This window comes from Papaver somniferum, chromosome 9 (genome assembly GCF_003573695.1).
Source record: "Papaver somniferum cultivar HN1 chromosome 9, ASM357369v1, whole genome shotgun sequence".
Lineage (NCBI taxonomy): Eukaryota > Viridiplantae > Streptophyta > Magnoliopsida > Ranunculales > Papaveraceae > Papaver > Papaver somniferum.
Window position 1 is genome coordinate 37,998,438 of NC_039366.1, and position 72,089 is coordinate 38,070,526.

A 72,089-nucleotide genomic window follows, 5' to 3' on the forward strand; every position below is an offset into this window, starting at 1 on the left:
GAAAGCTTGCAGTTATACCCTAGTTAAGTTCGGAAGCTAGCCAGCTATGAATTTTACATTCATACTGGATTTAACATCTTCGTCATGAAGCAATTTCTCACTAAAGCAGAGAGATGATAGGTAGCTAGTGAGAAACATAGTACGTACCATGGTTATTCAGGAGAGTTTGGCAAACAAAAAGTGAGAGCATGCGCTAATAACCATACAGTAAACAAGTAACTATGCTTCAAAAATAAAATAAATAAACAAGTAAGTAACTAATGGATCACGAGGGATATGCGGATATGCGAAAAAAACATGAAAAGCTAGCCCCTCCGCTCATGGGCCATGGAACTTCGGCTGCATACGTAGTTTCTCATAGAGGAACCTGCAGTTTTGCTGTTAGGGTTTCCTTTTGAAAACTTTTTTATGTCCATAAATATTATGGACCGTGAAACCAGCCATAGAATCTGATCTTATTAGCAAACTTATGCTAAAACTAGCTAGGTTTACATTTTCGCAAACCTATTAAGAATGCAAGCTTCCTTCTTCATCAAGCATCTTTGTATTTCTCATAAACTCGTAGAGAAAATAAGGATTTTGATCGATCAAGAAGATGGTGAGATTCATAGCTCCAGATATTCCTCATGCCGTGATTCTTCGAATATTGATCAAACTACATGTGAAATCCCTGGTCAAGTTCAGTTGCGTCAGTAAGTTTTGGCTCAATTTCGTCACCAATGATCAAGGATTCAACAAATCACACTTTCTGGAATCTCAAAAAAGCCCGGTACTCATCTTAACTTCCAAAAACTCTGAACAGGATGACATGAACAACTTGTATTATTTGGAAAAGGTACATGGGAATAGTCTTAAAAAGATAACAACACTTAAAAAGATTAGGCATATAGAAGGGTACTGTAATGGTTTAGTTTTTTCTTGGGACAGGGAACTAGTTGATTTTCATCATTGGTCTTGTTTTGTATTTGAGATTTGCAACCTTAGTAGGTTTGAGAAGATAAGCGTTCTCTCTGCTTTCCAATGTAAAGGCCGCCATGAGATGACTACTCCAAGTCCAAGAATCTGTGGATTCCAATGTGAAGGCTGGCATACGATGGTTACCCCAAAAATATGCGGATTTCGATTTGGATATGACTATATATGCAACGAATATAAGGTGTTGTGTACCATTTCATACACTAATATTAATTTTGAAGATCAAAATTTTGAAAATCATTATGAGTATTTTATATATACAATGGGTAGTACTAAACCTGCGTGGAGGGAGATCAAACATCCGTGGCTAGAGCAATATCCAGCAAGTTACTACCAGTGGTGTAATTCTGACTTCAATCTACCTATATTTTGTAGTGGAACTCTATTTTGGAAGATGGGAAAAGAGAAACAAGAGGAAGAGGAAGATGAACAAGAAGAAGAAAATGATGATGAGGAACAAGAGGAAGAGGAGGAACTAGATGAAGAAGATGTTAATTATGGTGACTTGCTATCATTTGACTTCCATGATGACCAGTTTCAAGTAATTAAACTTCCGGATGATGATGAATTTGCTAAGGAATACAATAAGGGTAATTTCTATCAGTTGGAGTACAAGGGGTGTTTTTGTTTTGCAAGTACGAATAAATTTGATAGTTGGAGCGGTGACGTTGAGCTACACATACTGAAAGACAAAATTAAGCAAGTTTGGATTAAGGAGAGGAAACTATTTCATTTGATATTCCAACAGAGGAATTTGCGATCCTGCTCCTCCTTGTAATTACAAGTACATGACTTTTGGGTGTAACACGAAAGGTAATAGCAGCACTCTTATTATATGCTCGTCTGACCAGATTTTCTTGTACTGGAGACGAGATAGTTGTACTATCCATTTATACAATGTGCACTCTGAAGAACTGACGGAAATAAAACATCCTAGTGAAGGTGATACACATTACTTGGATTATTAAATTTCCAATCACGTAGAGAACTCTCTTTCTTTGAAGGCAATGGCCAAGAGAAGCATAAAAGAAGCAGCAGACCGTTACAGCGAAAGACCAACAAGTACTCCTGCATTGTTCTTTTGTCCTGTAGAGCAATTCCTCTTAAGCAGAGATGATAGGTAGCTGGTGAGATTTATATTCAGTCATGAGTTCTAAATTTCATGTTTGATTAATGTCGGATGATTTTGTTATTTTTGTTAATCGGGAACTTGTGGACTTGATTCACGACGGATGATCTTGACTCGAGTTTTCTTAAGTTGATTGTCAGATTTGTCATTATAGGTTCCTTGCTAGGTATATTTTTGGTGACATTACCTTATTTGTTCTGTGTAACGTACATGATTGGCTATTTTTTACCATTATATATCTTGATTTTAGCGTCTGTTTTAGATGGAGAGGGTTTACAAGACCTGTGTGAATAAAAGTGGCGTAGTTCTGCAAGGCCAATTGGCTAAGAGTACTAAACCCAGGCAAAAATATCCAAGTAGTTGCAGAGAAAAAAGAGAGAATGCAACGTACCTCCAAAATCTAAGAACATTGGTAGGTAAACCTCGCCTGTGAAGTAAATCATCGCACCTAAGATCCAACTAATTGGACGAGAACGCAGCATACAACTCTTGGAGTCCTCCAGAAGTATCGACTCCACTTCCCTCCACACAGGTCATGCTAAACTTCCCTCCATACAGGTCATGCTAAACAGCAAGTACAAAAATGGAAGTGCTAAAGTCGTCGGAAGTGAAACCAATGGAAACTTTGCTGGCCCTATTGATTTTTGGTTAGTTTTCCTTTAACATTGTTGTTAAGACGACTGCTATCACAAGTGCACGATGAGCATATATACCTTTATGCTGTCGGATATATTTAATAGATGTGAACTCTATGGCATGCGCACAATGTTGTTATGCACTAGGGTGCCTGCTATCACGCGAGTCTTACCCTTAATTCAAAATCACAAAAACCCTAACCCTAGAAACTTATTCTTGTTCGTATAAAGCGTTAGGGTTATTGGAGCAACCCCAACATCAACAACATTATGGAGAAGCTTCCCACCGATATCGTAGAGAACATATTTTGTCGATTACCAATTGAGATAGTTTTACAAGCCAAACGGGTATGCAAAATATGGAGGATTCTCCTCCGTCGTAAGACTGATAAGGTAGGTTTGCTTGTCGCAGCTTACTATAAATCACCAAACGACGAAAAGGATAAAAAGAGAAAAAAGTACAAACTTTATCACAGTGATCATATTCGTGGTAAGATGAACAACAACTACACTTACGATGCATTAGATAACATGCACAGTGGCAAAGATATTCTGGAGCACTATAGAATTGCAATGGTTTGGTTTGTTTCGGATCTCTGCAGTATCTTGGAGAACCTTTCATAATTTGCAATCCCCTCACTGGAGGAGTCGTTTATGCTCCTAAACTTGATACGTCTATAGAGCCAGTTAGGCATACAATTGTAGCGTCTATAGAGCCAGTTAGGCATACGTCTATCCCCTCACTGGAGGAGTCGTTTAACCAGAACTTGGACTCGTAGTTTATACGAGGAGCACCACTTGTTTGTACATGAAGATTATACAATTGTAGCGTTTGATTTGGAAGATGAAAAGTTCCAGTTTATTCCGTTGTCACGTTTTGAAGATGCTAGATACAACCATCTTCCCAATCTGGTGATACGGAATAATCTGTATGGCTTCTCTTAAATATAGCCCGTACTTTTATTAACCATAATCCATATTAATTATAACCCACAAAAAATTGTTCATCTATTAACGATAGCCCATTTCATAACCCATGGCATTTTGACCGAGTTTATAGGAATTTTATTTAGTTAGACTCGACCGATTCAATAAATCTCGCCTTCCACAAACACCTTGCAAGCTATTTCAACAGATTTCGTTTCCCTAAACACTCTTTCATTCACCAGTAGATCTCGTGGTGTTTTTCTCCTCTTTTTTCCATTCAAGTATACAAATCTGGTATCCACTCTTCATAAATCATGAATTTAGTGTATGGCTACTCTTCTTCTTCTTTTTCTTCTTCCTCTTCCAACAACTCTGCAGCCGAGAAAGGATGTTCAAAACCGGCGCTTTTATTTATTTCAACCCGTGTTGCATTTCGGTTTTCTTTCTCATATTTTTCTTAATTTTGTAAGTATATCTTTGTCCTCCTAGTCTACAGAACTAAAACCAATGTTTGGAAGAGCACAAAAGCAAAGAGTTTCCCGTTTTTTAGTGCCTTGAAATTGAATTGCGTAATGCTTGTTGGTATAAGTATCTTTTCAAAGTGATTGGTTTCTTCAGCCTTTGAGTTTAGTAGTTGATCAATCGACGGAGGTGCTAACTACTGTTGTTGTTGTTCAATATTAATAGGAAGTGTTGTTCCAAAGTCTAATACGAACTGCTGTTCCAAAGTCTGTCTCTGTCTGGCCATTAATGTTTTACCTTCGTACATAATGTAATAAGAGTTTGGAAACTCCTATCCCATCTCAGAACAAAATCAAACAAGAGGCTAAAATTTTCAAATTGTTTCACCGAGTTACTGAATATCTTAACTCACTGTGGCTTAGTGATTCAGATACCTCAGTTTATGGGCTATGGTTAACAATTAGAAAGGTCAAAGTCAAAATTATTGTCAAACGATATTGACCAAAGTCAAATCGGATATGGTTAATAGAAGCAAGGGCTATATTTAAGAGAAACCAATCTGCATGTCGAGTATACATTTTATGATAAATATTATTGCACGGATATTTGGGCATACGTGAGAAAAATTACCAACACCACTAATGGTTGTTATATGAAAGTAAACTACAAACAGTAATTCGCATTGGAAAATGTACACTACAAGAAACATATTATATTGCAGCACCCAATGATTATGGCATGAACTCCTACTAGTGTCGCGATAACCTATGTAGCAACAAGTCTATTGTTGCACCCAATCTTTATTGTTGCAGTAAGAGATTATATTTTTTTGCCACAGTCTTTTCATATTATTGCTACAGTTGCGTGGCAAAAATTTCATTTTGCAGCTTTAAATTATAGCTTTTAGTTGCAGCTGAAAAGTGTTGTACCAAAAAATTTGTTTTCGCAACACCTATATTGAAGGTGTGGCAATATATGGTGTAGCAATAGCTAGATTTTCTTGTAATGGTACATGGGAATAGTCTTAGAAAGATAACAAGACTTAAAAAGATTAGGCATTTAGAAGGATATTGTAATGGTTTAGTTTTTTCTTGGAATAGGGAACTAGTTGATTTTCATCATTGGTCTTGTTTTGTGTTTGAGATTTGCAACGTTTGTAGGTTTGAGAAGATATGCGTTCTCTTTGCTTTCCAATGTAAAGGCCGGTATGACTACTCCAAAGATCTGCGGATTCCGAGGATTTCGATTTGGATATGACTGGTTGAGCAGTGAATATAAGGTGTTGTGTAATGTTAATTTTGAAGATCATTACGAGTATTTTATATATATACTGGGTAGTACTAAACCTGCATGGAGAGAGACCAAACATCCGTGGTAATATATATATGCTAAGTTCTATAATTAGAGATGAATTATCTTTCTATGAATAAAACTCTTACCCTCTACCCTTAATTCAATCAAAAACACAAAAACTCAAACCCAATGTAGGTGTAAATAGATACAGGTGGAGCAATCCTAGGTAGTGCGGCATCGACAGTGGATGAAGCGTGAAGCACCAAATCATTCTACCTGGCCTAGGCGCGAGAAAAGAGACACCAAAGGAACCCGTGTAGACAATACATGTAAAGGTCGGAGGTGACAGAAGAGACAACCATCGAATACAAGAGCAATAAATGCATTGACGAAGTAGTTGAGAAGATAAGGAGAATCTGGTCAAAGTAAGATTCGGGTAAGAATACCAAGGGCGACATCGTCTATGCTCACTGACTGATCGATATCGGATGAATGGATGTCGGGAGAAGATATCACCAGGCCTAGCCCTACATCTCGGAAAAAACATCGCCTGCTATCCGAGAAGGTCATCAAGGAAGATACGCCGCGACTTACACTGTTACTTGGATGTATCATCACTTGTAGATATAAATAGATATCCATGTAGAGAGCTAAAGGTCAAGTAATCAGTAAGGGTGGAGAGAATATCATGAGCTTGAGAGAGTGAAGAGAGTGCTTGTTAGTGAGATACACACTTTGTAACCTTGAATCGAATAATAAGATCATCCTTTTACCCCCGTGGACGTAGAGAATCATATCGAACCACGTATATCTTGTGTTCTTGTACATTTCTTACTTGTTTACTTCATTAGGTGTGTGTTTGTGATTCTTTGGATGTAGTTGTAGGATTTTCCACATCTACACTGGGTAGTACTAAACCTGCATGGAGAGACCAAACATCCGTGGTTATATATATACGCTAAGTTCTATAATTAGAGATGAATTATCTTTCTATGAATAAAACTCTTACCCTCTACCCTTAATTCAATCAAAAACACAAAAACTCAATCCCTAGAACTTATTATTTTAAATACAAGCATTAGGTTATCGAAATTATGGAGATCGCGACACCGACAACCAACATTGTGGAGAAGCTTCAAACAGATTTCGTAGAGAATATACTTCATCGACTACCAATCGAGACAGCTTTACAAGCCAACCTGGTATGCAAAAGATGGAGATATCTCCTCCGTAGCAACACTGATAAGGTAGGTTTGCTTTACGTTGCTTACTCACCAAACTGTCAAAAGGATATTAAATACAATCTTTTTTATGGTGATCAGTATGATCATATTCGTGGGAAGATGAACTGCAACTACACTTACCATGCATTTGATAACATGGTCAATGGAAAAAGATCTATTCTGGAATACGGATACATTGATGGCATGCTTGGGTCATGCAATGGTTTGGTTTGTTTCCAAAGATCTCTGTATCCCGGAGAAGATTTCATAATTTGCAATCCTGTCTTGAGAGAAGTTGTTTATGCTCCTAAAACTAAATGGTCATCTGTTATAAGCGGGTCTGGTTATTGTCATTCAACGAACGAGTACAAGATTATCAGAATGTGTTTCCAAGAAGAGGCAAGGAATGGGTACCAGGTTGAAGTTTATACTGTTGGTATTGATCAGTAGAGAAGCAAAGAATCCATTCATATTTCCCCAGTGCATTCGGTAGGTTTTTACGCGAATGGAGCTCTTCATTGGGTGCACTGTTATGATAACCAGCAGAACGAAGATTGTACAATCGTAACCTTCGATTTGGAGGATGAAAAGTTCCGGTTTATCCCATTGCCACCTCTTAAAGATGTTAACCACAACCATCTCCCCAAGTTGCTAGCAGGGATTAATCTTTATTTCGCGTATACATTTTATGATAAATATCATTGCACGGAGATATGGGCATATAAGAGAAAAACTACTAACACCACTGATGGTTGTTATGTAAACTACAACGACAAGAATTCGTGGCAGTGGCACTGGATCAAGGAGTTCAGTATAGAATAGGAAGAAGGATGCTGGGAAAATATGCAGTACTTTGTGCCCTTGGCACTTACAAGGAACAATGAATTAATATTGCGTTATGAGAGCAATGCACTCTATAGTTATGACTTGAAAACTTCGACTTTGAACAAACTTTTCGATGTCTCTGAAATGGGCTACAACGCGATAAACATAATTCCTCATGCAAATAGTATCGTCTCAATATGAAAGATCTTGAAGAGGTTAAGGATCGTCCTTCAAAAATCATGGAGGGCGTGGAAATTATAACTAAGGCGTGTGCTCTTTCTTTAAGAAATAAATCTTTTCTTTTCACATGGTATAGCAATTATAGAAATACTGTGTTTTTCTTACTTTTCAATTTGGATTGAATATATATTGAACGATTATCGTAATATTGCTATATGCCTAAGTTCGTAATGCAATTAATTATTATTTTCTTGTTTGTTGCTAGTGTTCAGGATTGCAGTATGAACATATTCGTGGTAGTATGAAATACTACTACACTTACGATGCTCTTGATATAAGATCGACCATCACAGATCTATTCAGCCTGTAGACGTAAATAATCCACAAGTCCAGGTGGAGCAATCCTAGGTAGTGAAGCCTCGATAGCAGATGGACCGCGAAGCACCAAATCATTTTACCTGGCCTAGGGCTGCACAGGAACCGTCCCGTCCCATGGAACCGTACCAGAACCGCAGGAACCGTACCGGTACCGTCCCGGAACCGTGATCATACGGGACAGGTACAAGTACCAAAAAGTGGTACCGTGCCTAGAGTAGGTACAAGTAACGGTTCTAGGCTATTCCCGTCCCGTCCCGTAGTACCGAGGATCTGTATCCGTTGATTTTAGGATTAAATCCTGGCCGTTGATATTAGGGGTTATACCCTTTTCTTAGTCTCCATCGTATTCTCGGACATTCTCCTCGTTTCCTTCTCCTTCTTCCTTCTTCCCTCTCTCGTTTTTCAGTTTCCTCTCAGAGAAGAGAAGATTCCAAACTTTTAGTTTTGATTTCCTTTCCATCATCATCATCTGTATAAGACTTCAGTATCCATTTACGTAAATGGATCTGCTCTGAGGAACTGTTTTTCTTTTGTATCAACAAAGAGGTGAAGAATATGAAGATCGTTTAATCCTCTTTGTTCTTTGGTCTCTGTGTATTTTTTTTTTGGGTTTATGTACTCTGAAGAACAAGGTTCATGTTCTAATAGATTTCGTTTTGAATAATACTGCAGTTGGAAGTAGAGAACGGAGATTTGAGGTCATCTGTCAGTGATAATTCTTCAGTTGCTACTGAAAATCGAGGTAAGATCATCTTTAATCTCTAGTTTTATGTTTTGGGTTCAATTTTGGTTTTTATTTATTTTCGATTTTGATTTTGATTTTGTATAAAACTAAGAAATCATGATAAGCTTCAGTTCTCTTCATCTTTCTATTTTTTTATTAAAATAAACTTATACCCAATCTCAAATTGTTTTCTAGATTAGCCTTTTCTCCCACTCTTTGTTCTTAAAAATGAATTCGGAGTTTCTGATCTAGTTTGGGACAGATTTATGATATTTTGAGGATTGTTGTTTTCTGTTCATAATGTTGTATTATTGGATAGTTTGTTACAAATTGAATTAGTTAACTGAGGTTATATGTGATTATGATGTTTATTGATAGGAAGTCTTTATGATAAATTATGTTTGGGTATGAATGAATTGAATTTTTTGTGAGAAACATATCTCAATTTCAGGCATTGCCATAAGTAAGTCCTTGTTATAATCTAAGGATGTGTAATTTATTTTGAAATTGAAAGAATGATCTGCAACATGGTTATGTGAAATTGGTTTTGAAATCCAGATTAGCTTTATGTAATTCCTTTGAATTTGTGGTGTTAACCAATAGTTTCTTTGAAGAAGACGGTGAACACTTTAACTTATGTTTACCCTTATCTGCTCTAATATGCCAGAGGTCTTCTGAAATGCTTGAAGATATTTTTCGATGCTACTGTAAGATTTTCTGCCTCCACACAAGTTACAACTCCTGGTTTCTTATGGGAAGTAGTACTCATCCATGAACAGTTAGTTGAGTTTAGAGATAATGCAACTAATGATCCATTTATTGCTCGTATGGCTGATATTATGTTTAGGAAGTACAATTTTTATTGGGGTGCTTATGAAAAGATGAATTCTGCCTTATTTTTTGCTCAATTGTTGGATCCAAGAGAGAAGGAAAAGGGTTTAGAATTTGCTCTTCAATGTTTATATGAACAAGACCTTGTTAGGGTTAATACAGTTATGAGGCAAGTAAAGAGGGACTTTAAGATTCTCTTTGAAGAATACAAGTCTTTTCATTCAGTTAACGAGGAGGTGGCAAGTTCATCTAGTGGTGTTGTAGTTGACAACTCAGTTAGTGCTCAAAATGTTGATCGATTTGCTACACTTCAGTCGAGAAAGAAAAGGCACAAAAAGAACCAATCGACTGCTGAGGCAACAATAACAGAGTTGGATATGTATTTAATGGAAGTGTTTGATGAGTCTGAATCTGATGGAAACAATACAAGCAAGTCTAGTTTTGATATTCTGGCTTGGTGGCAGGCTAACAGTAGCAGGTATAAGATAATTTCATGTATGGCAAAGGATATATTATCCATGCCAGTGTCTTCGGTTGCCTCTGAATCCGCTTTTAGCACCGGAAAGCGTGTGCTTAGTCCATGGAGAAGTTCTTTGTCTACAAGAACAGTTGAGGCTTTGCTCTGTTGTCAAACCTGGTTAAGCAAACCCATTGATCTTGATCTTTTAGCTGATTATGTACCAGATGATAACTCTAAGGATAAGGAAGGTAATATAAACTTTTCTTTGTTTGATTATGATTTATTTGAATCAGTGGTTCACTGAATATATATATAAATTGTTGTTGCAGAGATCTTGGGTGTGGTTCAACTGTCAGAGATCTTGGATGCTTGATGTTTGGAGTTGCAGGTCTTGGATGCTTGGTGTTTGGAGTCGCAGCAAACTTATAGAAGGGGTCAATTACCAAAGCCGAAATATTGTTTTTTGCTTTGCTTTTTGTTTTTTCTATTTGAAGTTTTAAACAACGTTGTTGAATTTAGAAGTTTAAAGATTTTTGTTAATGTATGAATTCAGGTCTTAAGAGTTAAGACTCTTAAAAGTTAAAGTTTTTAAGCTTAAAACTTTCAAGTATTTTTGCTTTTTTTTTTTTACATAAGTAGATATGCTACGGGTAAAGAACCGGACCCGTCCCGTCCCGTCCCGAGTTAAACAGGTACAGGTCCCGTCCCGTACTACACAGGTACCGGTACAAGGTACAAAGTACAGGTACCGGCCATAAGGAGGTACAGGTACTGAGTTAGACAAAAACCCGTACCGTCCCGTCCCATGTGCAGCCCTAACCTGGCCTTGGCGCGAGAAAAGAGATACCGAGGGAACCCGTGAAGGCAATACGTGTAAAGGTCGGAGGTGACTGAAGAGATGGCCATCGAGTATAAGAGCAATAAATGCACTGACAAAGTAGTTGAAGAGAGAAGAAGAATCTGGTCAAAGTAAGACTCGGCCAAATATATCAAGGGCGATATCGACACTATTCATTAAGCAGACAATGTCGGGCAAGGAAACATCGGGAGGAAGTATTGCTAGGCTCGGCCCAGAACCTCGGGCTAAACCCTATTCCTAACCCGAGAAGAACATCAAGATGGATGAACCACAACTTACACTGTAACTTAGATGTATCATCACTCACGGTTATAAATAGAGGGCCATGTAGAGAGTTGAGAGGTAAGTAATCAGTGAGGGAAGAGAGAACACCAAGAGCTTAAGAGTGAGACTTGAGAGTTTGTAAGAAGAGACGCCCTTTGTAACCTTGAATCAAGTAATAAGATCATCCCTTTACCCCCGTGGACGTAGGTAATCATACCGAACTACGTATATCTTGTGTTCTTGTGCTTCTCTTATTTGTTTACTTCATTAGGAGTATGTATGTTTATCTTCGGATGTAGTTGTAGGGTTTTCCGCACCTACATTCTGGCGCCGACTAAGGGGAACGCGTAATATCTTTTGATACCTTGCATCAAAGCCAATAAAGAGAGATTCAAAAGCTCCTAAAAGCATCTTTTGATGTTAGTTGACGCTAAGTGAAAGACTCTTATGCTTGAGAAATATGAGTTGATAGATGAGTCTTTAAAAGCTTTTTTATTGTTTTTCTTTCTTTTTTGAGACTCGGTTTTGTTACTTTCGTTTTCATCTAACTTTCGTCGAGTTTGTAAAGTTCTGATTTAGACTCACAAAATACCGTCAACAGTCAGAGTTGTTTTGCTCTTGTAAAACAAGATTCTCGTTGCATATTAATCAAACTTTTCTTTATCTTACGATTTCGAGTCAAAAAAGCTTGTGATGTATATTTTTGAAAACTTTCTCTTTACGTCAAAACCCCTGAAATAGTTTTGATTAAGAGTTCATATTTAAGTTTTGATCGGTTGTGTTTTCTTTTTTGACTAAAGCAATTGGTTAGAAAGATTTGAAACTCCCAAAAGAATCATCTTTAATTCTTGGTAGAAGCTAGAAAAAACTCCATCTCGCTGGTCATGTTACGTCATAGGTTACTTCATCATAACAGTAGCAGCGGCAAAATTAGCTCGAAATCATTGTTAGGGTTTTCCAAATCTATGGCTATAAGGGGTACGATGAGCACTTTGACGATAGTCTCATCTTAACCCTGTCACAAGATCCCTACAGCATCATCACAAACCCAAAAGGAAGAGAAAACTCGTTTGGACAACTTGTGCTGTTGGGATACCGACAAATTGATTGACGGAGGTCATCACCACAAATCTTAGTCAAGAAAGAAATTTTCCGACCGAACACGGATAACTAATAATTTCTGGCATAAAGAATTTTAGGACAAATGATGATTAATGCATACTAAAAGTACTGAAAGGGACGTAACAAAACAGTATTTCAAAAGATTGTCTTATTTGTCAAAACAACCTTTTTTTGCTGAGTTCAGCAAGTTGAAGTAAAAAGGAACCGTACTTGGGTGAACTTTTTCCTTTTCTGAAATTCAGAGCTGCTGTACTTAACTTTTTCAAAAAAAGTCCAAAGTGAGGCGTTGTCTATTTTTCTGGCGTAGGTAGGGAAGGGCGAGCCAAAGAATATGAATCATACACGAGCCGATGGCGAGTACTTCCGGAACGGGAAGGATCCTGAGGAATCGAACTGTAACAGGAACTAGCGCGCAGGAAGGAGTAACGGACTCTCGACAACAGAACAGTCGACAGCATCAACAAGAAGAGTCCCGAGCACCAGGCGGAGGTATGGTAATTGTTGATGAGTAAGTCGACATAGGACAAGACGATGATCTCACCCCGAGAGAACTAAGGATCGACCCGAGTCAACTGAGGCGAGGGGAGAGGATAGATGGAATGACTGCATCGGACACTGAGGAAGACGAGGAAGCACGAATGATGCGAGAGGACCGTAAACGAGCTAGGCAACGTGCAGAATATCGGATGGCTTTGGAATAAGAAGGCGAGAGGCTTAGGCGAGTGCACCTAGAATTGGGTAACACCACCCGAGACATCCCACCAATCGCAACCTCTCCCCCCGTAGCACCTCCAATGGCACCACCAGTCCCACCACCCAATATGGTAGGGAACCAAGGAAATGATCATTCCAGTCACGAGAGCACCGACCCGACACTGCTGGCAATTCTGGCCAATCAGAGGAGACATGAAGATATGATGAGGGAATTACAGAGAAGGAACCTGGCGCTGGAGCACGAAAACTATCAACTTCGGAATCAGAGATCTGGGTCACGAGGATCATCGAGCCAAGGAGCTTCTAGCAGTCACACCCGATCAGGACAAACTCACACTCCGCCCCTGGCCCGAGGACGTGTACCCGACTCTAACCGAACCAGAAGCGGGTACGGCCCACCCGAGAATTCTTCGACCGATGAAGAAGTGCATACTGGGAGACCCGAGGGGGCGACTGAGGCTAAGCTTAAGCAACTTGGGGAGATGGTTAAGATATTGGCTGGAAGTGGCGAGGACGATAAGTTGGCAGAGCTGATTAGTGAAGCACAAAAAACTCCCTTCACCAAGGAACTTGAAAGAGCATCGTTCCCTCCAAAGTGTACACTCCCAACCTTCCCATCCAGGTTTGATGGCACCGGCGACGCAGGAGAGCACATCAAGATGTATAGCATGTCCCTATTACAATGGAAGAACTATGACGTAGTTATGTGTAAGTTCTTCCCAGCCAGTTTGGAAGGCGAGGCGAAAAATTGGTTCTATACTTTGCCCGATGAGTCTATTGGAAGTTATGGCGTTCTAGTGGAAACATTCCTCGAAACATACATGCATAACAGTATTTCTCGCCCAAGAGTGAACAAACTGTTCACACTGGCACGAAGGTTCAGGGAACCCTTAAGATCTCTAACGGAAAAATGGAGCAAGATGTGCACCGATATTGGGAAAGTACCAGTCGACCAACAAATTTTCGGGTTCGAAATTTCTTTAGGAAAATCTGACCCTATTTGGATAGCAATGTATACTGAGAAACCGCAGACATTGAGGGAGATGAGGAAGATGCAAGAACATTACATTGCCTTGGAAGAGATACAAGAAGGAGCGCAGGATAAAGGAGTACAAGAAGCCAGTGCGTCGGTGGAACCTGCTCCTCGAGAAGACCCAAAACGATCAGAATAAGGTCGATGGCGCCACAGCCAGGCTCGGGCAAGAAAGAATGGGTCGAGAAAGGAAAGAAACCTCGCCACGAACCAAAGACGTACACGCCTCTGAATGCACCATTGGAAGAGATATTCAAGGAAGTGGAAAAGCGAAACGACATCAGATACCCAAAGACTAGGGAATCCAGTTTGACGAGACAAGAAACCATCCTGAGTTCTGTCATTACCACCAATACCGAGGCCACTCGACTAATAACTGTCGAGAGGTAAAAGACATTGTCCAGCATTTGATCCGAGATGGCTACTTACGACATTTTGTCAAAACAACGCCGACATCGACCCAGCAGCCCGATGCTCCCGTGTATCAAGTGAGGATCGACCGAGGAACTCAGTTCACCTGCAACACCATTTCAAACTGGAGATAGTCTGAAAACCTCACTACATTGCAAGATGTTGTGCTGGTATTTTGGGTCTGAACTCTGAAAATCATACCATCCAATACAGCTAGACGCATCAGTTTTTTGGCAGTTGGCACATGTTGATCTGAATTTATCTGTCAGTGTCGACAACACGAGTTACTAGTCCCTACTGCAGGCTTACTGGCCATATTACACTTGTAAACGGCTTCCTTTTGAATAAGAACACCTGCAAAAACCATGAATAATATGATTATGACGTAAACAAGACCATATAAAGTGAACAGAAAATTTTGACCCTCAAGCTATGTATAAGCTACAATGTTGTCCCGTAAGCTTAGGATAGCATAGGTCGTGCGGAGCTTATTCAGATAACATACTATATACCCTTTAGATGGGACCCTCACCTTTTCTAGAGGAAGCTCTAAGCCTAGATTTGCACGAGAGAGGATAATGCCATCTGCTTCTTGGAGGATTTCATTGAAATGAGTTAAGCCCTGAGAGTAATTTCCATATACACATGGTAAATATCAATCCGATATGAATTCTTGAAACTGAAAATCATAGCTACAGAACCAAGTATGAATAGATTTTTATGAAAATTAGATTCCTATGCAACTCACTTCTATGTTTGGTGAATATCTGAGTCTGACTAAGTTGACCCAGGGTAGACAGGAACCCACAAGCCTATTGCAAAAGAAGATAAACACATTAGATACATACAGTAGATCAAATTGTGCCCGGAATGGCAATCAGAGACAGATGAACCATGTTATCCGGCATCAATAACAAAAGACATCAATTAGTTAAAGTTCTTACTTGACAAACATCCTCTGAATGCCTGGTACACAATAGGGAGAGAAATTCAATTTTGTTTGACAACCACCCCATGGTGCGTATAACCTAAAAAGAAGGAATAGCTTGTCACAAGCAAAAGAGCACAGAAACACACAAGAACACGAAGGATTAATAAATATATAATCCCTCTGTCCAATTAGGGCAATGACTGTCCAATAATGGCAATGACACATGGCGTCAACTTTAAGAACCACTTCACTACGAAAAAGATAGACATGTAGCCACTTGCAAATGAAAAGATACTTACTTCTTTATCTTTGTCAGTTTGGGTAGGGAGATGGATGGACGTGCAAAGTGAACAATATCGCAGACAGTATCGAAGAATTCTTCACTATGCAAATCACTACCTCTTTCACCTCTCAGATACCTGCAGTCAAAAATCAAGATTCATATAAAATATCATTTTGGGGTATACTCAAAGAACTCCTAATAAAATTGTAATTTAGTCCCTTACCTCAAACCAAACTGATGTTGTTTCACTTCCTGTTGACAAGCATTGCCCGAGAAAATTGGTGTCTCCTTTCTTTTCTGCCTGCACAAAATCATATAGCTGAGGACAACATAATCGCAGAGGTCATCTTCCAAAATGATATAGAAAAAATGCACTAAGACTAACTTTTTTCAGCTAACCTTTGCTAATCCATCATAATTGATTGGAAAGAGTTCCGAAGTTGCTTCTTTTTCTTGATCCGGAGTCAAAAGAACCAAAGATTCAGCCTCCAGTGCAATCGTTTTTTCACTTTTATTAACAACTTGAAATTCAGGGCTTACTTTATCTAGCATAACCTGAAGCAAGTGAACCAACAAAGTTAATTCACTCCATAGTACCAGTATTGAAACTCTGTAAAAGTGATTCTAAAATCCATGATATTTCCGAAAAATAACCGATTCAAATAAACAACATTCAAAAGAAAAAAATGAACTTACAGCACATAGCTTCTTAGTGCACTTAACTAACGTCTTCAAATTTTCCAAAGTGTCCTGATGATACTCAGTATCACCTCATGAAAAAGCGTGACTACAAACAAAATCCAAAAATAGAAATCACGAATTCATTACCAAATCTTTTACCACATCATCCAAATTTCGTTGGACGTCTTCGAGAACCGATCAATTCTTAATTAACACCGACAAAATACTTCAATCATAGCACAAGCCTAACTAGTGAATATTTTGTTTAAAGATCCGAATCATCATATGAACTATAGCCAAATACTTCAATTATAGCAACTGCTGAAAATAGGTTGACCAAATACTTCAATTATAGCAAATGCTGAAAATAGGTTGATTTTGTTTTTCACTTCTGATTCCATATAATAATTACGTACTCCTTTACTTCTACTTAAATAAATCACAAATATTGATTTACTGTAATGCTTAGGTTTCTTTCTGTTTTAAGTTGATGAACACAGGATTACATAAAACACAGAATACTAACTTGAAACAACCAAAGAAAAGGATTAAATTCAGTGAGCCAGTGAGGCAAATAATTCCTACAAATCTGATGGCAACTAGTCTCATTTTTGTTCCTCCCAAGTAATTCTTCGATGTACCACTATTCCATATCAAGTTTTCTTTCTAACAAGAGTTCTTTTAGGCAACATGAAGTATTGGACCAATGGGATATTTTTTATATATATCATAGCCTTTTGAAATATACATTGGATGACAAATTTATGTAATTAGGAACTTGATTAATGCTTATGTATATCAATCTGGACCTGGATCTTTACTAGCGCTACTAGATTACCAACTAGAGAGGGTGATAAAAAAAAGAGATTCAATATTATGGCAATCTACCTAAACATCAACAACAGCATAAACTTTCCTTAACATAGCCATATAGCATACATTTCAGAAACATTACTAAAATCGTGACATATAATATAGCATACATATATAGGCACCAAATGAACGGACAGGAGAAATTCGGATAGTCCAAGTGTGGAAGTTCAAAAATCAAAACAATGAAAGTATAATCACCAGAGAAGCAAACCGTCCACTTATCAGAACGTATTGTCTGAACTATTTTACTCAAAATATCAGACAGTTGAAGGCTTGAAGCAAACCATCCATTTTTTCAAACATGCATTCCTCAAACTTTGGTACAAAATGAGTTTAAGCAATTTACGTAAAACCGCTCCTCAGCAAACTAAACAAACTGAAACAATGCTTACCTCTGCACAAATTCTACTAACAGCGAAAATGGTTTCAATAGGGTGCAATCCTCTAAGAGTCTCAGCACCTAGATGAATTGAGTCGGTACCTAAGCCAATTCACAAATAGAGAAACAAAGTTAGGTCCAACTGGTGTCAAGCATTGTCAATTACATCAGAACTTTGAAAACCTCAATAGAATGCAATATGCTGTGCTGGTATCTTGAGTCTGAAAATCATACCATCTAATACAGTGTTAGCCACATCAGTTGCTCTAGCACGTGTTGGTCTGAGGTTGTCTGTCATACTGTTGATAACACGAGTTACTACTGCAGGCTTACCAGCCATATTACACTTGTAAACGGCTGCTTTTTGAAATAAGAACATCTGCAAAAAAAATAAACATGAATAAATATCATTATGCTGTAAACAATAACATATAAAGTGAAATCAAAATCTGTGCATATGAGATTCTGATAGTTGGTATTGACATGGCGGAACATAACACACTTCTAATGTCAAGGAAAAAACCTCAATCATATTCCCTAAATAAGGGTCCTATACCTGTAAAATATACAGAATGGCATAAGCCTATAAACCATACGACGCTACTTCCTAGAAATTGCAGGGAGTTTCACTTTTATAATTTAATTTCCAAAATAGGCATATTTAATTTGTAAATGTGGGCTGAAGTCATGATTTTAATTACCAAAATGGCATACAGGCTTTTCAAAACAACTGTGCCTACACCTAAAATAATACAGCTGAACCAACGATAACTTTCAAATCTGGAAACCTGATTATGCATATCCTCCTCTAAGAGCAAGAGCTATGGGATAGAGTGTTTTAGCACTCTATCCCTTTCAAACTGAACGAGAGTCTATGTGATAGAGTGTCACCTCCACCATGGGATATAGAACATTACACACTGTACGGCTAATCATGTGCCGTTAGAAAAAAAAATGAATTTTTAAAATATAAAAAGACTAAAGTTTCCAAAGACCGGAATTTACATTCAAGTTAAATGTCAAAACCTATCAAAACGTTTGACCATTAACTGCATCTTCTACTCAAACGGGGTTTGTCACCCGTGTATTACTCCATTTTCTTCTCCAACGGGATTTGGTTACCCGTATATACTCCATATTCTTCCCCAACGGGATTTAGTCACCCGTATATACTCCATTTTAGTTTAGAACGGCATACAAAGTGCCGGTTATGTCCTCTCAAACGGAAAATAAAGAGCCGTATAGAGAAGACTTTCACTCACTCATTCGGATGAAAGAGAAGGTGATCGAGTTTGGGGTGAAAGGGGGTGATAAGAAATCCCCAATTACTTAGAATTCTTAATTAAAATTAGGGTTAGCGTTAGAAATCCCTAAATTCTCTGGTTTTAGGCATTAGTTTATTTTTCGAAATTGTTCTGTTTTAAAAAAATTATTTTAGATTCCTAGTTATAGAAGTAGTTTCCTTTCTAGGTTACCTTTCCTTAATTTTATAGTTCAGTGGCCTATATAAGAAGGACTAGTGTTATTAGTTTGATTATGTATGAGAATTATAAGTTTGTTCTAAGTTTCTGTGTTCTTTTAAAGTCTACTCTGCTGGCCGTGGGTAAGAACTATTAAGTTCTTATCAATTGGTATCAGAGCAGGCGTATCCTGTTTATGACCAAAACTCCAAAACAAAAACAAGTAATTATGGAGAAGAAATTAGGTGAGCTAACGGAGAAGATGGCTGAGATGACATCAAATCAAGCTTTGTTAATTGAGAGGATCGGCCAGCTTGTGGAAAGCAAAGCAGTTGGGAATAATGAGGGACAAACCAATCAAAAAGAGGAGGTGAGCGATTATATTTTTCTAAGTTTGATGGATCTGATGTAGAAGGTTGTCTCTTTAAGGCTGCACAATATTTTGAGTATCATGAAACACCTGCGAATCAGAAAACCAAGTTGGCAACATGTAATTTAGATGATAAAGCTTTACAATGGTATAGGTGGTTGAAGAGAACTAAACCTGTAGTTACTTGGGTAGAATTTGAGAAAGCCATTATTAGCCGTTTCGGTATTACTTCATATGAAGATGCAGGAGCAAAACTCGCTAAAATTAAGCAGTCAGGTTCATATGTAGAATATTGTGAAGAATTTGAACGATTATCAAATTTGGTGGATAATTTACCTGAAGAATTTTTAGTGAGCTGTTTTCTAAGTGGATTGAAAGACGAGGTAAGACTAGAAACTGAATCCCACACTCCTATTAATTTACATGATGCAATGGCAATTGGAAGGTTATAAGATGAGAAGGTAACATTGCAAAAACAATCATATAGAATAGCACCAAAGACACCTAGTGTTGTTAATACTAGTAGACCTTTTAATTCTAGAGCACATATATCATCTTCAAAACCCATGCCAGAAACTCCAGTTGTTAGAAGATTAACTCAGGTTGAAGCTGAAGAAAGAAGAAAGCAACAACTATGTTATAACTGTGATGAAAAGTGGCACCGAGGTCATCGCTGTAAAACTCAGACATTGTTCTTAATTGATAGATATGATAATCAGGATGAAGATGAAGGTACAGATGAAGTTGCTATAGAAGAAGAATCTGAAAAAGAAACCGTCGAGATTTTTATACATGCACTGGATGGATCATTAGCTCCACAAACCATGCGGGTACAAGGAGAAATTAAGAAGGCTAAAGTTACCATACTTATCGATTCTGGAAGTATCCATAATTTTGTTGATTCCGCGATACCTAAAAGAATGGGAATTAAGATAATTAAAGATGAGACTTTTGAGGTGTTGGTAGCTAATGGTGCTAGAATGACTTGTGAAGGAAGATGCTTGGATCTGGATTATAAGTTAAATAAATATGGGTTCAAAGGAACTTTTCATGTATTGCCACTTGGGGGATGCGATGTGGTTCTGGGAGTCCAATGGTTAGAAACGTTGGGTCCCATAACTCGGGATTTCAAACATTTAACCATGGATTTTAAGAGGGACGGTGAACATATTCGACTAGAAGGAGATAAGAAAAATAAAGTAAAGTTAGCCAACATCAATAGCATCCAGAAACTCTTAACTAAGGGATCAACTGGATTCTTTTGCAAAATCAACCAATGTTCAGAAGCACAAATTATTCAAGAAACACAAGGGGAGATAGAAGAATTAATTGATGGAGTTTGGTGAGGTGTCCTCGGTACCCACAATGCTGCCACCTGTGAGAAGCCATGATCACCGCATAACGTTACAACCTGGGAGTGCTCCAATCAATGTACGACCTTACAGGTACGCACATTACCAGAAAGGTGAGATCGCAAAGATTGTTAAAGAGTTGGTAGACTCGGGATTAGTTAGGCCAAGCACGAGTCCTTTCTCTTCTCTTGTTTTGTTAGTTAAGAAAAAAGATGGCACTTGGCATATGTGTGTTGATTATAGAGCTTTAAACCAGGCTACTGTCAAGTATAAGTTTCCTATTCCAGTCATTGATGAGTTATTAGATGAACTACATGGAGCTTTATTCTTTTCGAAGCTAGATTTAAGATCGGGTTATCATCAAATTAGGATGTATGAACAAGATATCTACAAAACAGCTTTTCAAACCCATGATGGACACTATGAATTCCTAGTGATGCCTTTTGGATTAACTAATGATCCATCTACATTTCAACATCTTATGAATGATGTGTTCATAAATCAATTAAGAAAATCTGTCTTGGTTTTCTTTTATGATATTCTGATCTATAGTCCTACCTGGGAAGCACATTTATTGCACCTTCGTGAAGTATTCTTGATATTAGAAAGACATCAACTTAAGGTCAAATTAAGTAAATGTTCTTTTGGTACTGAGAGGGTTGAGTATTTGGGCCATATCATCTCAAGAGGAGGAGTGGAAGCTGATCCTAGCAAGATACGAGATATGTTGGACTGGCCGTTACCAAGAACTGTCAAGGCATTACGAGGATTCTTAGGTTTGACAGGATATTATAGGAAATTTGTACAAGGTTATGCTAATATTGCAGCACCACTTACAAAATTGCTAAAAAAGACGGTTTTTTGTGGACAAATGAAGCAATAGACGCATTTGTTAAATTGAAAAGTGTAATGACATCCACACCCGTGCTAGCATTACCTGACTTTAAAAAGACCTTCATTATTGAAAGTGATGCTTGCGGAGTAGGAATAGGTGCGGTTTTGATGCAAGAAGGTAGGCCAATTGCTTTCACAAGTAATCCACTTGGACCTCGTCATATGAATTTGTCAACTTATGAGAAAGAGTTGTTAGCAGTAGTTCATGCGGTTACTAAATGGAGACCTTATCTAATTGGGAGAAGATTTCTTATTCGGGCAGACCAACAAAGTTTGAAGTATTTTTTGGATGCTAGAGATGTAACACCGGCACAACAAAAATGGTTAACAAAATTATTAGGCTATGACTACGTGATTGAGTACAAGAAGGGATCGTCTAACAAGGTTGCTGATGCACCTTCTCGAAAATTTGAAAACGATGAAATTTGTTCCGTAACTTATGTTAGTTATGCTTGGATGGAAGACCTATTGGCTGAACTAAAAACAGATCCATGGATCACAGATTTCATCTTTAAAGTGAGTCGGCCTTCTTTCGGCGAGAATAAATTTACCGTACGAGATGGTTTAGTTTACTATAAACAACATCAACTAGTGATAAGTCATACTTCAAGGTGGAAGGCACTACTACTAGCTGAGTTTCATGACTCTCCAATTGCTGGTCATGCCGGATATTTGAAGACAGTAAAACGTTTATCTAAGTTGTTCTACTAGTCTAAAATGCGTAAAGAGGTGAGAGACTACATTGCTTGTTGTGATGTTTGCCAAAGGAATAAATATAGTACTCTTTCTCCAGCAGGATATCTTCAACCATTTCTGATTCCTATTATAGTATGGACAGATATATCCATGGATTTTGTTGAAGGGTTGCCAAACTCTAAAGGGAAAACTGTGATTTTTGTAGTGGTGGATCGACTAACTAAATATGCCCATTTTCTTGCATTAAAACATCCATATACAGCCACATCGGTAGCCCAGAAGTTTTTAGAAACAGTCATCAAACTTCATGGATTTCCTCAATCTATAGTTTCTGATAGGGATGTTGTATTTACAAGTAATTTTTTGCAAGAGTTGTTTCGCCTACATGGAACTCAATTAAGAATGAGTTCCTCATATTATCCGCAAACCGACGGTCAAACTGAAGTGGTTAACAGATGTTTGGAAGGTTACTTACGGTGTTTCGCTGGAAATAAACCAAAAGGATGGTCATCTTGGTTACCATGGGCAGAGTATTGGTATAATACATCTTATCATACTTCAACTAATACTACATCGTTTGAGGCTTTGTATGGCATTCCTCCTCCGGTATTAGCAACTTATTTACCAGGAAAAGCGAAAACCACAACTTTGGATGAGGCAATAACCAAGAGGAATGAAGGTTTATCAATGCTTAAGGATCAACTTCAAGTGGTGCAGAATAAAATGAAGCTAAGGGCAGATGAAGGACGTCGGGATGTTGTATATCAAGTTAGGGATTATGTGTATCTGAAGTTGCAGCCATATCGGCAAAATTCTAATGTGCAAAGGAAGAACCAAAAATTATCTCCACGATATTTTGGACCTTATAAGATTTTGGAGCGTATAGGACATGTGGCTTATCGATTGGACTTGCCTAAGGAGTCAAAGATACATTCGGTATTTCATGTATCGTTTTTGAAGAAGACTTTGTTCCCTAACACAGTTGTTGGAGATAATTTTTGTTAAGGGGGAGGGAATGATAAGAAATCCCCAGTTACTTAGAATTCTTAATTAAAATTAGGGTTAGGGTTAGAAATCCCTAAATTCTCTTGTTTTAGGCATTAGTTTATTTTTGGAAATTGTTATGTTTTAAGAATTTTATTTTAGATTCCTAATTATAGAAATAGTCTCCTTTTTAGGTTACATTTCCTTAATTTTATAGTTCAGCGGCCTATATAAGAAGGACTGGTGTTATTAGTTTAATTATCTATGAGAATTATAAGTTTGTTCTAAATTTCTATGTTCTTTTAAAGTCTACTCTGCTGGCCGTGGGTAAGAACTATTAAGTTCTTATCAGGGGGCTTCTCTCTATCCATAGTAGGACCTAATTTGATCAACTCTTTCATTTTGAAAGAGACTCTCAACCCCCATAGTCCTTGCTCTAAAGTTTCAAAAACAAAAAATTGAGAAGTGAGAACCATACATATCAAAATATCAAGGACAAGGCTATAAGATTCATAACGAAGTAACAAAAATTTGAATTATATATAACTTTATCAAAATATCAAAAATATAACAAAAATTATAGAGAGTACCTACTAATCTTCTAATTATGCTTATCAGAAGCAAATCAAAATTATAAAGAAAGCACATGAACATTTTAATCTATAGTAAGATATTTGCCGTTGATTCAGCTTCACAAGTTAAATTCTGATATCGTCATGCTAGAGATGAGTTACCTTTCTATAAATACCAGATACACACAAGTCACATCTTCACACTGAAATAGTAAAATGTTTGGGAAGTTACACTGAACTTCAGGTGTTGTTTCTCCAACTCTGACACTACGGCAATCCTACTACTTTGTCAACATGGTGTGACTATATGTTGATTTCGTTTTTGCACTTTCGATTCCCTATATTAGTTAGTCTCTTTCTTTTACTTAGATGAATCATCAACATTGATTTACTGTTATGTTGAATAACGCCGAATCACATGAACTAAAATATTTTGGGCTTTTTACAAAAATAGGCCTGTTTTTTTGGTGCTTTTCATTTCGAGGCCACTTTTTTTATTTATTGCTAAAGTAGGCAAGTTTTGACCAAAAGTGATGGATGGAAAGTTAGCACCGTTAGGTGTAACTAAAAAGACCTAAAAGTCCTTTGTATCACTGATTTAATGTTATATCATTGATTTAACTCAGTTAAATCAACATGAAAATTGTACACGTGGGCTCGGATATGCCATGTGGATTGCTTATGTGGGATCGGATATGCCATGTGGACTGATTACATGGGCTCGGATATGCCATGTGGTTGTTTGGTGGTGTTGTTCATGGGAATTTAAGTCTGTAACTGCTGATTGAAGCATCAATGGAGGTTGGTTAATCTGCTTTAGAGGGGATATGAAGATGAAATAGAAGATGGGTTTGAAGAATTGGGGTGATTCCAATACAGAGAGATCGAGAAATTAAGAAGAAGAAGATGATGTTGTTAGCGATGTGCTCAAAGGGTTTTGGTTGAATCTTCATTTGACTCTAGTTGGAGACGAGCCATGAATGTTACAAGGGTTTGAGATGATGAACTGAGCTGCAGTTAGAATGACTGAGAATGCGAGTTAATGATGGTTTGCTGTTGGAACAAAGAATGACTGAGTTGAGCTTGTGGCAGTGAGCTGAAAATGAGAAGAGAACTGGTGCAACTGAAGTGGAATGAGTTGATGGTACAGGCAAGAAGCTACAGAAGGAGTTGATTCCGGACATGGCAGGAAAGGGTCTGAGCTAGGCCTGAAGTTGTAGCTGCAGTTAGAATGAATGGAGTTGGAGTTAAAGACTCACAGGATTGTGAGTTTCACTTGGATTTGGTTTTGCTGATATTACAAAGAAGATCAGAGAGTGAAGGGATCTGGTAACTGGTGGTATTGGCTGGTGCAGTTGATCTTCAGCTGGTGATTGAGATGTTTCTGGTGGTGCTAGTTGAATCAGGTGTAAGTGCAGTCGAGTTGGTGGAATTGTTTAGGAAGAGGAGCTTCAACTGATGGTTTGGAATGGGGGAACTCATTGGGAGAGTGAATTGCTTTACAGGAGAGCAGAGAGTCAAAAAGAAGTTGATGTTGCAGCTGAATTGAAGACTAGTTGCAGGTGGTGGATGTAGCTCACGTTGCAGGAAATGAGTGACAGGATTTGGTGTCAGATAGCCTTGGTGTTGATATTGAGGTGTATGACAAGTCTGTACAAAATAGAATGAGTTAGAGTTGGCTGATGGGGTTTGCAGCTGCAGGTTAAGCTGTATGCCTGCAACTGCCTGCACTTCACTTCTTCCATCTTGTTCTCAGGTTCTAATTGATCTCAGCATACACCTGCACTGCAACTCCAGGCATCTTAACGCACTGTCACAAATTCACCTCCCTTGAGTAACTTGATAACCACCAGGACTGCCACCACCATATCTTCAAATCCACCAGCTCAATCGACTGCCAGAAGCATCAACACCTCAAGAGCACTGCAAACCCATCTTCTTTTGAGCAAATCACATCACCAAAAATATCAACCACCTTCTTGTGTACCAAACACAACACCTTACTGCTCCAATTCTACTTTTCTGCTCCTCTCCAGGCCAACCAACACTATCCCCTTGCTGCCAAACTCAAATCCCTGCATCTCCTAGCTCAACTGCAACCTCAGGCATCACCTAAACCTTCTATGAGTTCACCCTTGGCAACATCAGCACCACCAATCCTTGGAGCACAACAACCCAAATGTTCTTTTCTCAGCTTCATTGCAACTCACACATGACCACCACAGCATCAATCACCAGCATCTCAGCTCATTTCCAACAACAGTGACACCTTTCTCGCAATTCATATACCACCAACAAACCATCTGGCACTCAACTGCAGCTGCAACCAAACCAGTAACCTCAATCACCACCTGCAAATCTCTACACTTCAGTTCATGTCACACTGCAATGAGTAGCAGCATCAGATTCCTCTTAATCCACATTAACAGTATCTTCTCCTTCTTCGATTGACCTGACATTGAATCACACACACAGAACTTCAATGTCTTCCATTCAATCCCAACGGTATCCACCAAATCAACAGTACCCAGTTCTTCATTTACTGCTCAGCTTCTCAATCCAAACCATAACTTCATATTCTTTCAATCCATCTCCAATTCGAACAATCAACACCAGCAGAATCATTCAAAACCAGCACCAAGAACCCAATTTCAGTTCGAATTCAACCCTAGTCTTCGATTATCGAAACCATCACTGCCAAACACCATCAATACTTTCTTCACAAACTGAACCTTAATCTACTTTGCTTCTTAATTTCTATCAAACCCTTTTTCTCGAATTCCCATGTTCAATCAATTTCAGAACCATCATCAATTTCTTCCTACAAATCTTTTCAGTGAAACCCTAATTTAATTCCAAATCCTCTCTTCACTAATTTGAGCAGAAGAAAGAAAACGGAAGGAGAAGAAAACAAAGAAGAAGAAGATAAGAAGAAGAAGAATGAATGAGATCGAACACATGACTGACACACACGTGTGAAGGACATTTCAGTAATCTTACCACATGTATGAGATCTCCCTATATGATATTTTGGCGAGATATTGACAAGCCAACGCGATAAATTGACCGAAATGGTTAAAGTGGATGGAATGCATTTAACTTGCCTAGTTTTGCAAGAAATAAAAAAAATGGCCTAGAAATGAAAGTGAGGATCCAGACCAAGCCTACTTGTAATCCAAATATTTACTTGAAACAATCAAAGCAAGATTATATTCAGTGGGGCAAATAATACCAAAAAACTGGTGGTAAGTAGTTTAGTTTGTGTTACTCGCATGTAATTCTTTGATATAATTATACGATTATTGCACATCAAATTTTCTTCCTGACAAGGGTTCTTTTGTGGAAGCATGACAAATGTAGCATGTTCTTTATATATATCGTAGCCTTTTAACATATGTTATGCATGACAAATTTACGTAACTGTGGACCTGCTTAAATGCTTATTTTATATCAATCTAGTGAAAACTTTAGATACTAGGATTACCAACTAGAGAAGGTGACCAAGAAGAAGAGATTCAATATTATGGCAATCTACCTAATCAAATCAAGTACAAAAACATAAGATTCATAATAAAGTAACTAAAATCTAACAGGAATTCATGGTTTTATTTTGTTAACCATAAGCTTGTTGGTTGAAACTGTCACCAAATTGCGCTAAAATGAATCTACTGAGTCATTGAAAAGTTCTATACCTGCTTCAAATACTCAAGTCTCAATTTCAATGTTTCACTTACTAAACCTATTGGTGGATCTGGTTGGGGTGAATTTAACCCTAACACCATCAGCTTAGGTATGTGAACAATTGAAATTGCAATCAAATTTAACACAATTACAGTTTGATAATTACAAAAACTAACAACAACAACGAGAAATTATGTAAAATCTGCTAGACATACCTCATCTTATGTGTTTCTCTAGATTCTTCTTCTGCTCGCCGTTGTTGATGAGAGAAACGAAGGGGAAAGATCGATAACATCATCGCTGTATCATTGCTTGCTTCAGTAATTTGTTGCTGAGACTTAATTTTGAATTTTGTTTTGTTCAGAGATCTCCATTGACAGTGAAAAGGCGGGAGGGGAAGACTAAAAAAATGATGATACAGAGACTGATTTTCGCGAGTTCGAGAAGGAGAGCCTTCGCATTTATGGGCGGTCATCCTCTCCTCTTTGTATTGGTGTAAAGGAGGTGTAAGAATAGTCAGGCGGCAAAAATATTTTCCAGCCACTCGACTCCGGGAAGGTATTCTCCGATCATGTTATTGCCGTACTGTGGCAACTATATTTGTGGTTTATTGAATGCTTCTTAGGAGTCTAATGTGTGAAAACTAATTTTTTTGTTGGAAGAAAGAACAAAATTTCTTCACAAATTCATCCGACCAAGCATGATGAATGGATTTAAGCACAAAGTTCAATTACATTTTTAACACAACTAAATAGCTGAGATCAGTGTTGTAAAACTCACTGAAGAATTTATATGACAAAACAATGTTTCTTCACTTCCCAAAAAGAGTACTAATTCTTTGGGAACTGCTGGATTTATGCTACTTACAGTTCTGCTTTCGAATTCCACTACATTCTCTGAAGAAGTGGGAAGATAGAACTCGAGAACCAAGGGAGTGGTTTTATTCTTCGAGTTCAATGATTTTCACCACAGAAGAATCGCCAACTTTCTGGCAAACAACAACACGATCATGAGATTTTATCACACCTGCTGCTTTCCCGTGTTCCAGTGCAACTTTCAGAACTGTTTCGTTTGAGCCGCTTGTGGAGTCGGCCTGCAGAAATTAGCAGGTGAGTGAAAACATTCTAGTCACGATGAAAAACACCATGTGCGAAGTTAATGTTAGGTACGCGGAACTGAAATAAAGCGAGAAGCAAAATTTTACAGAATACAAAATACTTACTGGATGTCGAGGATCAGCAAGCATGGGGAAAAGATTTCTCACTATCAGTGATTGCCTCGCCTGCTCAAAATGTAGACATGGCATCAGTGAAAATTTCAATTGAACGTAGTGCCCCGGCAAGATAATGGAAATGCCAAAGAAGAAAACAGCATCTTTCTATGCCACTTATTGCATAAGCCTGCACTGTTTATGTTTTGTATATCGGGTTAGGTGTTTGGATATACTCGTAGAATGGGGAACATACCTCAAAAGCACCGGTGAAAGTCCACTTGAGTTGATTAGTTATGAGACGTGGAACAACGACGGATATAACAGGCATTGTTGGCCTATACTTAGCGATCAATCTGTGATAGTATGGTAGAATCAACAAAAAATTCTTGGAAATTAAAATCATTTCTTCACAGATTGTATGAGAAAAACAGCACATACCTTGCAGCCTTCCCAGATGAAGTGAAAACAATAATAACAGAGGCCTTTGTCTTAATTGCTGCACGTACCTGGAAAATGAATCACGATTATAAGCTTAAATTTGACCTTCTAGTGTGTTTCTCAAACTAAAAAGTACATAAACAAGTAAACAACAATCACTAGAAAATGACAGTAGAATCAAAAACTAAGTACCGCTGAGGAAGCAATAGATTCCAAATGTGACATTGGTTCCCCGACATATTTCGAAGTTTTCTTAAAATACAAGTCTTGGTTAAAAACCTTCTCTGCCTGCAGCATATTAAGTAAACAAAGTATTGTCAGAACTATTTTACTCAGAAAATCAGACAGTTGAAGCAAGCAAACATGTATTCCTCAAACTTGGGTGCAAAATGAGTTTTTAGCGATTTCAATAACACCTCTCCTCAGCAAATTAAACAAGCTGAAAAAGGCTTACCTCTGCACAAATTCTACGAACAGTGGAAATGGTTTCAATAGGGTACAATCCTCTAAGTGTCTCAGCACCCAGAAGAATCGCGTCGGTACCTAAGCCAATTCAAAAGAGAGAAACAAAGTTAGGTCCAACTGGTGTCAAGCACTTCAAATTACATCAGAACTTTGAAAACCTCAATAGATTGCAATATGCTGTGCTGGTATCTTGAGTTTGAAAATCGTACCATCTAATACAGCATTAGCCACATCAGTTGCTTCGGCACGTGTTGGTCTGAGGTTGTCTGTCATACTGTCGACAACACGAGTTACTACTGCAGGCTTACCAGCCATGTTACACTTGTAAAGGGCTGCCTTTTGAAATAAGAACACCTGCAAAAACCAAGACTAGTATGATTATGCCGAAAACTAGACTATATAAAGTAAACAGAAAATCTTGTCACTCGAGCTATGTATAAGCTATAATGGTGTCCTGTATGCTTAGGATAGCGTAGGTCACGCAGAGCTTATTCAGATAACATTTCATACTCTTTAGTTAAGACTCTCACCTTTTCTGGAGGAAGATCTATGCCTAGATTTCCACGAGAAAGGATAATGCCATCTGCTTCTTCTAGGATCTCGTCGAAATGAGTTAAACCCTGAAAGTAATTTCCATAAACAAACAATTGTAAATATCTATCTGATATGAATCCTTGAAACTAAAAATCATGGCTGTCAAACCAAGAACAAATGGATTTTTAAGAAAATCAATCTCCTAAGCAACTCACTTCTATGTTCTCAATCTTAGCGAAAATCTGAGTCTGACTAAGTTGACCCAGGGTAGACAGGAACTCACGAGCCTACGATAAAATAAGATAAACATGTTAGATACACACAGTAGATCAAAATTGTGCTTGAAATGGGTTAACACTTCAATTGTCAACCATAGCTAGAGACTGATGAACCATGTTACACGGTATCAGTAACAAGAGAAATCAATTAGTTAAAGTTCTTACTTGGCGAACATCCTCTGCATGCCGGGTATATGATAGGGAGAGAAAGTCAATTTCGTTTCTGACACCCCAGGTGCTTATCACCTAAAAGAAGGAAAAACTTATTATAAGCAAAAGAGCACAAAAACGTATAAGAACATAAAGACTTCTGCAATTATTGAGAAGTGTATAATCCCTCTTGAACATGACATCAGTAACAACCATTTCACTATGATGAGATGCTAACAGATACTTACTTCTTTATCTTTCTCAGTTAGGGTGGGGAGGTCGATATGAATTTGAGAGACGTGCAAAGTGAACAATGATCCAGATAGTACTGCGGCATTCTTCACTGTGCAAACAACATCTACTTCTTTCACCTCAGATACCTGAGGTCAAATATCAAGATTCATATAAGACATCAACGAAGAATACCCAAAGAACTCCTCCAAATGTCATAGTTCGGTGCCTTACCTCAAGCCAAACTGATGTAGTTTCACTTCCTGTGAACAGGTATTGACCCAGAAAGATGGTGTCTCCTTTCTTTACTGCCTGCACAGAATCATGTAGCTTAGGACAACATAGTCATATAGGTACCACAAAGACAACAGTTGAAGAGTTCAATGGAACATCTAAACTCTCGTTCTTCTTCCTAATCATTGTCTTCCGATTTTACAATACACATCAACAAAACGCGAACATTTTCCAATTATGTGACAACAATTCCTAAGCCCAAACTGAAATTACACTAGGCTTTCAATAAAATTTCATCTCACCTTTGCTAATCCATCATAATTAATTGGAAGTAGATCTGAAGTTGCTTCTTTATCTTGATCCGGAGTCAAAACAACCAATGATTCAGCCTTTAGTGCAATCGACTTTTCACTTTTATTCATAACTTGCAATTCAGGGCCTACTGTATCTAGCATAACCTGAAGCAATTGAACCACCAAATATGCGATAACATTTATTATCAATCAACTTCACTCTATAATCCATAATTGCAATTCCAAAAAAGCGATATAACAATCGCAACAACAACGCCTATCACGACAGTTCCGAAAACAATCCAATTCAAATCAACAAAACTTACAGCACATAGCTTCTTAGTACTCTTAACAGAAGTCTTCAAATTTTCCAAAGTCTCCTGATGATACTCAGCATCACCCCATGAAAAATCAAACCGCGCAACTACAAACAAAATCCAAATATAGAAATCACAAATTCATTACCAAATTTTGTACCACATGATTTCAATTTTACGAAGTCTTCGAAGAACCGCCAATCAATTCTTAATTAACACTTCAATCACAGAACAACCCTAATCAATGAAGCTCAGGTGAAAGATCGGAATCATCATTTAAGTTAAGTAGTTACCAGACATTCCAGCTTTGAGACAACCAGAAATCACATCAACAGACCTCGATTTCGGCCCGAGTGTCCCCACGATCTTGGTCATTGCAGATAAATTCTATCATACAAACAATAATTCACCAATTCATCAATGAAAAAACAAAAACAAAATCAAATTTTCAGAAATTGACGGAGTAAAGAACTGATGAGTATCAGCAGTAAAGTATTGCTTACGTTTTTTGGTGGCTCAAGGATTGAAGCCATCCTGATTGGTTCTTCGAGTAAGAGATTAGTTACATGCATTTTCTCAGATCAAAGATTTTCAGTCTCTTTTCTTAATTTTTGATCTGAGAAACTTAGAAAGAAAAGAAAATTGGATCTGAAACTCAAAGTGGAATATGAATCGAAGACTTTTTGGAGTATTTTTCTTTTGTTCTGTTTTAGGAGCCAAAGGGTGGGACCCACGGATCCAATAATTTGGCTTATTTTAATGTAATAAATGTTGGGAGTGCAGTGTGGTTTGTGACTAGGCACTGCACTTGAGTGCTAGTGGTTAAGTTGGTTATTGTTGTTAAACTGGTGGGATCTTTTGGATGGACTCCGGTGACATTTTGGATCTGAATCTGACTCGGGCTAGCTTCGGATGTCACTTTGTACCCGACTCCGGGGACATATCAGGAAATATAAACTACGATGATTTTTGAGTCAGATTCAGAATTTCAGACGAGTAGAGTCTCCAAAATGTAAATCGACACTACCAGTTACCACAAAGATTATTGGGAGTCAATTCGCCTTTCATTCCAGAAACTGAATTTAGGGAGAAATGGCACACTCAATTACTCCGGTCGTTCCGCCTATTTTTTTGGGACGGAGATAGTAGATTCTAAAAGACATTTTCTAGCACTAAGTCAGAAGTATGAAGTCCCATGAGTAAACTTCCATGGCCACTAATTTTTTTTGGAATGTATAAAAATTCATATAAAATAAAACAACACTTGTTGTTAGATCTTACATTTCCAAGTATAATATTCCAACCCCCAATGGCTATTTGTAAACTGAAATCCCCCGGTTTCAAAATACCATTCATTCATGGCCAAACAATATTTGAAGTGCCGTAAATGTCACTGTAGTATAGTGGTAAAGTCTAATTTTGGGTTCTTTTCTAGTGGTTTGTATCACCTTGATGCTCCATCATTTACCTTAATCTGTAAACCCAGCAAGACAGCATGCTTGTGTTCTCCCTCAATTAGTAAGCAAGGCTAAAAATATTAACAGCAAATGAAGACATTCTGCCAAGGGAAAAAATCACCCTGTATCATAGCATCTCGTGCCCAAACATAGTCAAACTCAGCTAAATGTGCGCCTAATTAACTTATAGTTATGTGCACATCTTCTTATTGCTAAAGTCATAGCCGCAAAAAAAATTGGGTCTATGTAAGAATGATGCAGGGGCGGTTTTACTTCATATTCCTTCCTCTATTTTACTAGCCTTGTGTGTTCGTCCATGGGACTAAATCTAGAGAGGCTAGAGCTATTCATTTCAAAGTTCAAGTTTCATTGTTATTGTGTCACTAGAAAGCAAACTGAAACAGGAATCACCCCATCAAAAAAAAAAAAAAAAAATCAAAGAAAATCTCATTAAAAACTTCATCCTACCATTCTCTGGTTTGTATGAAGGATAACAATTTTTGTGACTATCCATCATAACTACATACCAGTGAGACATTCAGAACCTGCCTCATATAATTCAAAAACAAAAACCTATTTTCTTATTTAACAGATAGAATTATTGAGAGAATAAAGTTAGAGAAGATGAAGAAGGAAAACATGAAAAACGATGGATTTTACCAACCACAACCGGAGGAAGGGTTTTTGGGTACCCATGTATGCTTCAAACTTAGATAATGTTGGTTGAATTGCTCCAAACTTTCTAAAAAAATGAAATTTTTTATGTAAATTTGGGCCAGTTCGTTTAACCATATGTCAACAACATGTAACTGAACACATCTGAAAGTGTAGTTCGGTTACCATATGTCAAGAACATGTAACCGAACACACCAGAAAGTGTAGTTCGGTTACGTTTTCCAAACACGCAGGTTACCGAACTCGTTCGTTAATGGAGGTTTTGGTCGTACATTGCAATGTTCGGTTACCTAGGATAAAATGGTAGGTAACCGAACTTTGAACTTGACAATTTATTTGAGTACATCTTGTGTGTTCGGTTAGTTCGTAAACTTCAACGCAACCAAGTTCCCAACCGAACTTCAGGTTAAAAGTAACCTAGTGTTAGAAGTTCGGTTGGTTCGCAAACTTCAACATATTTTGCGAATCAACCAAACTGGGCTTATAGGTAGAGTTCGGTTACAAAGAAAACTTAATAATTTTGCGAACGAACCAAACTTATGGACTTGTATTGTTCTAATATAAGGAGTTCGGTTAAAAGCATTTTTTTTTGCGAATCAACCGAACTTTGAGTTCGGTTAATAAAAAATAATTTGTGATAACCGAACTTTTTACTGCAAAAAAACTCCATTAAACCCCTCTGCAACTTCCATTTTCAACTCATTTTGATGATTAGTTCTCATTTATTCAACCAAAAACGAATGACAAGTAATGGGTTTGTGAGAATATCTTTGTTAATGTTTTAAATTAAGCTATATATATATATAGTGGTGGTGGTGGTTATCGGAGGTGGTGGTGGTAATCGGTGGTTGTTGGTGGTGATAATTGGAGGTGGTGGTGGTGGTAATCGGCGGTGGTGGGCGGTGGTGGTAATCGGTGGTTGGTGGTGGTGGTGGTGGTAACCGGTGGTGGTGGGTGGTGGTGGTGGTGGTAACCTCCGGTGGTGGGTGGTGGTGGTAATCGGTGGTTGGTGGTGGTGGTGGTAAATGGTGGTTGTTGGTGGTGGTGGTAATCGGCGGTGGTGGGAGGAGGTGGTGGTTATATATATATATATATAGAGGTGGTTATTGTGCTGGTTTTAAATTAAATTAGGTTAAGGATAGGTTAGTCATTTCAATATTCCAGAACACCCCTTATAACTTCAGGAAAGGTGGCCTAATAAGACCATGGTCCCAAAAAAAAAAAACATCGTCCCTAAGAAAACATTCGTTAATAATATTGCTTTTCAAAGCCGGCTTGTCTTTGCCGGCCATAATGCAAAATGGGCTTGGGCATGCCATGGCATAGCCCATCCCGTCGTCCCATTTGATATAATGGGCAAGAGACAGCCCGTTCTGTCCCGCCCTTAACAATGTTTCAAGATGATCGGGCCTGGCCGGCACAATCTACAGCACTATCCTAACTCTATAAATAGTGTTCTTTTCCTCGTTTTTTCAAACGTCTTTTCCATATTCAATCAAGGGTTTCCTCTGTTAAGAACATGGTTAGGGTTAATTTTCCGGTCAGATCAGACTTCTCCAAGTCCCGGGTCAATTACGAGTTGAACGATATTGAGAAGAAATTTGAAGAATCCGAGGTAGAGAAGAAGAATTTGCTTAAAAACTTTGCAAATTGTATGAAATTATCGATTCAAACACCTATTAGTTTACTTTCTGAAGGTTTAGTCAAGCCTCTACAGGTAGATAAATGCATTGATATAATGGAAAGGCGTCTTGACGCGACGGATAGAGGAGTCGGTGCATTTGAATTTTTCGTTATTTGTGTTTGTGTTTGGGGTAGTTTTTTATGTTTTGAAATCAACTGGAAAAATTTTATCACCTCTTCTTCCACATTTTATTAGTTTCTGCAAGTCTATTGGTTGTGGCTTCGTTGTTTGTGTCTGTGGTTTGGTTACTTTTATCAGAAGTTTGTTCTAGGGTTTTTGAATTTAGTTTTTTTTTTCCTATCGTTGGTCTCTACTGTACAGCAGAAGAAGACAAGGCTAAGAATTAATAGTATGACAAAAAAGTGACTCATGGGCTCATGGGAGATTGATTCTGGAATGTTCTATCGTGTGTGGACGTGCTTTATTGTTTTGGATATTTTCACCCACTCGGGGACCGTTTGTTTTACACCCACTGAATTCTGACTCGCGATATAAGTTGTCTGAATTGTCCGAGGCATTACGGGGACTGGTTTGTTTTCTGGAGATTTCAAGGAGTGTTTATGCGATGCACATTCATAGCTTCAACCTCATGAAAACATCTGTTCCATTGCCATTGAATGTATTTCGTTGAATTCATATATGCAACATATATGAATTTTTATTGAATTTTGCTTTTTTGATGAAGAGCCAAGCCAATTGGAAGCAGTATCCAGTAGGAGCCAACTCAAACACACAAATAATAAAACTACTTCTTTTGTGTATTACTTGTTTACATTGTGTAGATTTAAATTCTTATCAACGCATGTGTTTACTTTTCCTTTCTAGTTTATATATGCATATAGGATAGTTGCATCATACTTTCATTTCCGACAAACACACAAATACAATCAATAACCATGGCATGGTGCTGGCCATACCTCCCATCCTACAACAAAACAGTGTGGGTGAATTCACCCCAAGTTACCTTACACGGACAATAGAACTAAGGTAACGTCGTCCCGATCAAGATATCGGACGATGTCCTGACACAACAAGAGATACCCAGATTTGACAACTCTATCTTACACCACAGTAAGGATTGATCAACCAGGGTATCACTCTTGACAATATGGTCCGAGCTACAAGCTCAAGCAACAAGTGCTCCTACAATTGGCACTAAACAAAATATACAAGGCTAAACGAAAGTTGCTACAATCCTAGTCTAACACCATAAGAGATAGCATGTCTAATAGAGGAATTGATCACTCCTTGGATATGTTACCCGAGGTTGGACCAACAATGTACAATCGAAACTCTTTCACATCCAAATCATAAGAATATCATACGATTAAAACAAAGGTGGTCGCCAAACGGCACTGTAAAAAAGAAATTAGTAACAATATCAAAGATGCCTCCCACATACGAGGACTTACCATAAAATAACAACAAAGTCACGCCTCCCACAGATGAGAACTTTCCAATAAAGACGAAAATTTTCCACAAAGGTGCATACGAACCTACAAGACTTATGTTCAACACGAGAAACTAGGAGAAAGAAGCCAAAATGAACAAGCTTAAGTATGTTCACCATCAGGAGACCGTTGATCGTCATCCCCTTCATCCTCGACGTCAGTAACAATCTGCACAGGCTCGGACTCGACAGCCGGGGGAGGGACCACGATGTTCGCAGCAGCAGCAGCAGCGGCGGCTCGTTGACGCTCTCGAAGGACAACAACCTTACAAGCTTTTTTCATCAGCACCTTATACTCGGATGAAGGTTATTCAACCTCTCATTCTTCTCCGCTTGGGCAGCAACTAATTCTTCTTCATGACTGCTCACCAACTCATTAAGATCCTGATCAAGGCCCCGCCTAGCTGCCCTCTTCCTCCAATTGACGCTCCAACTCTGCCTTTTGCTTACAAACCTCTGCAAGAGAAAAACGAAAAGATTAACTCACGCCAAATATCATGGCAAAACAATACACAAACTGATGTACAAGTGACCTTCGTTTTCAAGCAAAACAGCGGCTAAATTCTGTTCTAATCGAATCTTTTCGGCATCTAGAGCACTAATCCGGGCTTCTATAGGAGTCACGGACATGTAACCCTGAGGACAAGATAGCATATGCCTATCCCTCTCCTTATCTAGGGCAACATAATCCCGCTTAAGCCTCCTCAGTGCTTCCCTATCATCTTCAGCCTGTGCTATGATAGGCGTATGATCGCATTGCCAATTAATAATCCCATCTTTTTGCGCCCGGAGCACCTTGATCTCATCTGAACGCTCCACAGCCGTTCTTTTAGCTTTCTCAAGCAAATTCCGTAATTCCACAGTGCGTTTCCGATGTACCTCAACGTCCTCCTGCAACTTCACATTCTCTTGCTCTAATGAGTCAATCTTACATTGGCGTGCGCTGACATCCATCTTAAGACCACTGCGTTCTCTAGCATGTCTATGACCAACATTATCTAACTGCTCCTCCAATCGTTTGACCATAACTACCAATACATGGACTATTTCTGAAGTCTCATCCCTATCAAGAAGGTGCAATATTAAAGATATAAAACGGGTAAATACCTTCTAACTCCTTCTTATCCCGATGAAAATATGATGCTTCATCCCTCGCCACTGCCAATGCGGTACGAAGTAGTTGAACCTCTTGCTCAGCAGCTTTGGCATTCCTCATAGCCACGCGAGCCTCGGCTAGCATACCAATCCTCAAATTGTTGCTCTAAAGATACAATAATACCAGTCAAGACTGGGGCAAAAAAAAAAAGAGGGAGCAAACAACAACAATCCATACAATGATGAAAAACTGAAACAAGTTAAACACCACATACCGATAGAACCAGCTGTTGCTGCGCAGATCTGTCCAAAGACGCCAGGACACGAGCTTGCTCGTCATCGCTCAGCTGAGCATATGACCTTCATCGACTCGGATCCGCCACTAAACCAGGGCGTAGAAGAAGAAGCACCAGACGGACCCGCTCGGGCAGAAGGAAAACCACTAGCAAAGTTGCTTGGTACACTCGGCGTGCCACCACCAACTCTCGGAGACACAATAAGACCATCGCCACTAACATCTGTACCCCCGCCAGCGATATCCCTCGCCTGGGGCAGAGTTATGAATTGGAAGATCGAATATAAAAGAGGAGGAAGAAAACAGTTGCGTTTGGATTTTGATGTACTGGTATGAATTGTTTACTCTACCTGTATCAGCTGTGGTTGAGTTAACCACTCAGAGGGATAAAACGTATTTTTCATATGATTCTACGTCAACCAGCCTTGATCGATTTTACCCAATCCGTCAATATTAGTTGACTGATACCTTGTACGTCCATAAGGTTTGACTCAAACCTTTGGATTTCGGTGAGGATTGCTATATGATTTTCATACTGTTAAAAAGTTAAATTAATTTAGTTTTTAATTTTCCGGTCCGCGAGTTATAACCCCAGAAGTGTCACCATCCTTCCACAAAAAATCGATCAAAACAAAAGTAACACAAAACCCCCATCAAAACAAAATTAACACAAAAACCCCAAATTTAAATGTTGGTTTCATCAAATTTTATTTTGGTTTCATCAAATTTTATGATGAAACCAAAATAAAATTTGATGAAACCAACATTTAAATTTGGGGTTTTTATATCATTTTATAAAAATTTGGAGTTTTTGTATCAATTTTGTTTACGATGGAGTTTTAATGGATCCCAACATTTGAGTGGGGTTTTTGTACCATTTATATTGAATTTTTATTGAATTTTTCTTATTTGATGAATTATAAATAGTGTAGGATGGGGTGGGCAAAGTCATGAACATGGAAACAACACATGCAGTACAAGCAGTCAAGCACAAACGAAGAGAGCTGCAAACTCTGACATGTAAAACTCAAACAGGTCACAACAGATAAAGATGCGTAGAATGTAGAATCAATGTTGAGTAACAACTAAAACAATCTCAAAAGCTTTCCTTTATTTGAATCTTAGTCGCACTTGTTTATTCGAACTTTACAATGAATGGCACTGTACGTACGTACTGTTTTTCTTAGGCTGGCTCTCATTGAATACTATCGCAGAACTTTACATTTCAGACAAAACCTTTGTTAGTTCCAAAGAATGAGTAAAATCTGACTACAGATTTATGCTGCACAAGTATAGGTTCTGTTCTTCCAGACGAGGAGTCGCCTCTGCAAGTATCTGAAAGGAGAAATTTTCATGTCAGGACCTGATTGTTAAAAATATCAGAAACTGAATGAAAAGCAGATCAGTAAAAGTATTATTACCTCAAATCCCATTTTTCTGTATAGTGCCAATGCTGGTTCGTTATCCCTACGGACTTGTAGGAATACCTGCTTTACACCTCCTGACACACCAAATCCAAGATTATTGGTCGCATACTTGCATTAGTTTTCCTTAAGCACGGAATTTGGATGACTGCAAGAGAACATAAAGAAGCCAAGGGACGGAGGGATAGTCTTACCTTCTTCTTTTGCAGCTTCAATTGCAAACTTCAGCATGCTGCTTCCAACACCTTGTTGACGTGCACTCTCAGCAACAGTTACGTTCGTTATTATGCCACATTTCTCTGATCCTCTTTCTTTGAAGGTGCTATACAGATTTGCCCGCTTCACAAGTTCCTGGAAAACCAAGGGATCCAAATCTTAGGTGATTCTCGACATCAAATTGCAAACTTATATTAGAAAATTGTTCAAGTATAATGCACCTCAGGATAAGTCTCTCCCTCTAACAGATAGTTGACACGAAGATCCAGTGTTCCAATAACATTTTGAAGCAGATTCTCGCCTTCCTTTCTTACAGCAATAATGCACATGAACGGTTCTATATGACGTATCATATATCGCTTTATTATCACACTATACTCCTGCATAGACAAGACAGTAAGCCAATAAGCAGCACCGTTCTCATGTGATGCATTTACTAATTTTCAGTCAGTAGTGTAAGTTTAGTTTTACCACTTTGGCGTATTTCTCCTTTTCGTAGCTACTAAAAGATCTGTTAACCATACAAAGTATCAAGATTATAATCTCGAGAATAGTCCTAAAATCGATAACTTATGAACTCAAGATCTAGAAGTTCCTGTTTGGATGAAATGAAATTCAGTTGTCAGATACGTAATACAAACCGGATCTGCGATCGATATTTGTAAAGTCCTTCTGTTTTCAACGATGCTGATGCCTACTCAAAAGACAACCCAAATTAAACCCACCTTCAGAATCTAATTCGGAAAAACAAATTAGAATTAGAATTTCAAAATTACTTAAAAAATTACCCAAAACTCTTCATCAAGTTCGGCTTCTCTAACCGCATACTCTCCATTATCTGACAAAATCAATGCACCACCATGTTCTTCTTCTTCATTGTCAGATGAAAATTCTTCGTTGTCTCTAGGCGATGCAAACAGTACCGGACGAAATTTCCTATATCATATAAACAATTAAACAACTAAGAACACAGGACAATCTACAGCCAAGATTCATCAAGAACCCAAAGAATGAATTCTGAATAGAATGAAGATAATGAAGTCACTTTGTTGCAGGAGAAACAAGAACAGATTTACTAGCAGAATGCAAGAACTTGGGATTGAATTCCCTGTATGAAAAAAGAAAAACCCAGAGATTAAGAATAGAAGTAGCAGTACTCACATTGTTGCAGGACAAGAAACAAGGACAGATTTTCTAGAAGGATGCAAGAACTTGGGATTGAATTCCCTGTAGGTATCAAATTAACAAAACCCAACTAAGAATTCATGAAAAAAGAAGAACCTTGAGAGATTAAGAATAGATGGAGATGATGGAGTACTTACGTTTTTGCAGGAAAAGAAACAAGAACAGGTGGTTTGTGTTGAATTCTTCTTCCATGGCAAGAAGAAGGGAAATGCAACAACTTGGGTCGTGTTGTTTGATGATCAAACACATTCATCGACAGCAACATTTTGTTTTCTTCTTCTTCAATGGAGTGATTGTTTTTCTATTGGGTCTGTAAAAACTGAATGGATGGATTTTTGATTCGTTCATCTGGTTGTTATAAGTGAAGGGAAAACAAGTTCTGGTTTAAGTTGGTTGACTCTATTATGATTTATGACCATTGGATCATTCTATAGTCTGTTATGATCTAGAACACTGTGCTCCTGACACGTATTATCCCTCTATCCCTGACTAAGGGGAGAACCAAATTTACAGTGCCATCTTATTTGGTTTGTCTGTACATTGTCATTGCTGAGATACAAACTCTGACTATCTACAGAAAGTAGATGGCTGACAAGTAATTTTCGCATACTGTTTTGGTACAGTTACAAACATGTAAATTGAGAAAAGTGGTAGGTCGGTTGAAGAGAGCAGAGATCCGAGAAAGCCTTTCTGCATCCTGCAGTACAAACATGAATGCATTAATGTCCTCATTTTTCTCTCAACTTCAACTATAAGTTGTAGCTCAACCAATAGGTGCTAATGCAATTTGCAAGAATGTGTATTGTGTGTTGGAAAAAAATGGGTTTCACAAAGGATGAATGACACAGAGAAGAAATTGTTGCACTCCAAAACTTTCAAGGCTTGTATAAATTTCTTTTAGACAAATATTTCTACCCTCCCAATAACAATTGGCGATTACAACAGGTATGCGAAATATTGCCTTCAGGATACAATGAAAGCCCTGCAACGAAAACTGAATTCAAGGTTTGTACCCCTTGATTCAATCAAGAACACACAAAGAGATTTCTGATTTCTGATGATGCTTTTTGAAATAGAGAAAACAGATTGATTTTTCTTATATTTAAACGAAACTGGGAGAAGCTATTTATAAAGGGTTTTGCACCTGTTGGGAATAGGTTTTTTTTTATTCGCCAACAGGTTTCTATTCACGAAACGTCAGGTTCCTTCATCAACAGACATCAATGGTGTCTTTTGGATTCGAAATTTTCGAACAGGCTTTTATCGGCCAAATAAAACCTTCAGTTCAAAAAATTCTTCCGGGGGCGTTGCCCCCTCGACCACAGCCTGGGGGGCGATGCCCCCCAGGACCCCCCTTTGGTTAGCGGCGTGGAAAATATTCCAACATTGTGTGGCTTGTTAAGTAGGCAGTCTTTACCTTATATCCCACTCCATCGAAAAATTTAACCTTCTAAGTTCAATCTAAGGTAGAAATACTTGGATTATGATTCGACGAATTATACTGCACAGCTTAAGAAGTTGTGGCATTAAATTTACCAATGATGTAGTCCGAAAGGTCTGGAACAAAGTTCTTATGCCTTCAGTATTGATCTTTGACATTCTCTATCTAATACTACATCCGCTTCGGAAAAAAGTGATACTTTCACATTTTCATTTTTGCAAAGTAGGCCAAACTGAAAAAGTGAAAGTATCACTTTTCCTGAAACAGAGGGAATACAAAATGTCACACTTCACAGGAACGTACGCATACTGGATGTAGCCAACCACACAGTATAAAGAAAAAGTGAACGGTATCAAACCCCACGTTTGCAAGTCACTGATACCTCGGCTTGAGAGATTGATCATACTTTTTTCTTGACTAACTTAATTTTCACCCACTTGGTGACCGTTCGTTTCACCTACTTAATTCTCTGAGCCATCTGAGTTGTCCGAGGTATATGATGTTATACCCGGTTTGTTTTCAGGTGAAGCCATGTTTTATGTTTAAGGAGTGTTATGGGACGCAGATTCGAAGCGCCAACCACATCAATAAGCATCCGTTGCCAGTGTCACCCATATTTTTCAGCATAATTGCAAAATCCAGGCTAACTCACATATATAAGTTTTCATCGAATATTCTATTTTGAAAAATCCTTAGTAGGTGGTGGCGGTTCATGATGAGTACAGTGTAGGATGAGGTGTGCAAAGTTATGAACACGGAAACAACACATTATAATCAGTCAGGCACAAATAAGTCTGACATTTGCTTGGTAAAGTTATTTATTTGCAGGTCTTCTTTGAAGGAAGCATGAATATCTACAATATTGTTATACACACGCATCTATTTCAGGTTCAACTTCCAACTTCAATATCCGCACATCTAGCCACCTGCGCTAATGGTTGTAAGTCGAGGCCGCAATTGACGCAGCTCAGTCTCAACCATATGGCCTAAAACGGAACCAGCACTACATTCGCAGCTTTGCAAGTAAGAAATTTAGCTTGTTGGTGTTAAACATGGTAACTGCCTATCTGGTAATTCGTTATCAAGAGATTTGGGGCCCTGCTAAGTAGACGCAATACCACTGGAATGCGCATGTCTCACCTCGAGGCATCATTCAGGGTTCACAACCGTCATAAACACTACTAGGACTATTGTAATCTGTCTTGGTAGTCCTTGAATATCCCCCAAAAGTCCAGCTATATAAACACACAACATATTCTCATAACACCAGCAATTTCTCTCTTTGTCTCTCGCTACATAGAAAATCAAGAAACCCCAAGATTTCATCTTCAATCAAGCAATCAAGAATCGTGATGTCTGGATCATCAATGGCAACTTACTTCATGGTCTCATTAATCCTCTTCATTTCTGCTTTCATCATCGGAGTTACACTTTCTGATCAACAACAACAAACCCACCCCATTGTTGGTTCTTCTTCATCTACATTCAATATATTCAAGAAAGAAGAAGCATCATCAGAACAACAATTTCAGAACATAATTGAAGCTTTAATGGCTACTCAAGATTACAGTAACTGGGCTGAGGTACTCTCTATAACTGATCCTTTCACTTTTCCCATCACTGCAACTTTTTTAATCCCAGGTGATAATCCCTTAATCAATACTTCTTCGTCTTCTTCGTCTCAATCTTTAATAACATCAACTATTGGTTATCACATAATCCCACAACAACTCCCTTTCTCTCTTCTTCAAACATTTGCAATAGGTTCAAGAATCCCAACTCTATTACCAGAAAGAACAATTCTTGTAACCAATAATTCCCAATCGAATTTCACAATTGATGGAATTCAAATCACATATCCTGATTTGTACATCAACGGAGCTGTTGTTGTGCACGGTATTAAATCTACCCTGAATTACACTGCTTTTGGTTCTGCTAATGCTAAAGATGATGATCATGATACTAGTGATGACCCTTTTTCTGATAATGATGATGATGATAACAAGAAGAAGAATGAAACTAGTACATCAGCAGAAGGAAATGGAGAAAATGGAGGAGAAAGGGTTTCTTCAGTTGGAACCAAATTGACATTCAAGAAAAGGGTTTTCCTGGGTATATCTTGGATTATGATCTACACTTGTTTCTCGAGTTAGATCCTTTGGAACTGCATTGCCTTCAAATATTTCTGTTTATGAAATTTCAGAGGTGTTGTTCTTTTGATTTTTGAGTACTGTAAGTGTGAAACTTAAAAGGGTTTTTACTTTCCTGGGGTCTCTGTAACTTCTGAGTCCTGTAATGGGTGTTTTTACTTTCTTGGGGGGTTACTTTCATGGAGTTTTACTTTTTTGAGCTCACTGTAACATTTTGGTCACTCTAATTTTTAAAACTCACAAGGGTTTTACTTTCTTGAGCAGTCTCTGTAACTCCTTTTTACAAGTACAAGTACATTTGGGAATAATGGAATTTTGGTTCTTGTCTTCTAAATACTTTTATCTACTTTTGCACAAATGATTCTGCTAGTGGTGGTGGATCTTCTGGCGGTTATGAGCAACATTGCCATACACAGCTTTGCCAGTGTTCACCAAAGTGAACCAGTGCTAGAAATCTGCAGTCTTACAAAAAAGGAAAAATGACACATAAAGCAAAACGAGAAGGCACCTTAAGGTACACAGCTCTGAAGACAATAACTAGGAAATACGCATAGAAGAGGGATTTAAGCAAGTAAAAAGTTGTGAACAGAAACTTGAAAACCCAAAATCAAACTTATGTTTTTAAAGGAACTTCAACTGAACTGCTCACCCCCTGTCAAACTTGAAGTTACTTCTGTTTCTGAAATTGGTCATATCTTTAGAATGTTTCTTTGAAGCTTTCAGTGTAATTCTACTTCAGTATGGTTTTTCAGAGGTAGTCTAATTGTGAAACACTCACAAGGGTTTTACTTTTTGGGGTCTCTGTAACTTCCGAGTCCTGTAATTGGGGTTTTACTTTCTTGAGCTCACTGTAACTTCTTTCCCATTCCTTGGATTTACAAGTACAATTGGAAATAATGGAATTTCGGTTCGTCTTCTAAATTTTTTTATCAGAACCGAATCTGACTGACTCTGCATTCAGGCAGAGTATAAAGCTAGCTATGAACCTGACTTGCTTTTCAGGCAGAGTATAGTTCAAGGATTATAAAATGCCCTGCATCCATGTACTTACAACTGGTACAGCGTTGCAAGAAGGCACTTGAGGTACAACTCTGAAGACAATAAATACCAAATACGATATTCAATTAACAGAGTAAAAAGTCTTGAATTGAAAACCCAAAATCAAACATATGTTTTTTAAGGAACTTCAACTGAACAGCCTAACATTTTGTTGCCACCGCCTGTCAAGCACCCAGGTTTGCATCCGGACGCGCAACAAAACAAAAGCTATACAAAACAAGAGACTGCACAGATACCTAACCAACAAAAAGCAAAAATAAAACTGACTAATAGTAAAGCAATAGAGACAAGTCCTTCCTGTAGATCCTCCTAGCACCATCCCTCTAGTTAACAATGGCAGCACACTTCATTTCTTCTTGACAGCAGACTTGGTAACCTTGGCTCCTGTTGGGTCCTTCTTCTCAACTCCCTTGATGACACCAACAGCAACTGTCTGCCTCATGTCCCTAACAGCAAAACGTCCAAGAGGTGGGTACTGAGCAAAGGTCTCTACAACCATGGGCTTGGTTGGAATCATCTTAATAATACCAGCATCACCGTTCTTCAAGAACTTGGGCTCCTTCTCAAGCTCCTTTCCAGATCGCCTATCGATCTTGGTTTGGATCTCAGCAAACTTGACAGCAATGTGAGATGTGTGACAGTCAAGAACTGGAGCATAACCATTACCGATCTGACCAGGATGGTTCATGATGATGACCTGGGAGGTGAAGTTGGCAGCTTCCCTGGCAGGGTCGTCCTTTGAGTTGGAGGCGACGAAACCCCGCTTGAGATCCTTCACTGCAACATTCTTGACATTGAACCCAACATTGTCTCCTGGAAGAGCTTCTAGAAGGGCTTCGTGGTGCATCTCCACAGACTTAACTTCAGTGGTCAAACCGGTGGGTCCAAAAGTAACAACCATACCAGGCTTGATGACTCCAGTTTCAACACGTCCCACTGGCACAGTTCCAATACCTCCAATCTTGTAAACATCCTGAAGGGGAAGACGAAGGGGCTTGTCTGAGGGTCTCTTTGGCTCAGAGATGTTGTCAAGAGCCTCAAGGAGAGTTGGTCCCTTGTACCAGTCAAGGTTGGTGGACCTTTCAATCATGTTGTCTCCCTCGAATCCAGAGATAGGAACAAAGGCAATTTTTTCTGGGTTGTATCCAACCTTCTTCAAGTAAGATGAGACCTCCTTCACAATTTCATCGTACCTAGCCTTTGAGTACTTGGGGGTGGTGGCATCCATCTACAAACACGAAACACAAATTATAGTTAGCCACAGGAAAGATATACAGCATTAGAAAGTTTAAATTTCATAGTCAGGAAACGAATTGTGAGAAAGACATACCTTGTTACAACAACAGATCATCTGCTTGACACCAAGGGTGAAAGCAAGAAGAGCATGCTCCCGAGTCTGACCATCCTTTGAAATACCAGCCTCAAAACCTCCAGTGGTTGAATCGATAATGAGGACGGCACAATCAGCCTGAGAAGTACCAGTAATCATGTTTTTGATAAAGTCACGATGTCCAGGAGCATCAATAACTGTGCAGTAGTACTTGGTGGTCTCAAACTTCCACAAGGCAATATCAATGGTAATACCACGCTCACGTTCAGCCTTAAGCTTGTCAAGAACCCATGCGTACTTGAATGACCTCTTGTTCATCTCAGCAGCCTCCTTCTCGAATCTTTCAATAACACGCTTGTCAATACCTCCAAGCTTGTAGATCAAGTGACCAGTGGTGGTCGATTTACCAGAGTCGACATGTCCAATGACAACAATGTTGATGTGAACCTTCTCTTTACCCATATTGAATTCTTAGAAATTAACTGCACAACATACCAACAAACGAAAAAAAAAATAAAAAAAAAATAAACAAACAATTTTGGATAGGATTATACAGATAAACTAATAACACCTAATAAACCAATAAACTAAACAGATAAACAAGCAGTTCAACAAAATTCCTTGGCACAAGATTCTCACATCACCTCAATAGCTATTAATCCAAAGAACACCTAAGTTTCAAATCTTACAGATATAAAAGAAAATCTGAAATCATGTTATCAACAAAAACAAACATCATGTTATCCAAAAACGCATGAAATCGTCAAGTTACAAACGAACATAAAAACAACACACTAAATCATGTAATCGAACTAATATAATCTACTTCTCATATGCAAACATCAAACAAACAAATATAATAAATCATGTAGATCGTCTGACACTTACCAGATCTAAGCTCACTAATACCACAAAATTGAATTCAATCATATCGACAGAACACAAGCTGCTAACGCTCAGGTTTTCAAAACACCATACCGATTTACAATTTTAAAGAAAAAAATCACTATAACATATACTCCACAAATCTAACAAACCTTGATCAAACCACACAAGACCATCAGAGAATTTCTAAACATGATATTCTGCAGATCTAACATAACTAGTAACAGAGATCGAAATTCAACCGAATCAACAAAGAAATGTTATCACTCAGATACCTAAACATACAATCGCTTTTACTGTTTCAAAACGAACAAGATTACACGAATCATACAAAACAATCAGAGAATCACAAACCGATTACAAGCTACAAACATGACGATAATGGAAGAAGAACTGAAGGATTATAAACCCTAACCTGAATCGCCGAATAGATAAGCTCCGCAGCACAGAGAGTTTTCACAAAACCTAGAGAGACTGAAAAAAAATGTGAGGCCTCTCTTGTTATAAACCCTTAGGGTGTCTTTTTCTGCCGTTGGATGCATTTACGAAGATTTAGTTTCCACCGTCGATTTGATGTGGGCCACTGCCAGCAACTAGGTCGGTGACTCGGTGCAGTGTTGGTACTACAGACCCGACCAACAGCAAAGTAGAACAACTCATGGTGGCATTGATTCGGGTTCCAACTAAAGCCATCTGGGGCCAAATCAGTTTGCGGCGATGGAAGTCTTTAAGGGATCCTCAATTAAAGAGAGAGCAGGCATCGGAATCGTCACTACAACTTTAACTAGATTACTGCTGCAGCAGTGAAGGTCGACGATGAAAGGGAACTGCTTTTTAATAAAATGATATCGAAATTGATCGATTTCAATTGATCTGATGGATATATTAAAGAAATTTGAACTGTGAATCTGTTTGTTTAATGGTGTTTGACTGAAATATGTAATCAATTTGATTGATGATCTCAAATTTGAGCTTAATTTCATGAAATTGTGATTTCCAAAAAGCCAATTTCAGTTTCTCTGCACAAACATTGTGACGGACAAACTCACCAATTTTTCATCACTAAGGGACTCCTCCCTTTGGTCGTCATCCAACAAGGGAATATGATGATACACACGTTCAAGTACGACGTTGTCATACATGCATTGCGGCTCAGAGGTATGACTGGCCGGTGACTCTTAGGCTTAGCTAGTGATAAGGAAGCTGGATGTCAAGTATCAGACTCTGGACTTGAAAATGGCGGCATATTTGTGGTTTGCTCGGATATCAAAGTGGTAAAACAGCCGATAACCATCAGAGTATGACTTTTATAACACCGTTGTTGTCGGTATAAAAGGTGCAATTGTGCAACTTCAGTTTAGATAATGTGTTCAAGGTTAATGGTGATGTCTGGTGTCACACCCGTAAATGCTCCAGAAAAACTTTATGCGCAAGTGTAACATGGAAGCACAGTGGTTCAGTGAATCAAGCTTCACCCACCTGCATTTCAGCATTATAAGTTTTCATCAATACAAACAGCCAACTCTTCAATTCCACGGCGGAAATCTTTAGCCTTATTTCACTTCTCTTAACTTCTCAAATGTATCACATAATATATTCAAACATTGTCATACCTTGCCAACAACAATTGGCCAACCAAGAACACTTGGAACATGACACAATCAACTCATTTTATTGCATCAAAGGGAAGATATACAAAACTTGCCTACTTAGGGACCTACACGGACTTGTTCCTCTTGAACCAAGCCTTAGCCTTACAAAAACTCTCTCAATTTGAGTCCACATTCTCCTATGTAAGCCTGCCGATTTTCCAATGCCTTAGCACTATTTATACAGTAGCTTTCTTGGCCAAAAATCGTGCACAATTGTTGCACACGCAGAGGATAGCCATCTGTCCTATGGAGCAGTTCCATAACCGCCTTTAAAGTGCCAACTTGGCCGGTTTCTCTTTAAACTCGGGCAAACACTCATCACCTGTTCCAAAGCAGTTATAAACACTCTCCCACGCTTATAAACTTTTTTTATAACCGTTCTATCTTGTCTCACACCTTTGGCATGTTTGTGAAGCCATTAGTCAACTCATAACCATCACTTGAGCCATATTGCACAATTGTTGCGCTTTACTAAATTTGGCCTTGATCCAATGCACGGCCATCTTGGCCCTGCAGCCTTATTGCTCTAGGCCAATGCACGGTCAATCCTTGTGAAAAGACGAGGGTACCCAGATACACCACAATCTTTTTTGTTTCAACCTATAAGTCCTCTATCGAATGTGATCGTCTATGGACAGGGTAGGGACAATACTACAATTCGTGTGATCGTCTATGGATACGAGATCGAGACAATACAACAACAAGATAACTTGTGTGATTGACTATGGATACAAGATCGAGACAATACAACAATCAAGTAATGCGGAGTTAACGTACAAGTGTAATTTACTTTTAATTATAATAAAACAATTATGATTGCGGAATAGAAAACTAAATGACACACCAAGACTTTGTTAACGAGGACACCGAAAATGCAGAAAAACCGCGGCACCTAGTCCAGTTTTGTATACTCTCATAACTAAGCCGTTATACAAAATCTAATACCAACTTCGTGTAGTTTAGACCACGCAGATTACCCCTAGTTAGGGGTGTAAATATTACCCGAAAAAACTCAGCCTGCCCGTACCCGCCCAAGCCCGCCTGTACCTGAAATTGCCCAAAGCTTGTTATGGCCCGTTGCGGGCTACCCGGCCTGGCCTGGATTAATTTATTGGGCGGTCTCGGGCTTTGCGATTAATTATGATGCCCGGCCTGATACCCGGCCTGGTGCCCGGCCTGAAAGGCTTCTATGTGTTATTAATCATTTAATATCCTCTTAAAAAGACTTAAAAGTTATAATTTTATAATTGTCAATTTTGTGTCAAGAAAAATAAAATATATAATTGTTTTTACTTATAATTAACCTTTTCAAAACATTAATGGTAATATATTTTCTTATTAGAAAGCTTATTGTACTCTAATTAATTATTTATTATAGCCTAAAATTAAAAATTTGTCAGTGTAATTTAAATATAAAATAATACTATCACTTTACTTACGATATGTGATGTTGGAAAGGAAAGGATATTGTATTTAATACCGTTCATTTAAAAATTTAAACTTAAAAAAAAATCAAAATAGTGGCCTGTCCGGCCCGATCTGGCCTGCCCGTATAAAAAGCGGGCTTTGGGCGGTCTTTGGGTAGCAAATTATCTACTTGTACCCGGCCTGTCCGGCCTGAATTTGTTTACGGGCTCACAAATATTAAGCCTGGCCTGCCCGGCCTGTCTTAGTTTTTGGGTCGGGCGACCCGGCCTGCCCGAATTTACACCCCTACCCCTAGTTACTTAGTTCCCTCAGTATCCCTGCGCCTTCGACTTCTAGAGTCACGTACGTGAATAACAAGTCATTTGGATCGTATCCCAAACATCAAAGGAAGAATCTGTTTGTTAACCACTCTAATCAATCTTGTTATAAGATTTAGATGAGTTGTTGACAAAGGCTCTTCCGTTTAATCTAATAAACTTCTTTATCTGGTTAGATCAATCTATCCAATAACTACCAAAGTAGTCAAGTTTAGATTCGCACTCAATCAAAACAAATCTCAAAAGAGATATATAGAGAATGTCGATCTCTTGCAACTAATCAATCAGATAAAATAATTCAAGTTTGATCCCACCCGATCAAGGTTTGTGCACACAATTCACAAGATAGGAAAACTAATAAGAAATCTTCTTTGTCTTCAAATCTTCTTTTATCTTCAAAACCTACACAACACCGCTTGAATCTCTTGTGATCAATCATACGCAGAACAGAGCATGTTAATAGTGGATTATCACAAGATGTCTTTAGATCTAACAACAGTTTTAAAGATCACGTCGATACTTTGATCTAGTTTGAGTGAATCTTATATCAGAAGAGAAGATTCGCAAGCATAAACAAACTAGGTGCAATCAAAGTTTCAACAACCGTTAGTTAATCAAATAAAATCGAAAACTAATGCAATTATCTAGTTTCCCGCTACGGTACTCGTAGAGTTTCTTGATCCCGCAGAAGTCTTTAAACGAGCGGTCGTAAGAGATTTCACCTAATTAGGATACTTTCCTCTCCGAATAGACAGCTCCACCAGAAATAACAAGAAATGAAGTTTGCCTGGCTCTTAGGATAGTTTGATAGAAATCCAAACTTAGGTATTTTATAGACCGAGGATGTTTGGACACCAAGGAATTTCCAAAACCGAAAATATTCTCAAGATATGTAATGAATGGAAAAATTCGGTTTTCCTAATTCCAATAAATGCTTGTTCAATATTTCTGAAATCTCTCGATAGAAAATCTCCAATTAGTAAATGCACATTACTAATTTTTATTTTCTAGAGCTATATACATTAATTGCTGGTAATTAATGCATATAAAATCAAAAACCTTAATTAAAAGATACTTAATTTATTTCGGCACAGGATCACCTTGAGTATCAAGGAATATCTTTGAACAATAAATGATAAGAGTTACTGCTCGTGTTCAAAGTATGTTGACATCTTTTCACTGCAAATCCTTATTTCATATTTACATGGATTTGTTTTCTTGGAATCGGTTATTCCACACTTCCAAACAAGTTTAGAATTGGTTTTCCAGTATTTCAAGACTACGATGTGATTGGTTATATGAAATCACAATGGTAATTAGTTGTGATCGGTCCTTCCAAGTTACATACATGGGTCCGGATCGATTATACCAATCACTAGGATCGGTTATACCTAAATATGGTACCAACATGTGATCAGTCACACCAGTTACCATGACCGGTTACACCAATTACAAGGATCGGTTCCATCTACACATGGTATCTACTTGTGATCGGTCACGCCAATTATCAGGACTGGTTACACCAATTACAAGGACCGGTCACACAACTCTTATAATGGGTCACACCAATTACTAGGATCAGTCACACCAATTACAAGGATCGTTCATACCATCAAATGGTGGTTACTTAGGATCGGTTACTCCAAATCATAAGTCTAGGCATTGTGATTGGTTATACCAAGATACATAACCTGAGTTAAGATCGGTTCTACCAACTCACACATATTGGTCATCCAAAGATATGCAATGAATATCAAGACCAATAATCCTATTGATTTCCCTTTCGATTCACAAACCAAGTTTATGAATGTACTTCCTTTAAACAAATGTAAAACATTGTTTCCTAGGATGAAATCTTCACCATACCCATACGCATAATCATATCAATATATACAAAATTATGTCGATGTCATATCTACAAAGTTCAAAAGATAAGTGTTGTACTTCGTAGTCTAATTCCTTAATATTATGATCATACTATTATGATCATGTCACATCACGATAGAGTATAATATACATATACACAGTATATATAGCTTCGCAGTTATGTTTTCAATATGCACGACTTGAAAGATACGTTAGGAATGAAACAAGTTCAAGTCAGTATTACTAGCCTCAAGTGGAAGGATGATGTCGTCGTTGTAGTTCGTTATTTCTTCGCATTCTTCGGGTCTTTGGAGTAATACTTGTATGTCTCAACATTCCTAGACTTTCTAGTCTAACCTAAACGAAGTTTACTCTAGTATTTAATCAAGCGACTCTTTAAATGAGTTTTGATTCACTAAAATATGACAACCAAACTTGACATACCAATGCTTGGTGAGTTCAACCGTGCTATGCTCTAACAATCTCCCCTTTTGTCAATTTTAGTGACAAAACTCTTATTACATATGGAGCTAAACGAATTACAAAATAACTCATTCTTCATACACTTGATTCCAAGATTCAACATCATAATAACCTGCATATATTCAATCAATAAATGTCGTTGTTGACATTTGAACAACAAAAGTTTTTACTCCCCCTAAAAGAAAGCTAGGTAAATATTCAATCCGAACATCATTGTTATTCCCCTTTTTTAGTAAGTATTACTACACAACAACATGATATGTTTCTCCCCCTTAGTCAATTCTTTACTCTTTCGTTAGATATAACATTTAAGCACAATTCCTTTCCTAGTGATTAAAAATCACTTGTTTACTCCATATATTTCTCCCCCTTTTTGTCACAAAATGACAAAGGTTCGAGCAAATAACGTACAACCCGAAAGGATCTTACAAATCTAAATGACTTGTATACATGTATAGGCTGTCGTAGGCACAAAAAATTAATAAATATATTTCCCACTAATTAACTGGTAATATAGCGGTAGTAAGAGATCGTTCCCACAGAGAGCTGTGTAATTGATAGGTTATTTGATCAGCAAAATAAAGTAAATAACAAAGGGGGTTTGTTTGATTAAAGTAAATAAAAATATAATAATAAAAGAATAAGATGATTAAGGAATCCTTCGCCGTTACCAAGCGTTAACATGATTAGAATACTTATCTATTGTTCGTAAGAACCATTCTTCACCAGCCGTAGAATAGCAGCTAGCTCAGTGCTATCCCCCAAACTCCTTTTACCACGGATACAGAAGCTCTCCAATATCAGATTTTATTCAACCGAACCATCAAGTAGTATCTCACTAAAGGTGTAATCCAATCGAATACTTTAAGCTTTGTCAATTAGGTTAATCCCAGTAGTTAAACTCTTAGCTCAAGGTTTACTTGTTGGTATTGTTTCTACACACGATTCCTCCACAAAATCCCTCTATAAGGTCTCGTGATTTCTACTTGTGTGGAGAGTTATTCGACGATTACTTATCTCTTAACTTCCACTAGCAATAGAATAATCAATAGACTAACCTAGTATGCATCCAAATCAATCTAAGAATCACTCATAAACCCTAGATATGGTAAAAACAAACGATGATGATAAAAAATTCTCAATAGATTTGTATTATTAATGAAGCTTCACGCTTAGAACATTGAATTCATCCTTAATCAACAAAGGATTTAGCTACTCATATTACAAAGAAGATGAATAATGGTTGTTTCCCCCTAAAGGGGTAAACCCTAGGTTTTGATGTAGAACTTGTGATATGAGATCCGATGATATGTGAAGTCCTAATACCTATTTTTATAGGTTTACATTGCTTGGCCTTCACGTATTTAGTTCGGTTCAAGACCCTGACCCAAAAATAACAAAATAACGTTCCCAAACGTTCCCTTATGCCTTCCAAGGAGTTTATACACGTTTTCCTACTTGCTAGGTATGCGTACGGGCAGAAATTTTCGGAAGTGTCTTTGATATTCAATAAAAACTCGTTTTGGCCACAACTTCTTCGTCCGAACTCGGAATGACCTCATTATTTTTGCATTCTTTTTATCTTTCAATTCTCTCAAGATAATGATGATAAATCCTTAATTTGAATAAGTTAAGATAGGTATTTGGCCCTTCTCTTGATTGTGAGTGTTTTGCTCCTTTTCGTCGTACTTCTTTCACTTCTCTTGGACTTGGGCACTTGGATACTTGGAATACTTCTCTTCTTAGTTCTTTTCAGCACTTTGTATCTCATTTTTGGATGATTCACCTGTTAGATGCAAATAAGAGAAAACAAGAGTAATAATACGAATACATGCAAGAATAATGGCTAAAACAAGTATGGAATGGACACTAAAATCATATGAATTATGCACTTATCAAATTCCCCCACACTTAGCTTTTGCTAGTCCTCGATCAAACTAAAATACAACTAATCCTAAATACAACAACTCCATGTCGTGAGGATACAATTACTCTTAGCATGAATAACAGGCCTTTAAACCCCTAAGTGTCCCTAGTGGACGAGTTATAGTCTCGTGAGGGCTTACAAGAGGTATACCCTCAAAACCTACTCCAATTTCTCGCCTTGGAAGTATCTACTAAGGATAGACAAAAAGTAGAAAGCCAAATAATTAGCTTGCATAAGTTCTTTAGCTGCAAGCATCCCACATACATTCCAATCATTACACGTTAGCAATTACTTGCATGTGACATTCAACCTGACCGCAAAACTCTACTAAGATAGTCATCGTACGTGTTGCAACGTTTGCCACAACACTCGCATACTGAAATCACATGGATAAATAAGAAAATGGAAATAGAAAAGTGAAGTGTGCAAATGTTGACTAAAGTGAAAGATGTTACCCACAATACTTGTATGAATGTCGTCAAAGTATTCTTATTTATAGCGCACTAGTTGAGAGAAGCACCAATTTAACTCGACCACATGATTAGATACTCTAAGCGCATGTTTCCTTTTCAACAAGTATGTGATAGTTGCCTTGGATCCTGCGTTAACGCTTGATTAGGCGACGGAGACAGGGACAACGGTTCACACATACTGTTATTCAAGTGTCAAGAACCTCATCAATAGTCTTTTTGACTTGCTATATAATGATGATATGGTTTTTGTTTTCATCGACTAATTAATCCGCAATTCCGGACCTATCATTTATTAGTGTCGATAAATGAAGAGGGGTCTTATTTGTATTTTTTTTTTATTTTGACGGCGCACTCTTTATGAGTGTAAGACAATTGTCTATGGGGATTTTATATGCTCAACCAATGATTACCTTGCTACAACATCCACGGCAGTATCATGATCCCACCAAATCACTTTAGAGAAACATATAACTGCAAACATAAAAAGAAAGTGATTCAGTAATGATTAATTGCGAGGATGAATCTTTCAAATGACTACCATAGCTTAGTTTTGCATTCAATTATGAACGTATATATTTAATGATTGAAATAAATGGAACTTAATCTATAGACGTAAGAACTGTTTCAACCTTAAAAGGTTTAAAGTGTCATCCTAAGTAGCTCATAATTAACTCCAAAACATTGAGTCTCAAGAATGCAAGAAATCAAAGAATATATTTTTTTTTATTTATGCAAGCCAAACATGCTTAACTACTCCCCCACACTTAAATTCAACATTGTCCTCAATGTTCAAAACCGAAAATTCTGATTTATGACATAACATCCTGAAAAACTAGAAAACTGTACAAATGGATAGGTAACTAGGAAAAACATCCTAAAATAAAGTTTTTCGCCTACATCTTTTATATAAGGTGTCAAAAGGGCACAGTGTTTCGATAAACGGTCTGACTTTTATGGCCTCCGGACTGACAGACATGCAATCTGAAAAAGTTCTGGAAAAATACCGAAACTCAAATATCCAGGCCAGTCGGTCCAACTTAACAGACTCTGAATTCAGATTTTCTTTTTGGAAAAGAAAGGTATATCTGTCATCTTTAAAAGTTGGGGTCAAGCACTCAAATCGGACTCCGTATGAAGTCCCGGGAGCTGTTTTCGTGACAACTGCGCAGTCATAATTTTCTGATGAGAATTCGTCAAAACTTTCATTATAGATATAGGACTTTGTAAAATCTAATATGGGAATTCAAGATATGATATGTAAAACTAATAAAAACTAAAAACAAGGGGATGGAGATACAAAACCACTGGGTTGCCTCCCATGAAGCGCTTGGTTTAACGTCGTCAGCCCGACGTTATTGTTATCGTCCGTACACAAGTAATCTGAAAATTTGGTAATCCTTCCAAATAACAATTTGCAATTCAAATAATATCTTCACAAAACCATTAGAAAAAAACATAAATATTGAAGCTATCGATTTGTTTAAGTTTCCCCCACACTTAGTCCTTTCTATACTCGTAAGTGGATGAAGAACATAGAATTCAGAAACTTCAAAAGGTTCCTCAACTTGGTGTTCCTGCACAATTCTCGAATCAAACATATCAAGTGGTGGATACTTAGAAGCAAAATAATCCGTTAAAACTTTGGAAGCACACAACTCCAATCCTAAGTGAGGTATTTTCTTAAAAGTTGGGTTAACAACTCTTTTAGAATCTACTTCAATTGGATGGAAAGGATCAATAGGTGTAGAATTAAGCAAAGGATTAGACAAACCTTGTACGTGATCCTCATCTTTCTTAATTAAATTCAGTGAATTATTTACCTCAAGTATATCGTGGTACTCTATTGAACTATTATTATCTAGCTCAATTGGGTCTTCCACGACTTCAATCAATTTGGTTTCATTCTCAATCTCAATCTCTTCAACAACCTCGTCATCCGAATCAAATTCCGCTCTCAAGAACTCTTCTTCAGTGTAAATTTTGTGGTATCCTCTATGAGTCTCCGTCGAGGGAATAATCGGGTCTACTTCTTACAAATCAACAGGCCTAAAAACATTGTAATATGGATGCTCATTGTAACGTTGATATGTATTTGAGTATGTCACACCGTTCATAACAATGGTTCGGTCATACCAAGGCTCTTCCTTTTGAATAGGCGAATGATCATTATTACGATCTGGAGTTGGAATAACTTCATCACTGTTACAAAGGCTTTCCAAAGGTTTCTCATCTTTCTCCATTTCCTCCTTAAGTTGATTCATGTCTCTCCTTAAGTTGTTAATAACCTCTTGAAGTTCTTGGAGTGATTGATCAACACTTTGTCGACGTTGATCAATACTTTGTTGACGTTGCTCTAATCCTTCGTAATAATTTTCTATTTGCACATGAAGATCTTCCATCATGGTACACATTTGTTCTGCAACACTTGGAGAAATAGGATTAGAAGCATAACTATCCTCCCATCCTTGTGATTGTTCACTTACATGCCCGTCATAAGGTTGTTGATCATACCCATATGATAGTTGGTAGTTTTCATATGAATAAGATTGAAAACCATATTTATTACCACTGTTGTATTCGTAATCTTGTGCTCCGTACATGTTATTTCCGTAAGAAAACATGACGACTCACAAGAGCAAAAGAGAAAATAAAAAAAAACAAGCTAAACAAATAACAAATCAATTAGCGACTGCTCCCCGGCAGCGGCGCCAAAATTTGTATGGGTTGTCTTAGGCACAACAAATTAATAAATACATTTCCCACTAATTAACTGGTAATATAGCGGTAGTAAGAGATCGTTCCCACAGAGAGCTGTGTAATTGATAGGTTATTTGATTAAGAAATTAAAGTAAATAACAAAGGGGGTTGGTTTGATTAAAGTAAATAAAAGATAATAATAAAAGAAAGAGATGATCAAGGAATCCTTCGCCATTACCAAGCGTTAACAGGATTAGAATACTTATCTATTGTTCGTAAGAACCATTCATCACCAACCGTAGAATAGCAGATAGCTCATTGATATCCCCCAAACTCCTTTTATCACGGATACAGAAGCTCTCCAATATCAGATTCTATTCAACCGAACCACCAAGTAGTAGCTCACTCAAGGTGTAATCCAATCGAATGCTTTAAGCTTTGTGAATTAGGTTAATCCCAGTAGTTAAACTCTTAGCTCAAGGTTTACTTGCTAGTGTTGTTTGTACACACGATTCCTCCACAGAATCACTCTGTAAGGTCTCGTGAATTCTACTTGTGTAGAGAGTTATTCGACGATTACTTATCTCTTAACTTCCACTAGCAATAGAACAATGAATAGACTAATCTAATATGCATCCCAAATCAATCTAATAATCACTCATAAACCCTAGATATGGTAAAAACAAACGATGATGATAAAAACTCTCAATAGATTTGTATTATTAATAAAGTTTCACGCTTAGAACATTGAATTCATCCTTAATCAACAAATGATTTAGCTACTCATATTACAAAGAAGATGAATAATGGTGGTTTCCCCCTAAAGGGGTAAACCTTAGGTTTTGATGTAGAACTTGTGATATGAGATCCGATGATATGTGAAAGGCCTAATTCCTATTTTTATAGGTTTACATTGCTTGGCCTTCACGTATTTAGTTCAGTTCAAGACCCCGACCCAAAAATAACGAAATAACGTTCCCAAACGTGCCCTTAGGCCTTCCAAGGAGTTTATACACGTTTTCCTACTTGCTAGGTATGCGTACCCGTACGCATACCTCAAATTCCAGCAGAAATTTTCGGAAGTGTCTTCGATATTCAATAAAAACTCGTTTTGGCCACAACTTCTTCGTCCGAACTCGGAATGACCTCATTCTTTTTACACTATTTTTATCTTTCAATTCTATTCAAGATGATGATGAGAAATACTTAATTTAAATGAGTTAAGATCGGTCTTTGGCCCTTCTCTTGATTTTGAGCGTGTTGCTCCTTTTCGTCGTACTTCTTCCACTTCTCTTGGACTTGGGCACTTGGATACTTCGAATACTTCTCTTCTTAGTTCTTTTCAGCACGTTGTAGCTCCTTTTTGGATGATTCACCTAATAGAGGCAAATAAGAGAAAACAAGAGTAATAATACGAATAAATGCAAGAATAATAGCTAAAACAAGAATGGAATGGACACTAAAATCATATGAATTATGCACTTATCAATACAACCTATAAGAGTTAAGCACAAAGGTTTCACATGCCATTTTAGACAACCAATATTAGAACCGAAACTAAAAAAGTAATTTAGTTTCAATATGTTATCAAGGAAACAATTTCCCGAAACAATTTTCCCTAATAGTTCAACAATTTGACTAAGATATATACTCAATTCCCTTGTTGAACCGATTGTGTATGTACAATTGCTTGTTTCGATAAAGCCAAAATAAAGATCAGAATTAACTTTAGTTTTCTCATCAGGCTGTAATTATTCAGACAATAACTTAGACCTTTCCCTTTACACAAGACAATCACTAGGTTAGTTAACTAGTTTTTTTTGTCAAGGAATTCGATTAGACTTGAACAACTGAAACCTCCAATTTATAAGTCTAACTAAGATCAAAATTAACTTAGTTTCTCTTATTCGGAATCAATTGGACTAAACAAATGATCCTGTATTTTTGTTAAGCCACAAAGAATAGATACAAATCAAAATAAATTGACTTGCACAATTATTTTCTTAACCGGGAGCAATTAAACAAATATAACATTACAACACCGCAATTGCATCGAATTTCGTTAAGCAATTGAAAAATACTTGATACCCAATAATAAAGAAGATACCAAAACAATAAGTCAAATAAATTGACACAATTTTTCTTAACCGGAAACAATTGAATCACACAAACAATCCATACACAATATGATGGAACATATCAATTGTACCGAAATTTTGTCAAGCAAAAAAAGCAAAACATATGTAGTATAAACAAGCTTTTCTTAAACAGGAAAACGATTAACTAACATATTTGTTACCTCAATTTCCGCAACCAAAACTCCCCAGAAAGATATATCATTAAGCGCAAGTTCAAATAAGAACTCTCCTCCAGTGTGTTGTCATCCTCTCGAAAGAACAAAAGAACAACAACAAAAGCAACCTTTACCAGAGAAAGGTTGAATCAGTTTTAACTAATGCGTGCCAATAGCAAAAGTTGCAAACCCGAAAAACACATGTTATGCTAGACACAACTCATGTAAACACAAATTGATTTAACATATTGTGACTTTTCACATATGAGTTTCAATCGGGGCACCTTTAAAAATCGGAAACCGTAGTTTATGGGGAAACAAATATGATTTCTCAACAAGGTTTTTCTTTTGGAAAATCGATTTTTCTTGGTCTGGATCTATATTTATCTCAAAATGTTTGTCAACTCTATAATTACCAGAATTTGATAGTCCTTTTTGAAATTCACTCAAGAATTTTCCAATAAAGTATACAACAACAAATTTGAACATAACAAGATATTTATAAATAATATCTTTGGAATCACAAATCCAGTAATACTTTAATAGATCACTTGCTTCATTAAAACAGTTGTGGGGATGTATGAAGAAATCCATTGTTAATAGCATTATCAACTGAAAAATCAACCTTTGTATAATCACAAAGATTCCAAAATTGCATCCTGATCAGGATACATTGACAGTCTTAGATATGGAAATGTGTGTATATATATATATTTGGGTAACAAATCTGAGAAAGCGGAGGTCTAACAACCACACCCAATGTTTCGCTTAGCAACCTGTATGGACTAACTCCAATATACTTTCAAGAGAATCAACTAGACAGTCAGACTCAATCTTAAGAAAAGTATATCCAAGAGTTATATCTTTATTTCTAAATTCAATCTGCAATCAAATAAATGGGAATTTTCGAGCCTAATTGAATATAGGAAATAACTTGAATGATATCAAAAACCAATATACAAGTGTCAATCAATTTAATCAACAACCAAAGGTTGGATTCACAATTGATTGAACTTACGCACAACCTGTGATATTTCAATTATATAAACAAATATAATGCGGAAAAGAAATAACACAAACACCAGAGATTTTGTTAACGAGGAAACCACAAATGCAGAAAACCCCCGAGACCTAGTCCATATTTGAACACCACACTGTATTAAGCCGTTACAGACACTAGCATACTCCAAGTTAACTTCGGACTAGGATGTAGTTGAGCCATAACCAATCTCACACTAATCAAGGTACAGTCGCTTTCCTTACGCCTCTAGAACCATGCCGAATTTTTTGCACTTGATTCCCTTAGACGATCTCACCCACAACTAAGAGTTGCTACAACCCAAAGTCGAAGACTTGATAAACCAATCTGTCTCATACAAAAAAGTCTATTGAATAGATAAATTTGTCGCCCAAAAATATATCTATGTGTTTTGTTCCGTCTTTTGATAAATCAAGGTGAACAGGAACCAATTGATACACCAGACTTATATTCCCGAAGAATAGAGTAATATCAATCACCTCACAATAATCTTAATCGTATGGTAGAGAAACAAGATATTGTGGAATCACAAACGATGAGACGAAGATGTTTGTGACTACTTTTTATCTTTCCTATCAGAGATTAAATCTCGAGAAAATCGTAGAGAAGATAATACTCAATATAGAAAACAACAAGATCAGAACAAGAAACTACAGAGAAAATAGTTGGGTCTGGCTTCACAATCCCAATGAAGTCTTCAAGTCGTTAACCTACTGGGTTTTGGAAAAACCTAAGGTTAAAGGAGAATCAAATCTAGTCGCAACTAGTATCACACAGGAGGTGTGGGGATTAGGTTTCCTAGTTGTTATAGTTTTCCCTTATATAGTCTCCAAATCAGGGTTTGCAATCAAAGTTACCTTGGTAACAAAGCATTCAATATTCGCCGTTAGATGAAAACAAAATAAGACTAAAGCTAATATCTTTCAACCGTTAGATCGAACTTAGCTTGTTACACACAAATGAAAAGTGACTTCATTTAGATATGAGTAACCATACCTAAACGTGTACACCTTTGTTGGATCAACAATAGTTAACCGAAGTTAGCCATATGAACACTTTCATATCAACCATATTCATCTTAACCAGAACTAGTTCAAATGACTCAAATGAAACTAGTTCTAGAGTTGTTCAATTGTTTATATTCTCATAGAAGTATACAAGACACGATCGAAGCAAAATCGATTTTGATTCACTTGAATCAATTCATGAACATTATAGTCACGGTTTGCAAAAGATGCATTCCTTATTATATCAATGTATTAGTTCATGAACAAACCGGTTTTAGAACATAACGTACTCAAGTATACAAACGGGTACGCATACCTAAGTAGCCGGACTAAGTTTTGGTTCGCCAGTATGCGAACGAGTGCGCATACCTTCCAAAATCAGTTGAATTTCCGTAACTTGAAACTCACGCCAGTACGCATACCGGTATGCATACTAAGTTCCCGAACTTTCATTAACCAACCAATACGCATACGGGTATGCATACTATGTTCCCAGGACTTGGAATAACTTGTAACAGTTAGCATACAAGTACGCATACCGTGTTATATCCAATCATGGTTATTTGTTCCAAACTCCCATTTCAATCATTGAAACATTCTTGGAAGACGACAATATCTATCTCACACAAACTATTAGCTTCAAAGAAATTTTCAAGTGATCGAATGATCAATACGAAACATTCCGAGTCTACATCAAATGACTGTCTCACAAAAATCATGTAAGATGTTACAAGGCGATTTTCACATTGTTAGAGCATTGCTCGGTCGAACTCGGATGCCTTGCTATTTCAAGCATGTTTGTCAATGTTAGTGATCAAAACTATAAGTCTTGATTTCTAGTCTAATATAGCTAAGTCTCGGACTAGGATAGAAAGTGTAGTTGAGCTCAAGAACTCCATGACAATCATCATACAAGACGAAGAACTACTTAAGGAACTGGTGGAACTTCATCGACTAAAAGGTATGTGGAGACTTGAACTTATCTATCACTCAAAAGTCTATCTACTCTATCTCCTCGAAATATGTGTTGGTAAGCTTTCGCTTTGGCCAAGTTCATCTTTACCTAGTGACGAAAGTCATGATATGTTTCAATCACTTTGAAAATTGCTTTGACGAAAAATGGTTTGTGAATAACAACTATGTAATGTCCTCTAAGAATGTTTCAATGATAGAAATGAGAGTTTAGATTATATAACCAATTTTGGATATAAGCATTGCGTGGAAACACATATATGTATAATCCTTTTTCCTTGAACCGAAGTTTGCGAACTTTGTTGATCAAGAGAACCGGAACAAGAGCCGTGAACTCAGTCCGCGAACTCAGTTTGCGAACTGGCGGAAGTTCTCGACCTGAGAATATCTGCTGGAGTTTGAGAACTCCTTCCGGGAACTTAAGTCCGCGAACTAAGTCTGCGAACTAAGTCTGCGAACTAAAGCTGGTTATATCTGAAGACGATTGTTTGTGAACTTATTCATATTAACTAAGGAATGCTAAATTCAAACCGTGGCTATAAAGTTCATGAACCGATTCAAGTGAATCTAATCGTTTTTGCTTCGATTGTGTCTTGTGTAGTTGCATAAGATTTCCTTGCAATTGAACAACTCTCTAACTAGTTCATTTGGGTCATTTGAACTAGTTATGGTGAACAAGAATATGGTTGATATGAAAGTGCTCATATGGCTAACCATTTGGTTAACTATTGTTGAACCTGTAGGATCAGAATCTCGCAACAGTTATGTCTCAGCGAAGTTAACAATGGTATTGCACAAAAGTGTCGCAGAATAATTTCAGAAACGATATCAGCAAGGATCATGAGAAAGGTGTGATAGTCTTGCGAAAATAACAAAACTTGCGAAGTCAACATTTGTAAGGTTGCGAGAATGTCGCAAACCATATCCGAAAATAAAGGATAGATTAGCTGTCATCCATTATGTATTTTCCTTATAAATAGTCATTCGAGTTGTAAAGGAGGGAGAGATCTTTTTTTTGAGTGAGAGATAAGTAAATAGGAGATAGAAAGTTGAGAGCAGAGATCATTCTTGATTTCTTTATTTTATTTGTAAGAATATTATGAAATTAATCAATAAAATTAAGAGTGTAAACATAAAAATAGTCCGATTAACGATAAAATCATACGAGGGGTGTATTGTAGGATTTCCTGGAACTACATAATGGCGCTAGAAACAGGGACGATTGAAGATTGAAGACTATTCTAGAAAAAACCGAAGATTAACATTGAGATTTGTGAAAATTTAAAGTAGTTGATTAAGAATTTTTCATAATTTCTTGAAACACTGTTAGCATTGAAGAAATGGCTAGAAGAAGAAATACATCTGAACAACCAACTACTATTAGAAGAAGCAAAAGAATTGTTGGAAGAGAAAGAAGTGAAGTGGGAGAATCTACTAGAAGGAGAAATAATAGAGAAAATATAATTCAATCACCAATTCAACAGACATTAGTTCAAGAGAGGAATACAAATTATGACAGAGTGAGCGTACACACTTGGCGATCAAATTCAGCAGAAGAAATAGAAGAAGAGCAACTAAATAGAAATTACAGACAAGAAGAGAGGAATCAAGAAGCAGATGAAGGAATAATTCATGGAGATGAAGAAATTGGAGCGTTAGAAACATTTAGACGAAGAATACATGAGGAAAGAAGAGCTGAGGCGGAAGAGGGTGCAAATTTAACAAGACAAAATCACGAATTAAGAATGGAGAATATCAGATTGCATAATAGAAGATCGAGAAGTATTACAAAATCATATTCCAGATCAATTAGAAGAGAAATGAGGCAAAATTCACCTACAATCAATGTTGGAAACAATATTCAGGAAGAAATGTCAAATCCTAATGAAGAATATCGCGAAAATAGAGAAAGAATTGATGATCGTTACATTCCACAAAATGAAACTTTTGATGATAGGCAAATTAGAGGAAATCAAGAGAATGGGAAAATTCAGAGGCAAAGTAACCAAGATGGCGAAGGAAATCAAGAAGAGGGAAGAAGAATTTTACATGTGAGAGAAAATCAAAGAAATCAACAGACAATTGAAGAAGAAATTGAAAGACATAATGCTGAACAAGCACATTTAATCTGCGAACGTGAAAAGTTGAGAGCGGAAATGGAAGAGCAAGAGCTTCAGGAGACAATTCGCCAGAACAATCATGATAACCGAGAAAGAAGGCGTATACAAAACTGGAATAATGATAATCTCAATGAGGAGTATGATAGAGTGAAGAGAACGGCTGAAAGACAGCGAATTGAGTTGATAAGAAATGAACAAAATTATGGAGGGGAAAATGAACGACATCATCACTAGCGACTTCAAGATAAGGATGAAGAAGAGAATCGCAGAAGAAGACGAGATGAGGATAATGAAGAAGAGATACAAAATTTCGCAAGAGAAGATAAACGTGAACGCAGAAGAAGAGAAGCAAAATTAAAGAGACCAATGGGTCAAGATTCAGGGGTAAATCAACAAATCTTGAAAGAATTAGAAGAAGTGAGAGGAATGCTAAATAACAGAGGAGAAGTAGGTAGAAGACAATTGGATGAAGCAATAGAAGAAGCTGCGAAAACTCCATTTACCATAGAAGTACAATTAGGAAGAATACCACCGAAATGCAATTTACCCGCATTAACCAGCATTTTCGATTGAACAACTTGTGCAATTCAACACATTAAAATTATGTGAGGTGCATGTTACAATGGGAAAATCATGATGCGATATTGTGCAAATATTTCGCATCCAGCTTAACAGGAGAGGCGTTAAAATGGTTTGAAGGTATACCAAAGAACACAATAACCTCCTTCAATCATTTGCAGACCACATTCTTGGGAGCATATATAAGTAATAATTCCTCACGACCTGGTATAGAAGATGTGTTTGGATTAAAACAAAGGATTGGTGAAAGTTTGAAACACTTGACTAAAAGATGGAGAACCATGTGTAGCGAAATGGCTGGCCGTGTAGATGAGAGATATCTCATATTATCATTTATCAATGCTATGTTTGCAACAAACCTGTTGTATGTCCAAATTTTCAGAGTCAAGAATACATTACAATGACTGAATTGCGAGAACTTCAAGAAGAATACATTGCTTTGAGGAAAGACAAAATGAAATGGAATCATATCCAGTTGCGAATACCAGCTCACAAGCAGCGAATGCAAGCTTATTACCCAAGCTAATAAATACAGTGGCGAATACTTCGCAAGTACAACAAGAAAAGGTGACAGGTAACAATCAGCAGAAGTTGGTAGCTATGGGAAGTCGAGATCAAGAAGAGTATGAAAGAGAAAGAAATTTCTACAGTCGTGGAGGAAATAACAAGATTCAAAGACTCGATCAACCGCAAGAAACTTATGGAGGTCAAAGACCAAACTTTAATAGAGGACAAGGAGGTCATAAGGTAGTATGGGAAGAAATCAAGATGCCACCTCTAAATGCAAGTGTGGAGAATATGGGAAGCTATAATCTTGATGGAAAATATACCAACACCGTGGAACATGGGAACGGAACCACCTCCAAATCACAGAAGTCATGAATTTTGTTCTTATCATCATTTTCATGGACATACCACAAACGATTGCAGAAATATAAAGAGATTATTTTGAGAATGATAGATCAAGGAAATTAAACGACTTTCTGGTAGGGCATCCACAACCTCAACCATTACCACCACCACCAGAACATCACAAAGTGAATACATGAAAAAGAAAGAAACATTCTTCATAGAAGTGGTGCAAAAGCAAAAAATCTATTCTGTCACTCTATCGTACATTCATATAAGACAATTGAAGATTTCATGATAATGTTTTAAGTCGAGTGTTCGCAAGAGATAATAATGGAAAGAAATTATGAATATTGCGAAAATTTCGCAACTAGAGGAATGGCAGAAACAGATATTTCTTTACCGCAGAAGAAGTTCCCGAAGGAGAAGAGATGCATGACAATCCATTGGTAATAAAATTAATTAATCCAAAAAGAAGATGAGGATGATGAAGCTGAAGATTCATGGGCAATCAATAGAATCCTAGTCGATACTGGAAGCTCTGTGAACATCTTATTTTATCATACTTATAAAACCATGGGTGGAAGAGATGATGATCTTATACCATCAACATATAAGATATATGGTTTTAATGGTACTGCAACAAGCCTAAAGGGGAGGTTACTATGCAAATTCCATTGAAGGGAATATCTTCAGAAATCTCATTCTGTGTTTGATGTAGAATCACCCTACAATGCATTAATTGGTCGACCTTGGCTACATGGGATTCTGGTGTAGCTTCAACTTTCCATCAATGCATCAAATTCCCTCACCCCAATGGTGTAGGAATCATAAAGGGAGATTGGGTTGAAGGAAAGAAATGTTACGAAACTGAGATAGAATCTTGCGAAGGAAGAGCAAACAAGAAGGAAAACTGGCGACACAAATCAAGGATGTACAAAGAAGTGAGAAGTTGATGGTGGATACAATCGAAAAGAAAGGAGAAGAGATGTTACAAAATCAATGCTAGCTCAGGTAAAAAGGATGAACATACCATTACCAAGGAAGCAGTAGCAGAAAATCATAAAGAAGCAGAGGAGGGCAAAAGTAATAAAAGCAAGAAATGTATGAATGATTAAGTTGTTGCGATAATCTCGCAATAAGTAAAATTCTCAAAAATACATTTGATTGAACAACAAAATTGAGATTGCGAAATTCAGATACAATATTATGAATTGCGAGACTCTCGCAGAGATAATGAATTTTACAGAAAATAATCAGAAAAAGAATGACAAAAGAGAAAGAGGCGAACCTTTATGGCGTACACCCTAGTTCGCGAATAAAATTTCGCAAGAGGCAAATGTAAGACCTAAAGTACGTCATATTAGGGGGTACCTGTTACATGACTCAGGGAAAGGCTACACCGCCACCGGAACCTGAGTCATGGAGATTTGGGGTCAATAAAGCCCATCCGGGAGAGGCACCTTGGATTCTCAACTTAAGCATATGACTTAGGTTGGGCGACTAAGGTAATAAGGACTCTCCCAAGGAGTGCAGATCTGATCAAGGCGCCGAGGTACACGGTTGAGTCAAGAGTGCGAGGGCGTTTGAAGCGTCCTTGCCATTCTTGACAAGTCTTGGCTTATACTGCACTCGGCCCGAAGAAAACCCCACTTAGGGTGCAGTCTCGTAACCATAAGCCCTATAGGTAAAAGGGATAAGAGGCTGCGAAAACAACTGGTTGTTGTTAAGACTGGATGGGAGGAGCTAACCTTGTATGGTAGAAGTACGCCTCCTTGAAGGGGCAACCAGGGGGAGATAAGGGCGGCACCCTCCATTAGGGAGCTGATAAGTGTCTTAAGACGCAAATGTCATGAGGCTTATTATTCGCAAGGATATTAAGGCTTGTCATATTTGTGCAACATCCTGAAGAGGCAATAATACAAAAGAAAAAGATAAGATGAGATCAATGGGTTTTCGCATGAAAGTGCGAAGACGTCCTGCGATTTCATCGCAAGACGGCAATGTCATGGGGCTTTATTTTCGCAAGAATATTTAGGCCTGTCATATTGTCGCAATATTCCTGAAGAGGCCATAATACAAAGAAAAAGTTAAGGCAAGATCAATGGGTTATTGCATGAAAGTGCAAGGACGTCCTGCGATTTTGTCGCAATGACAAGAGGTGGCATAATAAGACCTTTAATTAGGAAGGCAAAATAAGACCACACAGGAATGAGATTTTGAAAAGAAACAAAATTACTTCGCAAGATTTGCGAAATTATACAATAAGAAAAGTTTATGAAATCTCTCATTTGGATTCAAATAACAGAGGCAAGTATGGGAATGTATGAAATTAGAAAATGTTATTTGTCTCCATATGAGAGATTTACTCAAAAATTCAAGAATTAATGATTATATTGATTAACTGTATTGCAAAGAAGAATTGTTTTAATTTACGCAGGCCAAAATGAAAGAAACACAAATATACAGAAAGAAGAAATAAATATACAGTGTACAAAGAATCAAAGAAAAATAAAGACTATTTCTTGGTTAATCCTTCATTATCTTCATCAGACTTATTTCCTTCTTCATCTGCGTCAGAATCCTCATCACCATCAGAACTTCCATCACTATCAGATTCTTCATCGTCAGCTTCACTATCAGAGATAATCAAATGGGAGTATTCTGTGGGATTTCCTAAAAGACAAGGGTAATCAGAATGTGGGATATTATGATCATCACAAACCATCTGGATGGTTTGATTGCGAAAATGCATAGCATCATTCTTAAAATTTCAATGGTGATTTGATTTGATTCTTCAATCTAGAATACTTGTCGTTGCGAGAAGAAAGATTCTTTGCGAGTTCCTTTTCAGCTTCAAGTTCTTCAATCTTTTCACGATATTATTTTCAGAATCTGCGAACAAAAGACAACCAATTATTAACTTGATGAAAATCTATAAGAAGCAAAAGATTAGTAAAGAAGAGCAATTAGCAACCTTCTCTGTCAGAAATCATGTCTCTAATCAAGGCTGTATGTTCAACTTGGAGACTAACATTTACGCCTAAATCTTTTCTAGCATCATCTAAAATTTTCGCAGCCCAGACAAATTCTCCTCACTACTTATGAGAAGACGAGAACGAATTTGATTTTCCCTTTCGCAGAGTTCAATATTCTTGCGGTTAGCTTCATCTCGCTCAAGTTGAACTTCAAGGAGAGCCTCTTGGAATTTCGCCAGAGCCTTGGCACCTTGATCAGAGATACGATCTTTATCATCTATGAGACCGCTAATCTTGGTTCTCAACTCATTGGTTTTCTCTTTGGAATCAATAAGGAGACGTTTAAATCTGTTAGCTAAGCCTAAACTGGATCTATGATCAATTTCTAAGAGGCGAAATTGTGATCTAAGTTCATTTAGAGAAAGAGATGAAATTCTATCATTAGAAAAGCTATTTAAGGAATTGTTAAGACGTTCAAGAAGGGTATCATTATCCAAGGCATTAGGAAATGAACGAAGAAGGGTAGCTTCATCAGAAAGACCATAAATGTCTGCAAAAAGGATCATTTAAATAAGATAAAACAACAAGATGAATGAATAAAGAGAAAAGTAATACCGTAAAGCTGATTATTAGCTTGTTGAAGACTAGAAATTTTGTTCTTATAAGAGGAAGAATCAATTTCTAATTGTCTATTTTCTCGCGAAGACCTTTAACTTCAACTTCCAATTCTTCATTCTTTTGCGAAATTGAAGATTCTTCTTTTCAAGATTTCGCGTCTTCTCTCTAGATCTGAGGCAACAAAAGAAGCTTTTCCAGCCTGCGAAAAAATAAAAAATATTAATATAGAAAGAGATTTTGAGTTATAACAATGAAGAAGTAAAAAGAATAAATATACCAACTATTGAGAGAATGCAAGAAGTCGGGAGTCACTGATCTAGAAACTCCGCGAAGAGAGCTATCACCATCTAGTAAAGGGACATCACAAGGGTAGCGAGAGCTTTGCAGGTATTTGCGAATGGCTATCTCCCATTCCTTGTAGAGAATCAGAAAAGAGGCCAGAAAGCTTAGCCATAGAAGATTCGGTGGAGAATCTTCAGTTCCAGCGATCATCATTATCCTCATCATCCTTGTCACTTTCAGAATTTCTCGTTAGGAAGAACATTTGAAGGAGAAGAAGAACGACTTTTCTTTTCTTTGGAGGAGGACCAGTTGATTTTTCTCTGCGAAGAGCACCTTTACCTTTATCACCAATCTTCGCAGCATCAGCAGATTCTTCTACTTCAGCAATAATCTTCGCACACAGATAGAA

At 37.5% G+C, this 72,089-nt stretch overlaps 5 protein-coding genes across 5 annotated transcripts; all 5 read right to left on the reverse strand.

The window, feature by feature from the left end:
* Positions 1-14,445: 14,445 nt before the first annotated feature.
* LOC113309898 (pyruvate kinase 1, cytosolic-like) lies at positions 14,446-15,445 on the reverse strand. The gene is made up of 5 exons (XM_026558417.1): positions 15,390-15,445; positions 15,194-15,257; positions 14,978-15,067; positions 14,647-14,799; positions 14,446-14,551 (listed from the first exon to the last, which is right to left on the reverse strand). The coding sequence occupies exons 1-4, from the start codon at positions 15,398-15,400 to the stop codon at positions 14,740-14,742; spliced, it is 225 nt and encodes a 74-aa protein (XP_026414202.1). The 5' UTR covers positions 15,401-15,445; the 3' UTR covers positions 14,446-14,551; positions 14,647-14,739.
* A 335-nt stretch (positions 15,446-15,780) lies between these two features.
* LOC113309855 (pyruvate kinase 1, cytosolic-like) lies at positions 15,781-17,654 on the reverse strand. The gene is made up of 5 exons (XM_026558371.1): positions 17,606-17,654; positions 16,356-16,446; positions 16,059-16,214; positions 15,883-15,960; positions 15,781-15,795 (listed from the first exon to the last, which is right to left on the reverse strand). The coding sequence occupies exons 3-5, from the start codon at positions 16,209-16,211 to the stop codon at positions 15,781-15,783; spliced, it is 246 nt and encodes an 81-aa protein (XP_026414156.1). The 5' UTR covers positions 16,212-16,214; positions 16,356-16,446; positions 17,606-17,654.
* Positions 17,655-28,256: 10,602 nt separating this feature from the next.
* LOC113310790 (pyruvate kinase 1, cytosolic-like) lies at positions 28,257-32,439 on the reverse strand. The gene is made up of 16 exons (XM_026559576.1): positions 32,258-32,439; positions 32,048-32,141; positions 31,764-31,861; positions 31,447-31,602; positions 31,145-31,222; positions 30,928-31,059; positions 30,695-30,775; positions 30,467-30,538; positions 30,248-30,337; positions 29,927-30,071; positions 29,707-29,795; positions 29,445-29,540; positions 29,253-29,320; positions 29,068-29,167; positions 28,824-28,883; positions 28,257-28,694 (listed from the first exon to the last, which is right to left on the reverse strand). Exons 1-16 carry the CDS (start codon positions 32,324-32,326, stop codon positions 28,542-28,544), a joined length of 1,581 nt encoding a protein of 526 aa, XP_026415361.1. The 5' UTR covers positions 32,327-32,439; the 3' UTR covers positions 28,257-28,541.
* Positions 32,440-39,572: 7,133 nt separating this feature from the next.
* On the reverse strand, positions 39,573-41,530 carry LOC113309235. Its single transcript, XM_026557642.1, has 9 exons — positions 41,373-41,530; positions 41,212-41,277; positions 40,839-40,986; positions 40,692-40,744; positions 40,522-40,561; positions 40,272-40,430; positions 40,029-40,185; positions 39,832-39,911; positions 39,573-39,745 (listed from the first exon to the last, which is right to left on the reverse strand). Exons 1-9 carry the CDS (start codon positions 41,498-41,500, stop codon positions 39,680-39,682), a joined length of 897 nt encoding a protein of 298 aa, XP_026413427.1. The 5' UTR covers positions 41,501-41,530; the 3' UTR covers positions 39,573-39,679.
* Positions 41,531-45,950: 4,420 nt separating this feature from the next.
* LOC113308017 (elongation factor 1-alpha) lies at positions 45,951-48,600 on the reverse strand. Its single transcript, XM_026556489.1, has 3 exons — positions 48,516-48,600; positions 47,216-47,697; positions 45,951-47,113 (listed from the first exon to the last, which is right to left on the reverse strand). The coding sequence occupies exons 2-3, from the start codon at positions 47,675-47,677 to the stop codon at positions 46,232-46,234; spliced, it is 1,344 nt and encodes a 447-aa protein (XP_026412274.1). The 5' UTR covers positions 47,678-47,697; positions 48,516-48,600; the 3' UTR covers positions 45,951-46,231.
* Positions 48,601-72,089: the final 23,489 nt, after the last annotated feature.

What these genes read in the sequence shown, in the direction of transcription:
- LOC113308017 (XM_026556489.1), bottom strand. Translation starts at nt 47,677, where the DNA reads ATGGGTAAAGAGAAGGTTCACATCAACATTGTTGTCATTGGACATGTC. An exon ending in TGATCTGTTGTTGTAACAAG is followed by an intron (nt 47,114 to 47,215) that starts GTATGTCTTTCT and finishes TCGTGTTTGTAG; the next exon opens with ATGGATGCCACCACCCCCAA.
- LOC113309235 (XM_026557642.1), bottom strand. Translation starts at nt 41,500, where the DNA reads ATGTTGCTGTCGATGAATGTGTTTGATCATCAAACAACACGACCCAAG. An exon ending in AACTTGATGAAGAGTTTTGG is followed by an intron (nt 40,745 to 40,838) that starts GTAATTTTTTAA and finishes TCTTTTGAGTAG; the next exon opens with GCATCAGCATCGTTGAAAAC. An exon ending in AGGGAGAGACTTATCCTGAG is followed by an intron (nt 40,186 to 40,271) that starts GTGCATTATACT and finishes TTGGTTTTCCAG; the next exon opens with GAACTTGTGAAGCGGGCAAA.
- LOC113309855 (XM_026558371.1), bottom strand. Translation starts at nt 16,211, where the DNA reads ATGCTAGATAAAGTAAGCCCTGAATTTCAAGTTGTTAATAAAAGTGAA. An exon ending in ATTATGATGGATTAGCAAAG is followed by an intron (nt 15,961 to 16,058) that starts GTTAGCTGAAAA and finishes GATTTTGTGCAG; the next exon opens with GCAGAAAAGAAAGGAGACAC.
- LOC113309898 (XM_026558417.1), bottom strand. An exon ending in GATATTCACCAAACATAGAA is followed by an intron (nt 15,068 to 15,193) that starts GTGAGTTGCATA and finishes AATTACTCTCAG; the next exon opens with GGCTTAACTCATTTCAATGA. An exon ending in TAGAGCTTCCTCTAGAAAAG is followed by an intron (nt 14,800 to 14,977) that starts GTGAGGGTCCCA and finishes TGGTTTTTGCAG; the next exon opens with GTGTTCTTATTCAAAAGGAA.
- LOC113310790 (XM_026559576.1), bottom strand. Translation starts at nt 32,326, where the DNA reads ATGCATGTAACTAATCTCTTACTCGAAGAACCAATCAGGATGGCTTCA. An exon ending in TAGATCTTCCTCCAGAAAAG is followed by an intron (nt 30,072 to 30,247) that starts GTGAGAGTCTTA and finishes TGGTTTTTGCAG; the next exon opens with GTGTTCTTATTTCAAAAGGC. An exon ending in GGCTAATGCTGTATTAGATG is followed by an intron (nt 29,796 to 29,926) that starts GTACGATTTTCA and finishes GAATTGGCTTAG; the next exon opens with GTACCGACGCGATTCTTCTG.